The sequence below is a fragment of the Malaclemys terrapin genome, chromosome 6, assembly GCF_027887155.1.
Source record: "Malaclemys terrapin pileata isolate rMalTer1 chromosome 6, rMalTer1.hap1, whole genome shotgun sequence".
NCBI classification, from domain to species: Eukaryota; Metazoa; Chordata; order Testudines; family Emydidae; genus Malaclemys; species Malaclemys terrapin.
This window is the reverse complement of record NC_071510.1, coordinates 91,096,581-91,168,669: the sequence shown is the minus strand read 5'-3', so window position 1 is coordinate 91,168,669 and position 72,089 is coordinate 91,096,581.

Here is a 72,089-nt window from a genome sequence, read left to right as displayed (position 1 = left end):
AAGCAGCAAAAAAAAGCGCCGCCCCCGAGCCCCCCCGCTGAGCGCCACGCCGCCCCCCTGCCAAGCGCCGGAACCCCCCCCGAGCGCCGAGCCCCGCGCTGCCCCCCTGAGCGCCGCGCGCCGAAGCCCGCCCCTGCCCCCTGCCGAGCGCCACCGGAACCCCCCTCCAGCGCCGCGCCCGCGCCGCACCCCCACTGAGCACCGCGCGCTGGAACCCCCCCACCGAGCGCCGAGCCCCGCGCTGCATCCCCCGCCCCCCGCCGAGCACCGCCGGAACCCCCCTCCAGCGCTGCGCCCGCGCCGCCCCCTCGCCGAGCCCCGCACAACCAGAACCCACCCCCCCCAACGCCGTACTGCGCTGCTGGAGCGCCTCCTCCCCCCTGCGGAATGCCGCGCCGCGCTCCCCCCGCCACCCCTTACCAGGTGCCGCCCCAAGCATGTGCTTGGGTGCCTGGTGCCTGGAGCCGGCCCTGCTCGCAGTGCAGGCCCCCTGTAGCCTGTCTCCAAACAGCGTACAGCACTCCAACAAAAGGTGATAAAAGGCGATCAGGCAAGAGAAAGATACACCAGGACACAGAAAGGAGTATACGTTTTGATGAGGATTGAAGCGAGGCTGGAGAAGGCTGATAGAGACGGGCACTCGTACAGGTCTGCTGGAAGAGGGGAAGGATTGAGTTGTATACATAGGAGTGGAAAAATCAACTGGGGAGACTGCAGGCAACCATGCTGAGTTTGTAAATAATGAGGCCACTCAGGGAAAGAAGGAGTGAGCAAAAGAGGCCACCTAGAAGAGGAGATGCCTATACCCTCTTCCCAAGAGCTTTGTGAGAAGAGAGAACAGTACCACAAAAGCCAAGGGAGGACAAGATACCAAGGAAGAGGGACTAACCAACTGTACAGAAAGCAGCAGAGAAGTGAAAAAGGATGAGTATGTAGTGTGGATCCCAAGAACAGGTTACCACCAAAATCACCAAGCTTTACATCACTCCACTTTCATTGTTTGAGGAACTAAAAATGCTTCCAGATTGTATCAGTTCTTAAAAAAATGTTTGAGAGAGAGAGCGCAGGAGAGAAAGAACTGAAACTATTTCCCATCCACTAGACTTGAGATCTACAGGAAAATTCTTCTATTCCCACAATCCATTAAATGTTGAAACAGTTGTAATGCCAGTACCCATTTTCAGGACTCCATTGGGCCTAAGCAATTTTGAATACCCTCCCTCCTGAATTCGCATTTAATTAAAACATGTGTATGTAAATATAGTTGCACTTCCAAATTTACCACTCTCCCCATTGTGCCAAGATCCATTGCCTTCTAAACACTAGTCATCTGGAAAACATGAAAATAAATCCCTTGGGTTTCATCTTTTACAGGATCAGACAGATCAATTTTAGCATTCTGGCAGTTACTGTGCAGGACCATTATAGACCAGTGGTTTTCAATCTGTAGTCCGTGGATCCTGGGGGTCTGCAGACTATGTCTAAGGGGTCCGCAAAAGATTGTCATTACCATAGAACAGTGGTTTTCAACCTAGGGTCTGCAGACTATGTCTAAGATTTCCAAAGGGATCCACACTTCCATTCAAAATATTTTTTAGGGGTCTTCAAATGAAAAGAAGGTTGAAAACCACTGTCCTAGCTGATGTGTTTCCTTACCCCTGTCCTTCAAGATGCTTCCTTTTTCCTCTTCTGATTGGTCTGCATTGATTTTCCTGGGGCTCAACTAGATAATACTGTTTGTCACTAGAGATGGAGCATGGGTTGCTTCCGGTTTCTTAATCTCTCTTTTGTGTCTCTTCATAATCAATGCATTGACTCTCTTCTGTAGTTTTCCCAATAGGAGAGAGAACAGCACAATAGTATCCACTATAATTTCAACAGGAGGAACTGGTGCTAACTGAATGGTGTTCTTCTGCCTACTCAAGATAAAATAGCACAGTTTGCATTTGATGTATGCTTATTTTTCAGTTGATATAAATATATCTATTCTATTATCTCAGGCACATGGGCAGAAGTGTGACACTCAACTGTATTTGGTTGACCATAATTAGCATGATTAAACTACCATCATCACAAACAGGGGCCAGATCCTCAGCTGCTATAAATCAGCATAGCTCTATTGGCATCCTATCTTTTCCATAACAACATAGAGTAAGGGACCCATTCTATAACACTTAGTCTGGTCAGGCCAAGGAAATCCAGAAAAACCTCTCCATCCCAGAAGCTCAAGTATTTGATACTTATTTTCCTACTGATCCCTGTTTTTCCTATGGTTTCCCTCCATTCCACCCTAAAAATCCTGAAACCACAATTTCTTCTGTGCCCTCCAGCAAAGAAATCTGCACGCTTGTGCTAAGATAAACAACATTAGATCTGCTTTATCTGGAGCATCCCAAAGAGTCATTCTGGGAAGTGAGAATTGAAACCTGTCTACAGCAAGGACTGGTTCATTGTGATTTGACAAATGTGACAATAATGACTGAGAGACTGAAGAAAGTGTTTTCTGAAATAGAATTAAAGGGAATAATGTTTGGGCAACCAATTCCTAGGAGCAGACATAGGTCTAATGGTATATTATGGATATAAACACCAACAAGGAAGAAGAAATGTTGAGTGCATGTAACTAGGAGTAATAACTAAGATGAAATTGAGCAAAAGAAAAAATTAGTCTGAATATTATCTGAATATCCTCTGAAAGCTGAAACTAGACAAATACGGGCTAGCAAGAAGGTACAAATTTTTAACAATGAAGGCGATTGACCTTTGGAACAACTTACCTAGGGATGTGGTGATTCTGTATCACTAACTGTCATTATATTAAGACTGGATATCTTTCTAAAAGGTAGGTTATAACTCAGATAAAAGTTATGGGCTTGATGCAGATATTACTTGGTGAAAATATATGGCTCATGTATGCAGGAAGTCCGACTAGATGATCAGAATAGTCCCTCTAGCTAAAAATCTATGAGTCTCTCAGGAAAAATGTCAAAACATTGAATTCAGTGATGTACACTGCCTGCAGATCTGGCTCTGGGAGAGCAGCTCAGAGTGAGCACTTGAGAGCCAAATCCAAAACCTGTTGAAGTCAGTGAAAAGACTCCCTTTGACTTCAATGGGCTTTGGATCAGGATCTTGTAGTGGGAGGAGATATAAATACTGTTTTGCTGGCCAAGTATATCACGTCCAGCAAGTATTAGGTGACACTGCCCTCAAAAGGCCAAGACAGAGTAAGCAAGCTCTTCTTGGTTAACTACTAAAAAAATTATTAAAGGAGGGTTAAGCACCTAGCTAAATGCATTTCAAATATTAAGCTGTAAAGAGCCCCTGAGTTTCCACTTGACATTGGACTATCCAGGAAGAGCATTGCTTTTTCTCTAAAGCCACAATTAAGTTGGAGGTGAGATTAGATGATCTAATGGTCTTTTCCAGCCTTAAAATCTACGACTCTGAAAGTTGTGGACTCTCCAACACTTACAAAAAGTGATTTTGGGGGGAACCCAAGGGGAGGGCCGTCTCATAGGCCACAGAGCTGGACGACCACCTGGGCCACAGCCCAACCACTTTTTGGCTGGCCACAGCCCAGCTCAGGGCAGGTGATCTGGCAAAACTAAGGCCAGGAAGGGGGCAGGGCATCATGGGGGGAGAGCCCCGCCTGCACACCCTCCTCCCCTGCATCACACACCCTGCATAATCCCCCCCATTTTAAATGGCACTCTGCAGCCCCCCGACTCCTAATGCATCTCTAGTTCCCCTACATGTTTGTCAATGCAAACCAAAACCAGTCAGAACAATGTGCAACACAATCATCACAGAACGTCATGTGCAAAGCAAGAACAGAAAAGAAATTAAAAGGAAAAATCTTCTTCCATAAAACCCTTGTACCATATCTAAATTTGTCTAGAACATTAACATTAAAGAAATTAAATGTGCACCATGAAGTCCTCCATTAGCTGGGAGAATATTATATTAACATCAGCTATAGAATACAATTAGATTTTTATAGCATCAGTTATGCTCAAGGTATCAAAGTGCTTTGCACAGTTTGATACTGACAGTGCAGGACTCAGTAGCCATGACCGGCTCAGCTATAACTCGGGCACTGGAAATGTGTGCTGGGGTCTGGGTAAGGGTACTGCCCAGACGAGGGTAGATTTAGGGTCTGTCAGTTCATTTTGGTATTCACAGTGTTTTCTGCAGAATTCCAGTTTGCATTTTACAAAAGGATGTTGCTCGCCCTTGCCACATAGCTGCAGACGCAATCTTTCAAAGGGGAACCAATTCAGTGCTGTTTCCTGAGTCTGCATGTGGAAACAACAGCTCTGAAAGCTGGGGACTGCCACATTCATTCCAGCTGAGGTTTGACTCTGAAACCCACTGACGACAATTTAAATGTGCCCGTGGCCAGCTGACCATTTTAACAAAACCACAGTGCTTTGTTCCCTGTGGTTGGATTTGTCCTAAAGGATCTTTCAGAAGGAAGCAGTGAGAAAGTTTTAAACCTACAAATCATTTAATGTTCTGTAACATTTTTTTGGTCCTTTCAGAGACATGATGGTAGATAATGTAGATGGATCATTGGTCTGTTTCATTATGACAAATATCTTCCTCCTTATTGAGGGCCAGATTTAAGCCTTTTCCTCGACCCCACCCCCACCGACATATATACCAACTTCCAGGTGGAAATCGGGGCTCTGTAGCACTACCTGCCTTCCTTGCTGACCTGGCTGAGCTCACTCCACATATCTAGAGTCCACGGGCCTATTCCTGCTCCTATTCAAGTCATTCTCATTGCCTTCACTGAGGCAGGATTGGGTCCCATGCTGGGAGAAGGCAGGGCTGGCTCTGCGTAGGGAAGATGCACTCTGTCGTCTCTCTGGCCCCACAGAACTTAACCAGAGAAGACAACACAGGGTAAAACTGTAATATCTTTTCTGCAGAGCCTCCTGTCTCACTCCAGCTGTCCTGGTGGCCTGTCTGGCTCGTAGCATAGCTCCTATGGAGCCATACTGCCAGAGAACCCGGAGGGGCTGCCAGGGAATGGATCTAGTGCATGGGCAATGGACCTCTGCAGAGATGGCCCTGGCCTCAGGGAGCTGCAAGGTTTGGGACAAATAGGGCATCTTCATGCAGATTTCTTCACCAGAAGAAGCCCCTTCCCGGAGCTTTGTTTTGCAGCAGTTTGAAATCCCTGGCACTTTTCCTCTTTAAATTCAAAGAACCTTCTCTGAAGCGTAACATCACTGGCTAACAAAAAGGGACAATCTGGCCACGGCTGTTTGTTATTCCCTCCCCTCAATTGTTCCTTCTTGCCAGGGGCTCACCTGATCCAGAAGTGTTCCTAGTTTGCCATCTTCCTCTGCAACAGGCTCAACACATCAATTCTATGTCGATCTCTTGAGGGCAGAAAAGTCAGTAGCACTCAGATCCTGGCCCGCTCCCTCAGTTTTACCAACTAGCAATTTGGGTTATGAAAAAAACATCATGCTGCAGACAATAGGCCAGATTCTCATTTACACTGGCATAAATTCAAAGGAAGCCAGTAGAGTTGTCATGATGTGTAAGTCTGGAGTAAATGAAATAAGAAATTAGCTCAGTTTCCATACACAGGACACTGCAGCACACAAGGACATCGCTTGCCCTTTCTTTCTGGCATAGTGGCACCTTGCCATTAATATCTTCCTCCTTGTCCATGCTAAACAAAACAGACATTTCAGTACAATCCACCAAATTTCTATGGAATGCTTTCATACCAGACCAAAGGAGAACCAAGGCCTAAAATCCTTCCCAGGCATTTTCTTAGCTAGCAAGTAAAAAAAAAAAAAAAAAAGGCATCTTGTGTCTAACCAGATAAACCCTGATTGCATTTTGAGAGTATGGTTGCAGGCAGGCAAAAAGTTAACCTTTCAAACATTCTGCATAAGGTCATTCCCATAATCAAAAGGAAAATAATCCTCTTTCTCTAGATAATTGACTTAGCTAACCAAAGATTTTACGCTTCAGACAAGGCTCTTTGAATTCAAAGAGGAAAAGTGTCAGGGATTTCAAACTGCTGCAAAACAAAGAACTGCCTAATGCTGCGGGGAGAGTATTTGGGGGGAGGACTCTTTTAAAAAAGAAGCAGCATGCTCCTGAGAGAACAAGGATACTTCTCTGTCTAGACTTTTTACACCTGTCATACGCTCATCTCTTATTCGAAGACTGAGCCAACATAACCACAAGCTGTGTGACAAGTGTTCTGAAGAAGCAAACATGTGAACAGTGGTGTGTGGTGTATAAGTCAGTCATTTTCATGACCTCGTTTCTGCTAACCTACCGGTAGTGATCAGACATAGCTTGCTGCTGCCTGATCTGGCTACAATGAGGTAGAATAGTGTAGTTAAGAAAACCTACCTTAGCATAGGAGAGGCTCCAACCTCTCTCAGCAATCACAATGCCAGGCAGGAACACAGAGCTACCCTTTGCCATCCCACAAAGCCTGCAGCTCTGGACACCCCTCATTTAGTTGATAAAGGATGTAAAGGAGAATCTCAACTTTCATGCTAAAAAGGCAGCACAGTCTAGTAGACTAAGCAAGGGACTCAGAGCAAGTGACTAATCCCAGCCTTTGTCAAGTCACATGGGCCACAAATTCACACCCAGTAGGCTCAGCTGAGGCACCTATCTGTGAGGTGGGGTTTTAGGGGCTTACATTTATACGGCCATGTTTGAACATGTTGGGCTTAATCTATCTGGGCCTCAGTTCCCGCATCTGTGAATTAGGGATAACTGTACACCTATCTCACAAGGGGGAAGTAGCAGTTAAAGAGTGAATGTTTTAAAGTGCTCTATGAATATTAAAACTCAGCAGAGTGCACATGAAACCCTTCAGCGCCTGAGATCCAGCATACCCCCAAATCACAATTTAATTGAACAATTGTCCCCTGCAAAACTTCAGTCTTCTCCCCTTTACTCTTCCCTTTTTGAGTTCTCTCATTCAGCTGTCCCCTCCATTCCATCAAATCCATCATCAGTCTTTCATGCCTGACCTATCTGATTGCTTTCTATGATGAGATAACTGGCTCTGTGGATATGGGGAAAGTGGTGGATGTGATATACCTTGACTTTAGCAAAGCTTTTGATACGGTTTCCCACAGTATTCTTGACAACAAGTTTAAAAAAGTATGGACTGGATAAATGGAGTATAAGGTGAATAGAAAGATGGCTAGATCTTTGGGCTCAATGGGTAGTGATCAACAGCTCAATGTATAGTTGGCAGCTGGTATCAAGCAGAGTGCCCCAGGGGTCAGCAATTTAGTGGATGACACTAAGCTGGGGGGAAGAAGTAGATACACTAGAGGGTAGGGATAGGGTCAAGAGTGACCTAGACAAATTGGGCCAAAAGAAATCTGATGAGGTTCACAAGGACAAGTGCAGGGTCCTGCACTTATGACAGAAGAATTCCATGCACTGCTACAGGCTGGGGACTCGACTGGCTAAGCGGTAGTTCTGCAGAAAAGGTACCTGGGAATTACAGTGGCCGAGAAGCTGGATATGAGTCAGCAGTGTGCCCTTGTTGCCAAGAAGGCCAACAGCATATTGGACTGCATTAGTAGGAGCATTGCCAGCATATCGAGGGAAGTGATTATTCCCCTCTATTCAGCACTGCTGAGGCCACATCTGGAGTAATGAGTCCAGTTTTGGGCCCCCCACTACAGAAAGGATGTGGCCAAATTGAAGAGTCCAGTGGAAGGTAATGAAAATGATTAGGGGGCTAGGGCACATGACTTATGAGGAGAGGCTGAGGGAACTGGGCTTATTTAGTCTGAAAAACTATTTCACTAGGAGGGTGGTGAAGCTCTGGAATAGGTTACCTAGGGAGGTGGTGGAATCTTCATTCTTAGAGGTTTTTAAGGCCTGGCTTGACAAAACCCTGCCTGGAATGATTTTCCCTCTGCTCCTATTTGTTCCCCATCCACACACCACTATTATTTTTATTTATTATTCGTACTATGGTAGCACCAATCTTGTGCTCACTTGTGCAGTGTAAACAAGGTAGCAGGAGTTTGAATTCCAGGCTCAGTCTCAGAGCCACTAACACTGCTTTGCATTGCTCCAGCTCGGTACAGTAGACCTTAAATTGGCCTAAGTAGCCAGTTGAGGATCCTCCTTGTTTAAAGAGAAACCTAGAATGGCATAAAGCCAGTCCTGCACCTCCACCTCTCTCCCACAGCCTCCTGAGTTCTGAGGAAACTCCCTTGAGCTCCTCCCCTGCCTTTCATCCACAGAAGCAGCTGCCCCCAGGAGCCTTCAAGGGGATATCTTCAATACAGAGCACTACAGACTAATTAATCCAGCATCATGCTGCATTAATTTCCCCCCATCATATCTACTGGAGTTTGGGGAGAATTATGTGGGTCCCTCTACCCCCACACACAGATCACCTGTTGGCCTTCCTCTGCTGCTCCGTTCCCAATCCTAATTACCAACCAGGCAGAGGGTTCTCTGTATTGTGAAAAATCTCTCTTTTAACAAGTTTTCCAAGTGCAATAAATGAATGGAACAATCCAGCCCTGGTGAGGGAGGGAGCAAGGAATCTAAGAGTCTCCTAAAACTCAGCAATGGAAAAGACTTACAATTCAGAACCCTCATTACAACCCTTTTCTAATCATAATTACCACCTATGATGGCTGAAAATCCTCTCTTGTAAATATTCCTATTTCTAAATATTCCTATCCCTGCAACTGAAGGCAGAGAATGCTTCATGCTGTTGAAATGAACTGCTTGTTCTACATCAAGGGAAAGAAACTCCAGCGAAGGTTATTAAAATAAGCAGTATTTTGTTATTTGTCATATTTCTCATTTTTTGTCATTCCACATTTCAGTATTTTATAATAAACCTGCATGGTACCCTGAGGTTACTTCATTGTTTGTTTTATAAGGTGCCTCATTCACCATTCATCTGGGAAAGCAGCATTGTTTTTGAGTCCTGCATCCCAAATCAGAACTCTTTATGAGCCACTCTATATAACACAAACAGAGGTACCCTCTGGGCACCATATAAATTAATAGCAGAAGTGTATTTCTTTTCAACATAAATGTTTCATCCAGGAAATTTGATTTCTCTGATGGAAGAGTTTCTCTTAATGAACTTGGCACTGTAGGCACAAACTGTTATCGAGGTATTTGTCTTCTACATGCACACCACGGGGGTCTGCATCACACTCGGACAATGGAGTTCCAGTACAGTAGCCTCTGTTGGCCTGATTTTCCAAGGTGCTGAACACTCACTATTCCTACTGAAGTCAGTGGGACTTTGGGGTGTTCAAGGCCTTCTGAAAAATCAGGTCATCTATGAAAAAAAAACATGAAACAAAGATAGCAATGCAGCTGCCATTTCATGGACAGTCACTTCAGACAATGATCCTTCATAATCTGACCATGTCTATCCATGTTGCAGTGTCAATAATCACCTTTTTTAAATGATGGGCTTCATTCTTTTTTCACTGATTTGAATCAGCAGTAACATGGCTGAAATCAATCCAGTTACATCAATATAAAACTGAGAGAAGTGAGAGAAGACGTAGGCCCAGTATACTTACTTGTGATCTAATCAATGTGGGTAGTTAATTGTCTCAATGCTAAGCTTTCCTGCCTATGAGGTCTGACATGAATAATACTTGCTAGGAATCCTTGTCTTGCTCATCCAGTTTCCTGAGCAATCTTCAGATATGTTCATCTCTTGGTGATCACGTTCTAGCATCTAGGAAAAAGCAGAGACGTCTAAACCTACAACAATTTAATTTAAGAACATTTGGAATGGAAGATGACCTTTATTTTAAATCTATGTCCCCCAAAGAATTTTAGGACATAAAATCTGCATAGGAATTGCATTCCATGAGCCATATTCTGATCTCAGTCACACTGGTGTAAATCCAGAGTAATACCTCTGACTTTGATTAAGTTACTCCAGAGTCATTCTCATAGAAATGAAAGCAGAATCTAGCCCCTATAAAACCCTTGCTTAAACAAATCATCACCCCAGAACCTAGGTCCTAATTCTGATCTTTCAACTGTTTTACACTGACTTCAGTGCACATACTCCTGATTTAACTGAGGTCAGAATCAGGACCCGAGACTGTCATATTGCAGATTCACACCTCCTCAGTTCAGAAGCCTATTATTCTCTGTCTTAATATTTTTTCTTATCTTTTGTTGCCCTGATGAGAAATTAGAGTGCTTTCCCTCTCCCTACCCTCCTTCCCCCTCAGCTAACAGGTTGCATTATGGTATTGTATAGCTAGAACATCCAATACACAGCCAGTTAATGATTGTAAAGGAAATATTGAAATGTGTTAGGCTAGTGAAAATTATCATGGATTAGCTGTTTGGTGCATCTTCTGACAAAACTGTGTATTTAGATTCTAATTGAAGTGTAGTTCTTTAGACTGCAGGACCAATGAACGTGAAACACAGTGAATCTCGCTCCTCAGCACTGACGTGCAAACAAGAGAAATATAACGCCTACTGTATTTTTCAGTTCACCGATGGAGTTTTCTGAATTCACCTGTCTGCTTCATGGTTTTACTTTTGTGAATTTAATTTCATTTAAACAAATGGAGCAATACATGTGGGGGGGACTTCTTCAATTCTGGAAAGCGAATATCTGAAATAGACATTCTGGACCCCACTTTGGATGCTTTTTGCCTCCCCTTCAGTGCAAAGCAGCAAGAATACTGGCTTAACCAACTACTTGGGAATTCCCTGAGTCAGAAGAGATTCCCAGGTGGCATACAGCCAGCTTAACAGCTCCCGGCACGTGGGACAGGCTATGGTGTCCTCATGTCTTGGCAACTCCTGAAAGCCATGGAAAGCTGGTGTAAATTAGAGCAGCCTTCAGGCAGTTGTCTCTCTAGATACTTCCCAATTTTCTTTTACACATTTATTAATTTCTCAGCCATTTTCTCTTCTATACTCTAAAATAATCTCTAACCCACAAGGTTTAGCCCTAACAGTTTCTCATGAGTCCAGTAGGGGTATAATTAAGCCTGTTACCCTAAAATCTAGCATTTGTAGTGCCAGATCCCTTTATCTGGTTCACTTGGTGCAGGGCCTAGGGTGGGTAGGGTAAGATGGCTCTAAGCTGGGGTGGGCAAACTTTTTGGCCCAAGGGCCACATCTGGGTATGGAAATTGTATGGTGGGCCATGAATGCTCATGAAATTGGGGTTGGGATGTGAGAGTGGATGAGGGTTCCAGCTGGGGGTGCAGGCTCTGGGGTGGGGCCAGAAATGAGGAGTTTAGGGTGAGGGAGGGGGCCCTGGGCTGGGGCAAGGGGTAGGGATGCAGTGGGGGGTGAGGGCTTCGGCTGGGAGTGCAGGCTCTGGGGTGGGGCTGAGGATGAGGGGTTTGGAGTGCAGGACGGTGTTCCGGGCTGGGACCAAGAGGTTCAGATAGCAGGAGGGGAATCAGGGCTGGGGCAGGGGGTTGGAACATAGGAGGGGGTCAGGGGTGCAGGCTCCGGGCGGCGCTTACCTCAAGCAGCCCCCAGAAGCAGTGGCATGTCCCCCATCCAGCTCCTATGCGGAGGCACAGCCAGGTAGCTCTGTGCGCTGTCCCATCCGCTGGTGCTGCCCCTGCAGCTTCCATTGGCTGCTGTTCCTGGTCAATGGGAGTGGTGCTTGGGGTGGATGCAGCGTGTGGAGCCCCCTGCTGCACCTACGCATAGGAGCCAGAGTGGGGACATGCTGCTGCTTCCAGGAGCTGTGCGGAGCCAGGGCACATGCAGAGCGGAGCAAGCCTCTGACCCCGCTCCCCAGCTGGAGCACCGGAGTGGGAAAAACCCCAGTCCCTGCTCCCTGCCGGGACCTCGAGAAGCAGATTAAAACATCTGATGGCCTGGATGCAGCTCGCAGGCCATAGTTTGCCCACCCCTGCTCTAAGCCATGGCCCCTAGGGCTGCTCTAAATTACATTGGCTAGAATTGCCCACTAAGCACTGCTCCACCATCCAGGAATCACTGAACTTTACCTTCACACACACTCCTCCCCCTTCACACCTGTAGGATGGCCAGGGATGCCCCCTATATGTGAATATGAGTGGATGACATTCAGGGACTCTGTTACTTTAGGAGAACCCCCAGAAGCCTGGCTAAGGCAGTCCTCCATCCCCTATGCACTAACAAAGAGAATCAAAGAGGACATAGCCATGGACCACAATCTGGCCTGTGACATATAACAATCCACCTAAGCACAGCTCTATTAAAGGAATAGGGCTACCAAAAATATACTTGTTTGTGACTCAAACCAAAAGATCCTGTATGCAGAAATACAGTGAAGCTTTTTTAAACTAGCTAAAACAACACATCATCAGCACATTAAGAGATGTACTGTAAAAACTAGATTAACTTTCTGGGCCTGGTGCTGACCTCAGAGCAGTTTCGAACATCCTGACTTCAATGGGAATTACTCCTGATTTGCATAAGTGTAAGTGAGATCAGAATCAGGACTATTTTCTGTGTACTAAATCAAAACTGATTTAACATAAATGACAAAGCCCTGTTAAATGACTCTGTTAAGAAATATGATGTCTGAAAGGCAAAAAAAAACTTACTACAACTTGGTTACGCTTTAACCCAGTCTCTACTGTCTTTGGAATTGCCTTATTTTAACGTTCCTGTTTCTTGCATTTGTATTCAGACAACTTAAAAACTCTCCCCAAGTGACCACCTTATTACTTTCAGTGGTTTGGGGCCAGTTTCTTCACCCAATCCCCAAACCTCTCAACCCATTCTAGGAATTACATGTCCTGTTTCACTGCTGCTGTACATGATAGCAGATCTCACCACATGGGTAAAAATAGTAAAGGACGTATTTGTCAATTTTTCAGTATTTTCAAAGCCACTAGTTCTGGCTAACTGCTAGAGGAACCATTCGTGGATTGATCTCCATCGCAAAGTACTGTGTCACCAGATCTCACTGTTCTACAACATGCTGCAGCACGCTGATGGGCAATATAATCTATATGAAAATGAAGGAGCAAAATATATGCAAAGCTTCACTGCTGGTGCAGAGGGCTGGAAAATATGTTGTATAGTACATCATTTCACTGGAATTTCTCATTTTCAGGACATTGGTTCTAATATTACTGCCGTCATAGTGTTTAATGTCCCTATAGTGGAATTCCAGCATTAAAAAAAAAAAAAATCTATGGCTCATAGCCAGGAATGCATGGCTCACTAATTTTGACCTGTCTGCCTATTTTAGGACCTGTGTCTAGCTGTGTCAGGGACTGAGCTCCCAGGCACTGAGGTGTCAAATAACTGGTGACAAATTTTAAAATAAACAAGCACACACTCAATTCCAACATTTTTAAAGTATTTGTAGAAATTCTATAACCACAAAAGGTTTTGAGGGGCAATTTGCCTTCTTTCTATGTTCTTTCAATATTTTTCCTTTTGTTTGACTTTAATGATTGTAAAGTGATTTAAGATGTTCTCAGGAAAGACACTTTACATTGTGAGAAATGGAATTGTTGGTAACGACTAAGAATCACCTGTTGACTGAAAACTCACCATTTTCACTTAGGTGTTCTCTGTCTTCATTGTTGCCTTAAATAATTCTGTATCCATGGTATTAATTAACATTTCTCTGCCAGGTTGAGGCTGGCCCTGTATGTCTTTGAAACAGAGTTATGATTTGATACACAGAAAGTTTAAAATGGGTTAGAATGACACACTTCCATTCTCATCATGTTGTCCTCTCTCTTTGGAAAACTGAGTGATGTTACCCACACTAGGAAATATGCCGTGCCATCAACTGTTTCTTATCTATTATACAACTAAAACAATGGCTTTGTAGCCAGCTTTGGAAGTGCAGAATAACACCAGAATGCAGAAATAAACATGACTCCTAGCACAGGATAAAATGAGAAGATTCCTCCGGGGTGGCCAAGCTGTTAATTTGAAAAAAACCCTTAGGAATGTGTTACAGAGGCAGAATGGGGAATTCCAGGCGTAGGAGTTTCAGCTCCCCCAATAAGCAGTAGGATTTGCCAAATATAGAGTTTCAGCTATAAATACCACACATTCATGTGCCCTTGAATACTGCTGGTGAGCTGGTGGCTGTGAGATAATCATTCCTGAACATGTCTCAGTAGGTCAGTTTGGGAGCCAGACAACCTTAGTGGTTACTGTCTATGAGGTAGCTGTCTGGGAATACAATCCTCAGAAGAAAAATCACCAGTTCTAGACAGCTAGATCCAGACTTCTAGAGCAGTTTAAAGTTCCTGTGTTACAGGTTATATATCGTGAGCCAGGTGCTCCAGAGAAGCTCACGGTGCATCCAAGTGGGCAGGAGCATAGGAGGCTTTCTGCCACCTTTCCACCCCCTGATCTCTGGGGCTACTAGGGGCCAAACTGCTCCTCCACCCCCCACAACCTCAAGTTAGAGCATCCTCAGGGCTGCTCTGTCATGCACTGGCAGATGACAATTCCCAAAGAGTTTTTCCACCAGCTAGGATCCCCAGTGTGCACCAGACATACCACCAGCCCACTCTGGAACAGCCGCTGTACTGGGGAAAGGGGCCAGGAACAGCTGCTATAGCCAGCCCTAAGCCAGCTGATGATTTCTCTAGGCTAAGAGAATGTCTAAAGACAGTGTTAAGTCCCCGTTGTGGGGTTGATTTTAAAGCATGGGTGTCATGTAATTGGTCTTACATTTTGTTATTAAATTTTGTCAGTAGTCCATATGACATACAGAAATATTCATATCTGAACCTGACCTGTCTCCTAGCAAAGCCTGTGAGACACTTGAGCCCCATGCTGCTGCTGCTGCTGCCAACATAAGATATTCCTGTTTTCACGTGTATTTACTAATGACATTTCTTTAAATTTCTACAACAACATGAGAAGCTACAGCTGCTAGTAGGGGATACACATTCAGATACACAGATATCTAAGGAATTAAGTTGTACCTTTTTTATTTTGGTGTTTTTAACAGTTTTGCAAAACAGAGTTTCCAGCTATAAAGTGTCCTGATGTCTAGCAGTATTGCTATTTATCGGCGAAATCAGGGTTCAAGTCTCACGCTGGTGCTCTCATACCCCAGCTGGGGAAGCTCAGGTAGGTAGAGTGTGTGGAGCACCCAGTCTCTGTGAAGCGCTATCAGCAGCACCTTCTGAGGTCACGTATCCACTTGGGCTACCCATCACCCAGACTAACAGAAATCTGACCAACTGTGTAAGGCTAGAATCACAAGAGGCAAGGCCATTTCACCCACACTCTTCCCAGTGGCTATCAAAACTGAGGATTATTTATTTATTTATTTGCTTGTATTACCGTAGCACCTAGAAGCCCTGTCAAGGACCAGGACCCCAATGTGCTAAGCATTGTACAAACAGAACACAGTCCCTGCCCCAAAGAGCTGACAATCTAAGTCTAAGACCAAAGACAGCAGATGGATAGACAGATAGATGGGGGAGTACAAGGAAACAATGAGATGATATTGGTCGGTATGATAAATTGTGGTCTCAGCACACCAGCAGGCTAATCATTGTCAAGTTTTTTGAGGGCATCTCATCAAAGGAGAGTTTTAAGAACAGATCTGAAGGGGAAAAATGAAGTGGCTTTGCAGATGTTTATACCAGGTGTCAATGACTTCTTTTTTTCCAGTTTAGCACCTGGCAGAAGAATAAGACAAATACTGAAAGGCCTCCACAATCAATCAGAGCCATAACCTCCTGCGAATTTCCCTTGGACATAGTGCAGCCTGTAGTGCAATAGTAACCACAGCTCAGCTGGTCTGGGACATCAATCTGGGTAGGAATAACAGGTTTGTATGGACTTTCATTGAGATTAAACAAAAAAGATCCCAGATTCTTTCCTAAAAGAACAATGACAGCTCTGAAAAAAAAAATCCCAAACCTCACAACAGAGAGAACTCTCCATGATGGGCAAGACTCACCCACACAGGACAGGCAATGGGTCCTCCAACCCACATGCAGGACAGAATGTGCCAGCACTGAAGATGGGAGAATGCCCTAGGCCAGTACTGCTGCCACACCCCCAAGCAGACTGCTTTGGGAAATCCAGTACGAACCACATACTTGTGTGCATGCATTGTAACTTGTCTGCCCTAACTAGGAGCCAACCACACCTAGGAAGCTTTTATCCCAAGGTCACCCTCATGGCCAATTATCACAAAATGATGGGATGCATGCATCTCGACAGTACAAGGACTACATGTACTTGTATCCAATGAATTTCAGAATTCATTCCGTGTCCTGCCGGCATGCTCTCTAGCCAGCAGAGCTCTTCACTGCAATCCAATGCAACGCGTACACCTTTGAAAAATGATGCTTTCAAGCCTGCCCTGTGGTGCAGTAAATTTGAAAGTGCTCTTAATAATAATCAGGATCAACATTGACTGTAATGGTCTTCAAACCCATTGTATAATTTCATTAGCTACCCAACACAGATGCAAGCAGGGGTGATGTCATACTTTTTCCCTTGCTCTGAAACCTGAGTCAGGCGCCAGAGATAGAAACCAGTTTTACTGTCTCTAATCAGATTAAAGCTTCTGGCAGCTGGTGATCGATAGGTGGTGGCCTGAGCAATTCAGAAATGCACGGGGCTAGCACAGGTTCTCAAGAAGACACAGCATTATTCACATTAAGGCAAGGTTCTTGCTGACTGCACACAGGACTCAGGACACCATGAAATGCCTGTGAGCATCCTGAATCAGTTAGAGCAATTGCATGTTTCAGAGCACTCCTGCCAGCACCACCACCAAAAAGATAGCACTGTGTCACGGTACCAGGCAATTCATGTTCTGACACTGCAGTGTCCTTCCTGGAGCTCCCACGACTGTACTTTTACAATGGCATGGCCTCATATCTCATGTACGAATGTAACCACCACCACATGGGCCTCCGGACCCTCATGCCCATGGTTCCTTCTGGTCAGCCCATCTCTTCTTGGTACAGTGGTCACCATTAAAAAGTCAGCATTTGTCAACAGCTACCAAATGGTGTTCTCTCATACAGAGAATAGGAAAAAATGAGGTAATTTTATCATGTCTATTGGCAAATTGTCTACTTTTTTAATTGCCTACACCACATTTCACAAAACTCAGACATAGCAAAGCCAAAGGCAACCAAACAAAAAAAACCCCAAAGAAGCGAGAGGAATCCATGGCCATTGACTCCTTAACAAGACTTTTTCCAATATGCTGAGAAGATGCAATTATCTCATCATCTGAATATTGCAGTGGTAGAATCAATGCTACTTAAGGAGTCTGACAATCAGTTAAGCACTCTCCAGATATTTGTGCAAGTCAAAGCAATCCTGTGTAAAACATTGATTCGTGCAGAGATATCATTAAAGCTCCACAGTAGTAGTCCCCTAATGGATAGGGAGAAAATGAATTTATTCCAAGTATGGAATTCTGATAAAATCAGACTTGCATCTTCCTCTTCAGTGGGATATGGTTTATTTTTATAGGCTAGATTTCCTCATGATGTCATCTACCACAGTGCGAGAGATCATTCCTCCATATCCCTACTCGCCAGAACCACCCCTGGCCCCAGCACATATCCTCCTAACTACATGTTAGGGGACAAGCCAAACCTGTGAATGGGAGCAGAGCACATTAGCATCATAACAATCATATTATACATTGAATAATGCTTGAAAATCTGCTTTTGTTTTCACTTAGAGTCTCTTAGTAATAACTAAACTAATGAATATATCAGATAAAAAATTGGAGTCACATACTGTCCCTGAATGATTGTCAGTGGCTCTACACCTGTGTTTGCAGTGGCTTATGGAGGCTGCAGGGTTGAGAAAATTTTACTATTCATTTCATATTTTTTTCTGAAACCATGTAACATCAGTCAGGATATTATGGGCCTTTGCAGGATTTTCAGTTAATAGTAATTACAATCATGTCTAAAATAGTGTGGGACAATTTCATTTCTGGTATGATTTGACTTCACTGAAATTACACAAGGAATGAATTTGGCCCTGTGTGTGGATAATTAATAATCTATCAGTGTCTTGCATGAGTGCTCATACTGAATCATTCTACCATCCTTTCAAACAGTGGCATCACTAATAAGACCATTAACTAGAGAGAGTATCAAGTCAAGGTGAATTCGTGTTTTCATTATTTTCATTTATGATTGGTTTTGAGTTCAATTGTTAATAGATGCCAGTGGTGATTCTGGCACAGAAAATGTGTATCTCTTAACTTTCATTAAGATGCCATGGGGGTGACAGTAAATTCACAGATGTGACCATTTGGCCATAAACAATCCCCTTGGAATTAAAGAAACTACAATGTATATTTTCATGTTGACACATACAAATGTTAATCTGAAATAATTTAGATAATGGCATAGAGAGTACACTTATAAAGTTTGCGGATGATACCAAGCTGCAAGGGGTTGCAAGTGCTTTGGAGGATAGGATTATAATTCAAAATGATCTGAACAAACTGGAGAAATGCTCTGAAGTAAATAGGATGAAATTCAATAAGGACAAAATGCAAAGTACTCCACTTAGGAAGGAACCATCAGTTGCACACATATAAAATGGGAAATGACTGCCTAGGAAGGAGTACTGTGGAAAGAGACCTGGGGGTCATACTGGACCACAAGCTAAATATGAGTCAACAGTGTAACACTGTTGCAAAAAAAGCAAACGTCATTCTGGGATGTATTAAGAGGAGTACTGTAAGCAAAACACGAAAAGTAATTCTTCCGCTCTACTCCGCGCTGATTAGGCCTCAGCTGGAGTATTGTGTCCAGTTCTGGGTGCCACATTTCAGGAAAGATGTGGACACATTGAAGAAAGTCCAGAGAAGAGCAACAAAAATGATTAAAGGTCTAGAAAACATGACCTATGAGGGAAGATTGAAATAAATTGAGTTTGTTTAGTCTGGAAAAGAGAAGACTGAGAGGGGACATGATCACAATTTTCAAGTATATAAAAGGTTATTACAAGGAGAACGGAGAAGAATTATTCTTCTTAACCGCTGAGGATAGGACAAGAAGCAATGGGCTTAAATTGCAGCAAGGGAGGTTTAGATTGGACATTAGAAAAACCTTCATAACTGTCAGGGTGGTTAATCACCGGAATAAATTGCCTAGGGAAGTTGTGGAATCTCCATCATTGGAGATTTTTAAAAGCAGGTTGGACAAACACCTGTCAGGGATGGTCTAGATAATATTTAGTCCTGCCATGAGTGCAGGGGACTGGACTAGATGACCTCTCAAGGTCCCTTCCAGTCACATGATTCTATGAATTATCTGAGCTGTGTGAAATGTAAAACTATGAGGACCCAATCCAGCAAATGCTTAACTTTAAGCACTTGAACAGAGCCACTGAATGCAATGGTTAAAGTTAAGTACATGACTCGTGTTGGCAGGATCACGGCCTTAAACTATCTGGTTTCAGGTTTCATTACAAACTCATGCCTAATCCCTGGCTCACTGAAACATTCACTAAGTTTGACAAACCTTTCAAGCCAACTGAGCTGAGTTATGAGTGAGCCTGAGATTATATAGGTTTTCCCATTAATACCATGCAAAACTCCATTTCAGATTATTTCAGTATAAAACCAAGCAGTTTGAATGACTCTGGGCCCTGAGTTTGGGGCCTCTTTGATCCTAGACTTCCAAGCATTAAGCAGTGGGGATGAAATTGCACAAGTTTAAATATAGAAAAATGTTTGCATGAACCTCTGTGAAATGAAACCTCTGCTTTTTTAAAAGCAAAGCTTTAGCAATGACATCATTTCAGGATGCTGCTACACTTGCAGCTCTGGCAAACAGCGATGAGGTAATCTCCTGCATTTGAAAACAACATCTTGGTGCATCCTACTGCCAAACTGACAAAACAAAGGGTCAGACTATTGTGCCTCACTACCTGGGGTACTGTCAGCCAGTCTGAGCCTACACTGCCACCAATAATAAATAAACATATAAAAGACCAAGAACACAACAATAATTGAGATAACAAACAATTCATCCCCACAGTAAGGGGTCATGGCTTGACTCTTCAGAACATAGGCCACACTGTGATTTGCGATAGGGAAAAGTGAACATGCTGCTGGGCCCACCAAAGGGAGAAAACATTAATGCAACTGAAGAAAGTGAAGAGGAGTGTCCTGCCTTCCTGTATCCTGAAAGAACTTGGACATAATGTGGCAGAGACACCTGGAGTGTCCCCTTCTGCAGAGATGGTTCTAACATGAAGAAACTGGTTTTATGCTTTTCTTTTCCCCCCACCCCTCCTTTTCTTGAATTTGAAAGAAGAAAATCTGGACAGAAGATGCACACTCTATCCTACCATTTGTCCTCGTTCTTCCTCCTCTACCTGTTCTTTCTTCCTCTGTTCTTTGACTAAACTACTTCTCAACATTCCCCATACTAGGAGATATGTCTGGATAAAGAATCCTGAACAGAGGGCAAAAGCTTCCCCAAAAAGGGTCTGAATCGCAAAACTAACAATACAGCATTTCTTCAAAGACTGGACACAGCTTGCATGCTAAGAAAAAGAACCTCTATGGCTAGGGTAACGGTGCTATGCAGTGACACTCACCATAACCATATTTTACTTTCATTGCTTCCTATATGACTTAAACATATAAGGCTTAGGCCATGTCCTTTATTGCCCCAGTGTCCACTGGGCACAGTGGTATGGGGATGGGGCTGCAGAGGAGAAAGTTGCAGCTCCTAGATTTTGATTTTACTCTATCATCTATTCCAGCATAATTTAGAACAACCTACAGACTGCTCTAAAGCACATGCACGAATTACTGTCTAAAAAAGGGAGTTGCACTCTTGCCACACTCCCGTTGTCCCCAGCATGCCTCCTGCACCAAGAGCGGCAGGACAGGTAGCATAGGCTTTAGCATTAGCTTCACTGGAGACTCCCTGGCATTAGCTTCACTGGAGGCTCCCATGCAGTGGGGGAATTGTCATGTGGGCAGATCCAGCAAGCTCCTGACCCCTTTCACTGCCAGAGCAACACAAAGGGGCAGGAACGATCAAGAGCATCTGGCCCCTTACTTTCCCTACTGATCTAAGTATACTATGCTCAGAACATTTCTGTACGCCTGGCGAGATTAAAACTGACCTTCTATGTATCATTTAACAATCACATGTGGAGCACTCTGAAAAGTGAGCCCTGCTCAGCATCCTTGTGCTTTGACAATAACCCTTCTTTCTGGTCAACTTCTCAGAAGTGCAGGGTTTGCAAAATATTCAAGCTAATGGTAGAGAAAACTCAAGATAGTGCAAGGGTATTGCTGGAACCTGGCAAGAACAGAAAGAGTCAATATTAAGCTCCTCTTGAAGACCCTGTGGCCAGATGCCAGAAAGAGCAGTCTAGCTTTACGGATTGGAGCATGCCTGCCTTCATCTTGCTTTTACAAGCTATACCCCCATGGACTTGTTCAATACTTCATGGCTCTTTCTAGATGATACCAAGCATTTTTGGTGCAGACTCCGGAAAGAGTCGTTTTTAATTTGTTTATAACACCACCAAATGTCTGCTTTCTCTGTATAAATTGCTCAGGGCAAGCAGTGAATCAGTGGTTAAATCCAAATCCCTCTTCCTTATAACTTTCAAGCAACAGGCAGAAGGTCACAGGTATGAAAAGACAGATTAATGTTTATTATTATTATTTATGTGAAACCATAAGTGTGCATGGTACATTAGAGTCAAATGAAACATGAGGTAAATTTGCTTCCTTTTGATAACTCTCGTGTGTTGGTTTCCATCCCATTCCTTCCCTGTCTTCAAATTTTAATATATTAAATCACACACAAAACCTCTAAAGCATCCATAACAAGACGTCGATATAACAATAAGCACATCTAATGATATCTCTTTCCAAAGACTACGTCTCTCAACCCTTTGTTTATAGTTTTGAATTATGTCTAGTTTAGCTTGTAAACTTCTTGGGGTAGGGACCTACGACTTTTATCAGTCCGTAAAATGGCATGCACACCTACAACAATTAAGCATGATACAAATAAAAGGGGTGTTGTGCCCAGAGTATTTACAACAAAAATGCCCAGTCCTGCAATGTGATGTGGACCTCTGTGCGTGCACAGAGTCCCTACTCCACACATCACATTGTGGGAACAGGGCCTCAAAGAGGCACCAAAGTGATGAGGTCCACTAGTGGATTCAGAGGAGAGAATTTACTTAATTGTTGGGGGTTTTGTAATAAATAAATATATTATTTCATTTGCTTGAGCACCATCATGAGGGGCCTGTGCTGGACAGAGCACAATTACCTGTTAACACTTTTTTTTTTTGCAACCTATGTGAGCCTCTGTTTGCCAGGGTTTCCTCAGCAACTGTAACTCTAGAACCTTCTACATAATAAATTAACATACAGTTACAACTTAAGCTGGTACATTTAGCACTATACGCTAAAATAAAGAATACTACATGCAAAGCAGACTGAGTTACAGTTCCTATGGAAACTAACTGATCTGTGGGATTAAAATCTCAATTTTAACACTTCATTAACAAAGGTGTGTGCACGTGCGCGTGGAAAAAGTGCCCAAAGGGGAGACTATTACATACATGACAAACTAATCCATTTTTTTCTAGTCTGAGAATGTTACTTCAAAATGTAACAGCTCAAGCTTGCAGTGAATTCTGATTCATAATGTTTTGAACTAATTTAAGGGTACAAAGAGCAATAGAGTGTTACCGGTAACACTGTTTACACAGTAAAGTGACACAGTGTATATGCCAGGTATCTTATATAAAATTAATTGGCTCATTAACCTTAGCCATATCAACCAAGGTCAAATACAAGAATTCATGGCGCACAGTATATATGTATATATTTCACCTTTGTTCTTTTAAACAAAACTCTTTGTTTAACAGCAGTGTGAGTAATTTAGGAAGAAAGGAACAATGATGTTGAGAGACGGAAAATTCCAGATAAGTAAGTAGACATGATGATTAATAAGAAAGCATATAAAACATTACCAATATTGAGATAAAATGCAAATCTTATTTTATTGTTCTTTTCTGCTGGCATATTTGTATATGTACTTAAGACCTTTTTGAAAATCTCAGCTGGTTAATCTGGATAAACTTCAGATAAACTTTAAATAACCATTCCGAGGAAAATTCTGGCCCTATTGAAATCAATGGGAGTTTTGCCACTGACTTCAATGGGGCCATGATTTCACCTTCAAACATTTGGATACTTGTAAGAATAGAACCTGATCCTCAAATGTATTGAGGTTTGCCCATCAATTGTTTCCAGGAAGATAACATAATCAAACTAAAATAAAAACCCACAAGCAGGCAAAGGCCACTTGCCATGCAAAGTGACTTCAAGGATCATGTACTGGGTGCAATAAAATTTACCTTTTGTTCTAGGAACTTTCCCAAAGATTAAATACAGAATGCAAACTGAGATGGAGTCTGTGAACCGATAGAAATATGCCCCAGTCCCCAGGGGAATTACCTGATATTCACTTCCTGGTTTCCTCACTATAGGCAGAAGCAATTCGCTCTTAACGGTAATGTAAGCGATTTTAGCTAGATATCAATGGGACATTTAAAGAATCAAAGATTAAAAATAAGGAATTGCTGTAATAATGTCACTTGATGAGTGCTGAAAACATTCAGACTTTGGCCCAGCCCTGCTTCAATGCGCTCAAGGTGTACTACTTTTGCAGTTAACCCACCCCTTGTTACATTATTGCTTTCTTATCATTGTGGATTAAGCCATTAAATTTAGTACCCTGTGCAGGAATAGATGATACCACACATGCAAATGAATCTGTTCCAGTTCCTGTGGAAATTATCTGACACCTTAGCTTCAGTACTCTTGGTAAAGTTAAATGAAGAGTGGTAATTGGAGCAGAAATACACAGTTTGGTCATGATTAGCAGCAATGTGTTCAAATGTTTTATATGATTAAAATCATAGAGCCGTGTGATGTGCTAAATGGACAGTAACACTAAGGATGTCCATAATTGGTATTATTTATCTATTTCTGTTACATCAATACCTAAAGGTCCTGATTAAGTACCCACTGCACTAAGCACTCACACACATCTAATGAAAAAAACAGTCCTTTCCCCAAGAGCTTCCAGTCTAGGGTTACAGTCTTCCTACATCTTAGAATCATAGAAGATTAGGGTTGGAAGAGACCTCGGGAGGTCATCTAGTCCAACCCTCCGTTCAAAACAGGACCAACCCCAACTAAATCATCCCAGCCAGGGCTTTGTCAAGCTGGGCCTTAAAAACCTCTAAGGATGGAGATTCCACCACCTCCCTAGGTAACCCATTCCAGTGCTTCACCACCCTCCTACTGAAATAGTTTTTCCTAATATCCAACCTAGTCCTCCCCCACTGTAACTTGAGACCATTGGTCCTTGTTCTGTCATATGCCACAACTGAGAACAGCCTAGCTCCATACTCTTTGGAACCCCCTTCAGGTAGTTGAAGTCTGCTATCAAATCCCCCCCTCACTCTTCTCTTCTGCGGACTAAATAAGCCCAATTCCCTCAGCCTCTCCTCATAAGTCATGTGCCCCAGCCCCCAATCATTTTTGTTGCCCTCCGCTGGACTCTCTCCAATTTGTCCACATCCTTTCTGTAGTGGGGGTCCCAAAACTGGATGCAATACTCCAGATGTGGCCTCACCAATGCCAAATAGAGGGGAATAATCACTTCCCTCGATCTGTTGGCAATGCTCCTACTAATGCAGCCCGGTATGCTGTTGGCCTTCTTGGCAACAGGGGCACACTGCTGACTCATATCCAGCTTCCTGTTCACTGTAATCCCCACGTCCTTTTTCTGCAGAACTGCTGCTTAGCCAGTAGGTCCCCAGCCTGTAGTGGTGCATGGGATTCTTCCGTCCTAAGTGCAGGACTCTGCACTTGTCCTTGTTGAACTTCATCTGATTTCTTTTGGCCCAATCCCCCAACTTGTCTAGGTCACTCTGGACCCTGTCCCTACCCTCCAGGGTATCTACCTCTCCCCCCAGCTTAGTGTCATCCGTCAATTAGTAGAGTAGCTGGGGGGAGCGGGGCAGCAGCCGCTCCCTCACTGAGCATCTTGGTGCCTTTTTAATTTTTACTCACCCGGCGGTGCTCTGGGTCTTCAGCAGCAATTCGGCGGCAGGCCCTCACTTGCTCCGGGTGTCACTGAAGGAAATGCCGCCGAAGACCCATCAGTACTGGCAGGTCCTGCTGCTGCCTGGACCCCTGCTCACCAGCTGCCCTCCCACCAATGGTGAGTGGGGGAGGGTCCAGTGACTGACGATGGGGGTGGGTGTGCAAGGCTGGTGCTGGGGCCGGCCACTCCCCATGCTGATCCATCAGTTCAGGCCCCGCTGCGTGCCAGCTCTCGGCCAGCAGGGCCCTGCCCCCACATTCCGTTTCCAGCAGGCTCTGGCTGTCTGCTGTGATCTGCAGTGGCTGGTGAGTGTGGACAGGCGCCAGGCAGTGGCCAGTTATGTGTTGCCTCTGCTGCCCACTAGGGTGACCAGGTGTCCCGTTTTTGAGCACCCGGTCAAAAAGGGATCCTGGCAGCTCCGGTCAGCACTGCCAACCAGGCCATTAAAAGCCTGGTCAGTGGTGCTGCGGAGATAGTCCCTACCTGTCCTGGGACACCGCGCTGTGCCCCGGAAGCAGCCAGTAGGTCTGGCTCCTAGACGGGGGGGCCCCTGCCCCGAGTACCGGTTCTGCACTCCCATTGGTCAGGAACCCCTCATTTCTGGCCCCACTCCTAACCTGCACCCCCAGCCCAGAGCCTGTACCTCCTCCCACACCGTAACCCCCTGCCTGAGCCTGGAGCCCCTTTCCCATACTTCAAACCCCTCATCCCTCGCCCCACCCCAGAACCTGCACCCCCAGCTGCAGCCCTCACCCCCTCTCGCATCCCAAACCACTGCATCAGCCTGGAGCCCCCTCCTGCACTCTGAACTCCTCATTTCTAGCCCCACCCCAGAGCCCGCATCCCCAGCCGGAGCCCTCAGCCCCTCCCGTACCCCAGCACCCTGAGCCAGTGTGGTGAAAATGAGTGAGTGAGGATGGGGAGAGTGAGCAACAGAGGGAGGGGGATGGAATGAGCGGGGGAGGGGCCTCGGAGAAGGGGTGGGAGAGGCAGGGGGCGGAGCAAGGGTGTTCAGTTTTGTGTGAGTCGAAAGTTGGCAACCCTACTGCCCACCCATTGGCCCTTTAGGTGCTCCTCCTTTCATTGTCCTTTCCCTGCTTTGCCCCTTCACCCCCCCTCCCAGCCCCGCTGCTCCTCCATATCCCCCCGGCAGAGTGCATCTCGCCCCCAGCGCTGTGCGGTGAACCAGCCCCTGGTCAGAGTATTCAGCTCACCAGCAGCCTGGCCAGTGGGCTCCTTCCTTCCCCCATTGTGTCTGGCTAGGTGGTGCCCCAGGAAAGCCCACGACCCTCCGGGCCCGGGGTGCTGGCCAGGAGGAGCTGAGCCCTGCATGTGCCAAAGCCCTGCACAGCACTGGCACGGGGAAGCCTCTCCACCAGGGCCGGCTCTAGGATTTTTGCCGCCCCAAGCGAAAACAATTTTGGCCGCCCCCCCCCCCTGTTTTTTTCTTACCCCACCCCCCCGGCCCTGCCTCAACTCCGCCCCTTCCCCAAATCCCCAGCCCTGCCTCCTCCCCCCAGGCGCTCAAGCCTAGGAGGGAGGGAGGGAGAGGGAGAAGCAGCGCGTGCGCCGCGGCCACTCAGGGTCTCCCCCTCCCTCCCAGGCTTTCAAACCTGGGAGGGAGGGGGAGATCCCGAGCGGCCGCGGCGCGCGAAACAGCTGATTTGCGCGCCGCTGCTCCCCCACATCCCAGGCTCTCAAACCCGGGAGGGAGGGGGAGATCCCGAGCAATTTGCGCGCCACGGCCGCTCGGGATCTCCCCCTCCCTCCCTCCCTCCCGGGTTTGAGAGCCTGGGAGGGAGGGCGAGCAGCGGTTCTGGAGCGGCAGCAGCGGAGGTGAGTTAGGGCAGCCGGGGCACATTTTTAGGGGCGGCATGGCCCGCGCCAGAATGCCGCCCCTAAAAATGTGCCGCCCCAAGCACCAGCTTGTTTTGCTGGTGCCTAGAGCCGGCCCTGCTCTCCACCCCTCAGCTAAGCTCTGGAGTGGGGAGGAGCAATTTCCAATCTGTTCATACCCTCACCCTGCAGGATCCACAGCAGCCCCCAAGGCATAGCACCTTCTTCACACACCTCCCCCCCCCGCCCTAGGTCCTGCCCACAGGAAGCACGGGGCTGCAGCCCCTGCAGTCAGGTTCCCTGGGTCCTGGTGCACAATGCATGCTTAGGGATTAACCCCTTCCTGCACACACTGTAGCCAGGGGACAGGAGGCAGTTGGGTTATGTCAGTGGCCAGCAGCAGCCTGGAGGTGTTAGCTGCCTTTCAATACTGTACAGGCAGGAAGGGACAAACTGCTTCCAGCCACAGGGGAGCCGGGGCGGGATGGTGGGGGGAAGACATGAGTTCTGCAAAAACATGGACGGGGTCATCCCTTCCCCCACACCTACTGCGGCTGGAAGCAGCTCCCGTCCCTTCCCTCCTTCATAGTGCCAAAAGGCTGCTGCTGGTCACATTCTTGTGTGAACCCTGGCAGAAATCTGGGGCAAGGAGTATTGTGACTCTGCGTGCCCACCCCCCTCACATGTTGCCTCAGGAAGACACAGAACCAGGTACCAGGAGAGGCAGGTCCGTCCTGGGGGCCCAGCCAGGCGTGGAGGGTGGAGAGCGCCGGGCAGGGAGGGTCAGTCAATCACACACACAACACACACCCCACGTGAAAGAGGTGTACGGGAGTGTATGTGTGTCACCTCTCCTTGTGTGAACCCTAAAGCCTTAAAGATAAGAAGGTAAACAAAGAGAATCCAGCTACACAGTACTTCTGTTTAACAGGGGCTAGTCAACTTGATGTTAATTTGAACGTTGTACTGCATAGTTCTGATTGCCATTGAACTCACTTGAATACAAGTAATTTTACCAGGTGTCCCGTATTCAGCATAGGGAAATATGGTCATCCTAGGGTTGGGGAGACAGACCAACCGCCTACAGGGCCCTATTTTATTTTGAATGATGATACTTTTCCTCATTATAAATCTATTTTAGAATGAGAGGTTCATATCAGCACACTTAGTTGAAGGATTGTACCCAAAGAGTAATTGTCAATAGTTCACTGTCAAATTGGTAGGAAATATCCAGTGGTGTTCCACAGGAGTTATTCCTGGTCCTGTGCTATGCAATATTTTCAGTAATAACTTGGACAATGGAATGGACAGCATACTTATAAAATCTGCAGATGACACCAAGCTGGGGAGATCGCTAGAACTTTGGAGGACAGGATTGGAATTCAAAGTGACCTTGGCAAATTAGAGAATTGGTCTGACATCAACAAGATGGTATTCAATAAAGACATGTGCAATGTACTGCACTGAGGGAGGAAAAATCAAATGCACAAATACAAAATGTAACCACATGACTAGGCAGCAGTACTGCAAAAAAGGATCTGGGGAGTATAGTGAATCACAAACTGAATGAGTCAACAGTGCGATGCTGTTGCAAAAAAACGCAAAAATCATTCTAAAATGTATCAACAGGTGTGTCATATAACACAGAAGGTAATTATTCTGCTCCACTCAGCACAGGTGAGACCACAGTTGGAGTACTTTGTCCACTTCTGGGTGCTACACTTCAAGAAAGATTTGAACAAATTAGAGTGAGACTAGAGAAAAGCCATAAAAATAAGAGGTTTGGAGAACATGTAGAAAGGTTGAAGGAAATGGGAATGTTTCTTTTTCAGAAGAGAAGACCGAGGGGGGACACAATAATAGTCTTCAGATACGTTAAGGGCTGTTGTAAAGAGAATAGTCATCAATTGTTCTCTATGTCCACCAAGGATAGGACAAGAAGTAATCAGTTTAGTTGCAAGGGAGATTTACGTTGGATATTAGGAATAGCTTTCTAACTATAAGAGTAGTTAAGCCCTGGAATACGCTTCCAAGGGAGGTTGCGGAATCTCTGCCCTTGGAGGTTTTTAAGAACAAATTAGACAAACACCTGTCAGGGACGGGCTAGGTATACTTATTCCTGTCTCAATGTAGGGAGCTAGACTAGATGAGCTCTTGAGTTCCCTTCTAGCCCTACATTTTCCTGACCTCTGGCTGCCAGAGATGGTTGTCAGCGTGTTACAAAGGTCTAATAATCACACACTCCCTATATCCACCCCAAGCCAAAGATGAACCAAAATACTACCCCCTCCCTGCTTTTTGCCTGCTATGAAAAGCTAGCTTAAACAGCGGCTTGGGGATTCTCCCAACACAGGAGAACTAGAGGCATAGAGTAATCATAAGTGGGGGGTGGAAGGGGAGGGTTTGGCCAGAACGCTATATCCTCAACTGTGGAATGACCCCTTAGGGGTTCTTGCAGTCAAGCATAATTTAGAGATGCCCTAGGGCTGCTCTAAATTACACCAGGGTCAGTTCAACCCACAGCAACATCCAGGAACAGGAAAAAGCAAGGTGGCTGGTGCAACTGAGGATCTGGCCCAAAATCCAGAGCATTAGTAGAGCTGGAAACCACGGAATATGGTTATTGTGAAGGCCAGGAGATCCAGCACACAAGATTCATCGTCAGTATGGACAAAGAAGTCATCAAAAACAATCAGCCTCGATGATTTCAAAAGTAGGCCAGACAAGAGCTCAGTCAGGAATCCTGTACTGTAATGAACTGACTAGTACACCACCCACATACCATGCTATATAGACATGTTCCAACAAATCTATCCCTTAAAACATGACACCTCCTGCACCTTAGGTCTAATTTTAAAAAATGAAGTACACTGCTGGAGACAGCTACATCAACACAAGGCCAAGTGAATCATCCAATCAGATCTCAGAGTAGAGTCAGGGGGCTCATCCACGGTTACATTGGAGATGGTGGTGACTTCATTAGCTACTGATCTTTTGAACAGCATAAACTGGAGACTGGGAGACTAGAGCCAACGGGTCAGGTAACATATGTTAAATAGCTGGCTTGTGCCTTGATGTTATTCTCCTCTTTCCTACACAATATCCTCCTCGCTATTTATATATAATGTTCAGTGAAAAGTCCACACTTGTGTTTGATTAGCAGAAGCCATGATTCATCACCATACTCATTTTTAGTAATGAAAAAAGCTGCAGCACAAACACAGATGAGACTACTTTTCAACTTGGTAGCCCTGTAACCTTTGTATGAACTTGGGAAGTTGTACAAAACAATGGCAGACTCACCCTACTGTGGTTGATTCACCAAGTTTTCTGAATGCTGCAAGATTTTGTCTGATAATATCTGACACTACCTCCTTTAGAGAATGCTCATTAAAAATAGATGGCAAACACCATTCCCTGATCTACAATTTTGTTGTTGTTTTGAACACGAGATGTAAAAGTCACACTATTTATTGTAAAAAGTTTTAAAAAACAGATGTTATCATTTTGATATATGTATCAGCGAGTATGAAAAACAAAGGGTGCCGGTCAATTATTAACTTGTTTTTCATTATCTACCCTCCATAGTCACAGCCGCCAATATTATGATTTCCATTCAGCTTGTAGGGTGAAAGCATGACACTCCCTCTGAAGCTACCAACAATAGCTCCCAAGGATGAGTCAGTGAGTGAGTGTAGGGGGATTATACCTGTTATGTTCACAGGATAAACAGAGAATTTAGATAAAATTATAAATCCTCTTGTGGGAAGGTTGCAATGTATCACTACTTTATTTCTTATAATTCAGAACAATAACACACAAGAACCCAAAACCAGAGAACAAGAAAACAGGCTGCTCCCTGAGGCAGCTAGTCACAACTCACCTCACCTTGCTTTAAGCTGGCTCTCTCCAGACTGCTGACTGTCTCAGATGATCAGATCACATGGCTTCCCTCAGAGCTCCCTAGGCTACAAGGATCAGGAAATCCCTCACACTTAGTGATAGCTTATAACTTTTAACCAGTTTCCTATACACCACAATACCAAGCCCCAAAAACCAACTTGCCTCAACTTTCTAATATACACCATCTCTTCCAGCCCAGGGGACAGCAGAGTCCTGGGGTTATTTCTAAAGCCCAGGTCATCTGCTCAGCACTGTCACATGTTGCCACAGCACAGAGCCAATTACTGATTTCTTAAAAGATTATTTGGGTAGCATGTATATAAGGACATCGAAATTCTCCACCCTCCAACATCAATATAGAATTTGTGTGCTGTTTCTCCTCAGTCTGGCACCCCAGCAGACCCTCAGCCAGAATTTTTGGTTCCCTCTACTGTTACTCCTCTCACTCAATTATTTTCTCCTCAGTTCTGTGTTTGTCTCACTACTTTAATGACCTCAAGTCTTCTCCTCCTGAGAGGCACTTCATCTCTGATCCTGGTTGCTTCACTTGCAGCGTCACTTCCCCATGGCTGGGGTTCTGATGTCCCACATTAAGGGAGGAGGTTGCTGGCTCTGCTAGAATCTTTGGTCCCTCTCTGTTTCTACTTTGGGGAGGGAATGGCTGGAGATGGGTAGGAGGACAAGGCTGGGGCCAGCCAAAAGAGAATGTCACAAAGCAGCGGAGCAGGATTGCTCTGGGACTGGTCTCAGCAGGACAATAGTGAAGAAGGAACAGACCTGGCCCAAGGTAGAGGAGCCACTGATCATCACTCCCCCTACCTATGGACTCAGAAGTGCCAGTTGCAGCTTCTCTATTCACTCTGCTTCTGAAGTGAGGCCGAATGACTGGAGCACCCTCTGTAGGCCCAACAGAGTAACAGCAGGAACTGCTCTCACATGGCCCAACAGATGCATTTTTAAGATTTTCTCTTTTACCATAAGGACTAAAAACTTTTTTTCCCTCTTTTAAATGAACGCTTAGATTCTGCCGAAATGGATGGCCTGTTTACTCGGGAAAGCTGCATATTCACCCTAGGAGAGCAGGATTTTGTGAGGCTGTTTTAAGGCCAAGAATACCAACAGACCCTCTGTTTTCTGGTCATTTGCCAGGATATGCCATTTTTCATGGATCCTCACCAAAGCACTCAAGAATTTACAATGGTTTCTGACTACAACTGTATTATACTGTACACTTGTATATGAAATAGTTTGTGATCTCATAATTAAAGATTGTATTTAATGTATATGGGGCCAAAGCTTAGGCTGCATTTTCAGACTTACCTTTCTAATTTCTTCACTTGAAAGGCAGACTAGGTAAACTTAGCTTAGCATCAACATAGCTTTTTACATGGAGCACACACACATGATCCCATGCATTCCTTTAACTGACAGTGTGGAAAATCCAAGTGTTCTATGGGTTAAAATATTCATATACACAAAAGATAATTACAAACTAATATTAAGCCACAACTTTATAAATCTCTTTGCATAAAAAATATATTTACCTCCCTTCATTCCAAACTAGCTAATTTGCCTTAAAATAACTAACCTCAGCCTGTTAGAGATCAGACATAACTGGGGTAGATGAGACTATAATTTAACACTAACCTCTAATACGAAAATGAAAGATTGAAATTCCCCATGATTTTGTGAATTCATTAAAATGGAGTAATTTTCATTCTTCAGAAGAAAGATGTGTTATTTAGAGAAATTAGAAATAGTATAAATGACCTCCAAATTCACAATTGCTATTAGGGATATTAAAGCTTTTAATTTCTAATAGAAACATGCATCTTCCTCATTCCTACCTCTCTCTCAGGGCACTCAACGGGCTCGATCCTGAGTTCTGCTGTGTCAGCAAAAAGAGGCCATCGAGCTGGTTGAAACAGCCAGCTAGGATTTTCTTAGTGTACGGGAATAAAGCTGGAGCAGTTGGCCCTATATCATTCCTCAATATAGGGGGTGTTTTGGGAGAGTGTAGTGCATGGGAGAGGGTATGGCAGGAACATGATGCATTCTGGCAACCCCTGTCTGTCCGATGGTTCCTTGGGGGCCATTGCAGTTAGGGTGTAATTTTAAGAAGCCCTGAGGCTGCTCTAAACTACTCTAAGGTCCAAACTGCCCCCCACAATTGGCCCAGGATCAAGGACCCACAACCAGCTACTGGCCTCCACTGCGCCTAGTCTCCATTGCACATAGCAGAGGAATTAGAACAGCCATACTGGGTCAGACCAAAGGTCCATCTTGCCCAGTATCCTGTCTTCCGACAGTGGCCAATGCCAGGTGCCCCAGAGGGAATGAACAAAACAGGTAATCCTCAAGTGATCTGTCTCGTGTTGCCCATTCCCAGCTTCTCGCAAACAGACACTAGGGACACCATCCCTGCCCATCCTGGCTAATAACCATTGATAGACCTATCCTCAATTAATTTATCTAGTTCTTTTTTGAACCTTGTTATAGTCTTGGCCTTCACAACATCCTCTGGCAAGCAGTTCCACAGGCTGACTGTGCATTGTGTGAAGAAATACCTCCTTTTGTTTGTTTTAAACCAGCTGCCTATTAATTTCATTTGGTGACCCCTAGTTCGTGTGTTATGCGAAGAAGTAAATAACACTTCCCTATTTACTTTCTCCATTTCTCTATTTACTTGAACCCGAAGTCCCAAATCAAAAATTCTCCAATCCCCATCTTATTTTTAAAATTCTATAACCACCTGCTGATGACAGTTTGTGGGGCAAAATGAACAGCAGGTACTGCGCTGTATGCCTGCTTTGGCACTTTGATATTTGCACTGCAATACAGCTAAGACACGATGACAATGTGTTTTTTCTCTATCACTGGTGTTCATTTTTTTAGGGATTTTCCCAGGTTACACCCACCACCCCTCATTTTGCCCACTTTATTTCCAACCAACCTCTCCAAAGGCTCCATGGCGTGTCAATGCTCTCAGTCTAGACAAAAGACTACAGACCTGTTGGTGCTACTCTGAGCAGTAGCCAGGCGTCGGCTGCAATGAGTGAGATGTTCTATCCTCTAAAAGGGCTGAACTCGCTGTCTTTGTAGGCTTGGCACCTAAATTCATATCAGTTGCTATCAGATGACTTCCTCACACCCTGCCGATGTACCAGAGCCTGATTTTTAACCTCAGAGAGTCCTGGGGGGTTCAGTCACCATGAAGTTTCACTCCTTGGTCTCTCTCCTGATACTGTCTTACAAGGATGCCAATTGTTGCTATTTGTGGAATAGAAACAGGCCCAAACATGGAGTGCACCCACTGGTTGGAGTGCCTTGGATTTGCTACCCTTATACAATGCTTGGGGTCTGTGAACAACAACTATCCCAGCCACTTTAATGTAGTGGTTGGTTGCAACACCTGGAAGCAGTTCTACAACAGTGTTTAAATGACAGTAGCTGCCAGTGCCCCATCTACGCAAGCACTATGGATACTGCTAATACTGGAGGAGCTGCACTGGCCTTATCAACAATACCACATTTTATAAAAAGCCTAATGTAGACAAGGCCTTTGTTTCCCAACTTCAGTATGAGCAATTTCCAGGCTAAAAAAAAAGAGAAAGAGAAAGCGGAGGACTGGAGAGAAAAGTGACAAATAAATACCAGACTAAAGAGGAAAGCCACAAGCCAGACATTCCCAAAGAGCAGAAAACACAAGAGAAGGTCAGAGAGAGGCAAAGGATAAAACAGGAGTGAAGGCCAGGGTGAAAAGTACAGCAAAAGGACTCAGTTGGGAGTTGTAGAAGGTACATGCAGGGGTAAATACAGTGAATCTCAAAGCTTGGGGGCTTAGGCAGTTCTGACTTATAAATCAATACATCTGAGTTTTTCCTTTTGAAAGTGGTGGTCACCCTGAGCCATTTCCATTCCCTGGCATGCAATGCAGAGTTAAATGATCTAGGGCCAGATTCATTCCCTGTCTTGTTGCTCCCTGAAGGTGGTAGGTCTGCCTGTAGCAGTGGTGCAGGGTCAAATCATCTGCAACCCCAGCTCTGCCAGGTGACGCAGGGCTGGCTGGCACAGTTCCAAAAGTGGGTATAGCCAGTCCAGGAGGGAAGGGCTAGAAAGTGCCCTGATTCAGTGCCTCTCTGGGGCAACACCAGCCAACAGGGCTCCACTGGAGCCCAACTAGATTTTAAACCTGCCTCCTCAAGATGAAACTGCCAGCACAGTGAATCCTGTTGAGTGGAGTGCAAGAGAGGTGCGGGAGTGAATGCAGACCACCTAATGGAAAATCTGATCCACCCTGTCATCAGACACGTTTCCCAGATTCATGAGCAGGTAACTGGAGCAAGCAGGCAGACTATTTGAGTGGCTCATCTCCCCCCATACCGCAAGCTTTCCCAAATCACTATTAAAAAGCAATGATTGAAAACCATTTTAGTCCTTGTTATTCCTACATTATAATTGCTTTTGAATGCCATTTTTTTCTTTAATTACCCCTTTCTACATATACATGGGAGTAACTGGAGCAAAAATATGATACAACATTGCAATTGAATTACAAAAGCATTGCACACAGCTGTCCCATTAACTTCATAGTGGTGATGTGTTATAAAATGCAAAGTGCAGAAGAGGGGGCAGTAATTTGTTTATAAATATGTTAATTAGGTGGAGCAAATGCCATACTGCCTTGGGGGGGGGGGGAAGCACTGATTGCAAACTGTGCCTTCTAGCATGGATTTCACAGGGCAAAATGTAGTTAATAAAACTACCTTTATGTTTCCTATTACTGCTTTTTAGCATAAATAGCTAATAACCAATTTACATTAATGGTATTGGCACAAATGTACATTAGGCTCTTTTTGTTTGTATTTGTTTGGCACAAATGTACATTAGGCTCTTTTTGTTTGTGTTGCTGAAGTACAATTATACTGCCAGATTATTGTACTTGGCCATTTCATTAACTGTAGTGATCTAAGAAACAGATAGAGTTCCAAGGAATTTTAATATGAAAACGAAATTAAACTGCACATCTTGTTAAAAGCTTAGATGGTGCAAAAGAATATGTGAGCCTGATGGGCCAAATCTTGTTCCTCCATCACACACAAAAGGGTGGAGAGAGCAAAGAAACTGTTGCAAAGTTCTTTTGCACATGGGGGTAGGATTCCAAGTACCTGCACCCCATGGTTCTGTGCTCCAGAGGGCGCCCTGACCAGCACCACTATGAGGGCTGAGGTGGAGCCATGCAGGGGCCATAGGGAATGGGTCAGTGAATCTACTACTACAGTGTTGAAAACAGGACTTGCTTCTCTATAAATTGGCTACATTTACAATACCAGCTCTCTTCAGTTAGACTCATAGACATTAAGGTCAGAAGGGACCATTATGATCATCTGGTCTGACCCCCTGCATGCTGCAGGCCGCAAGACCCTTCCCTGGACTCTACCGTTGAAGTCCCCAATCCTGTGTTTTAGTGACTTCAATCGGCTGGGACCCTCCTGCTAGTGATCCCTGCCCCATGCTGCGGAGGAAGGCGAAAAACCTCCAGAGGCTCAGCCAATCTACCCTGGAGGAAAATTCCTTCCCGACCCCAAATATGGCGATCAGTAATACCCCGAGCATATAGGCAAGAGTCTCTAGCCTGACCCTTGTTGGCCATTATGCTGTTCATGTACCATTGCTTGGTTTTCCTTGGCTACTATGTTTTATCATTAAACCATTCCCTCCATAAACTTATCCAACTTAATCTTAAAACCAGACAGGTCTGTCGCCCCCACCGTTTCCCTCGGAAGGCCGTTCCAATATTTCACCCCTCTGATGGTCAGAAACCTTCGTCTAATTTCAAGCCTAAACTTCCCCCCGGCCAGTTTGTATCCATTCGTTCTCGTGTCCACATTAGTACTAAACTGGAATAATTCCTCTCCCTCCCTTGTATTAACCCCTCTGATATATTTAAAGATAGCAATCATATCCCCCCTCAGCCTTCGCTTTGTCAGACTAAACAACCCAAGCTCCTCTAATCTCTTTTCATACGACAGGTTTTCCATTCCTCTGATCATCTTAGTCGCCCTTCTCTGCACCCGTTCCAGTTTGAGTTCATCTTTTTTTATGATGTTATCTAATATTCTCCCATTCATAAATGATTTAGAACACACTCTGGTTCACTATAATGAAATCGTTCTCTTGCAGCTAAGAGACATGCATTATAGTTTCTTCTGCTTTTCATCTCAGATGTAGGAAGTGATGCAGAACCTCATATTGGGCTTACACTATAGTTTCTCTGCACGCCCTGGATAATGGCCTTCCAACTTGACATCTTGACAAAGAGACCACTGGAATATAATAACTTGTATAGGTTCAGGTGACAGGTAAAGAAAGGGTCTTTATGGCCTACTAAATCAATGTTCCTGCTAGTCAAAGATCTGATGTAAATGTTGGCAAATTACAGGCAATGCACATTCGTGCCATACAGCCCAGTGTGCTGAAAGAATGGAGGCTTTCTATTTCAGGCCTCATTCATCTGGGATCTTTCATAGTCATTGGGGTCTTTCTTTAATCATGCTATGTAAGCAGCTGCTGAATATATTGAAAGCCAATTTTCCTATATACTTAAGTTTGTCACTGGAGGGACAATAAGTCATAAATCATCCTTTCCCCTGATCTGCTTGTTTTTAACGTGAAGATTAGAAGAAAGATTTCTTCTTTTTATACCAATTGACACTGGGGGGTTTCTTTTTCATCCACACAGATACTGACACAGGCACTTCCTGTAGCAAAGAGAATTTTGGAGGAGGGATGTCTGTATTGGTCACCTTGCCTTGGTGCTAAAGATACCGGGCTAAAGGATGCTGTCATTTGAACCAGCGGAACTACACTGGAATCACTAAAAAAGAACAGGAGTACTTGTGGCACCTTAGAAACTAACAAATTTATTAGAGCATAGCTTTCGTGGGCTACAACCCACTTCTTCGGATGCATTATTATTATGCTCTAATAAATTTGTTAGTCTCTAAGGTGCCACAAGTACTCCTGTTCTTTTTGAGGATACAGACTAACATGGCTGCTACCTTGAAACTGGAATCACTGTGGTGAACTGAGAGCAGAAATTTGTCCTCTTATTTTAATCTGTCCAGTCACAAACTCATCATCATTATCTGAAGTAAAAAAGCCACATTAAATATTAGTCAATTACAATCCACTCTAATCTCAATAGGAGCAAAAGTATTCTAGCTGATCTATATGACTGTGGCAGATCTTGGCCTCGGACCGAGCTCATATCAGTACAAATCAGAAATAATTTCCTTTAACTGAGCTAAGTTCTAGTGGTGTAAAAGTAGTGTAAATGAGATCAGAATCAGCCATTCAACTCCAATATATTACTCTCCCTACATGCACAGAGCATCAGTAAGTAGGTAAATGTGATATGCAAGTAAAGGTATAATAAGACAATACTTTTTCTGCAGAAAAAGTAAAAAACTAAAAAAAGAAGTCACAGAACACTAATAAGAACGTAAGAATGGCCATACTGGATCAGACCAATGATCCATCTAGCCCAATATCCTGTCTTCTGACATGGCTCGTGTCAGATACTTCAGAGAGAATGAAGGACAGGACAATTATCAAGTGATCCATCCACTGTCATCCAATGTTCTTTACGAATGTTGCAGAAAAATTATTAATATAGTACATGCTTTGGGTCAAATACTGCTTTTACTGACACTTCAATGGTGTTTTCTTCCCAGCTGATATCAGTAAAGATGTCTGAGTGTAAAGGAGAGTGTTATTTGGCCAATTATCTCTAAAGTTGTGAAAAACTTATTTGAAAGCAAAAGAAACAGTTATTTATTGCTCATCTCTAAAGGTAATAACACTGCCACTAAAAATAACTCAACAGAGATGGAGCTGCAGTATGGAACAGTGAAGCCCAAGATGCTTTTGGCTATTAATATTCTCATAAGATTATGCTTTTTCTATTGAAAACAAATTTAATATGCCTCTCAACACTAAATAATTCACCTAGGCTTGTGGGTGGGTGGCAATTTTGAAGTGCTTCCTAGTCATCTGCAGCACGGAAGGGGTTACAATTTTGGGCTACACTGAAATTTATGTATCTGCAGGATGGGCATGGTGCATCCAGCTACAGTAAACTGTGAGCTGCCCCATACTTCTGTGCTGTCAGTGTCAACATTACCCCGGAGAGATTGCTGTGTCTGGGGGAAATTAGAGGTGATTCAGTGTTCATTGTAGGTCATTCCAGAGCCTCTCGAAAGCACAAACAGCACAACAGAATAAGATATACCTAGAAGGCTCTGAGATGTGCGGGAATCTTTCTGTTTTGCAGATAAATAAAGCAGTCTGCCCCTTCCCATCCCTTCATGTTTGTCGTGTATTTTTCCTAGTTATACTGTATGAGGAAAAAGCCAATTTCTTTGTGCCTCCGAAATAATGCTTCTTACAAGAAAAGTCAGGGCAATCAATCTGGCTTTCCCAGGAAAGCCCTATTGATGGATGGACCTCAGAGAAGCTTGGATGCTGATTGGAAGCTTATCCAAGCTTATCCAAGCCTTTTGAAGCCTCAAATGCCCCCCATGTTATTCTTAGAAAAGCCTTGTATCTGGGAGTCCTACAAACCTAGCTTAATCTGGCAACTAAATTTGCTACAAAAATAAGATCTAAAAAAAAAGGTACAGATCTAATAGTACAGATTCACTTAGCGAGAGAATCAAGACGAGGAAGAGCTATTAAAAAATCAAGTGCAGTGTTCACTGTATCAAAGGGTTGTGGATATATTGTGTAGTTCAACCTACAATTGCCTGCAGTCACTGCTTTACCTGCATTATATTCTAACTTAACTGCTTTGTAAAGTGCTTTGGCAGAGATGAGTGTGAAAGGAGCTATATACAACCAAACTTTGTTCTAGTCTATATACAAACTAAAGGCATCAGTAAGAGTACATATCACTCCTTGCTTTATGCAGATTGGAAAATTTCACTGTAAAATGATTGATCAGCTTTATTTCAAAGGAAACTTTTAGGGTAGGATTCTGTACTGTCTAAAAGGCTCAGCACAGAACTCACAGACCATGGGGAAAGGTGGGCTTAGTCATCTTTATGCTTTCCCAATCTTGGGCCTAGAGAGGTCCTGGCTTAACTTTGACAGCCCTGGGGGCCTACCGAAGTTACGGTAATTTCAGTACTGCATAATATGGCTCTCCGTCAGCCCCATCCCTGGCCCCTCCCCCTATCCCTTCATGCCCCTTACACCAGGGCTTGCAAGGGGGTCTGCAGAAGGTAGTCTTTTGGCTGTCTTCTGCAGTACCTGAACTGATAAAATCCTCTCTCCACCCAGAACCAAGCCTTTTAGGGCTGCTTTATGCCACTCCGACCCTATCACCTGGCATGACGGGGCCAGAGTAGGGGTGAGACTCTCATCCTTAGATTTGGCAGCATCCTAAAGCAATTTCAGACCAGATATGGGAGCTCCCGCTTGCCCCTGTGCAAGGCCTCACTTCTTAAGAGGTTGGAAGACTCTATAAAGAACACAGCTAAGGATGAATGCCTTGGAAGTACTGTACCCTTCGGAACCAAATGCCAGCATCTCGGTGCCCTGACCATTCCATTTCACTTACTCATTGAGAGGGAAACAGAGCTCCCCAAATTCGAAATGTAATCATAATATATGGTCCAAAAAATTCTATGATAGGGCAAGACCACGGGGGAAATCACTGAAAATTGCTATCCTCCCCATTTCCAACTTTATGTAATTATCCCTTCTCTAAAGATACCGCATTGACTGGACTCTGAGACTAAAGACAAGCATAACCTCTGCAAACCATATATTCTCACATCATGGAAGAACAAAGAAACCATCTGAGGCAGTTTCATATACCCTGGAGAATGGGAAAGACTTCTTAAAAGTCCATCTGCGCCAGTTGGTAGGAGAAGTGAGGGAAATATTGAACAGATAATAACCAGTGGCAGGGCTGTATGGTCCTCCTAAAGGTGAGGACAATATAGGGTTTGGACTGTAAGACAAACAAAGTGGAAATGTATTCTATTGCACAAGCACAAATTCAAACATCGGTTCAGAACTGGCAAAGTAGTCTGGAAGAATTGACTTATCAGACACCATAAAAGCTGCTGCGAAAGGGCCAAGTTAATAAATAATAAGCAAGAAACTTATCTCCAAAAAAAAATGGTTTCAAATAGGAATATCCTCCAATAGAATAATCTAACAGGCAGCTCAAATCCTACACAAACCAGCAAGTGGAACCGTCCTCACTTGCCCTAAAGGAACTGTGCTACCATGGAAAGGCTACATACCATTACATCCTGCAACTCAGTAAATCTCTTCCATGTCAATCCCAGTCTTATTCCATTCATAATAGTAACTGAATGAACTCCTGTCAGTGTTGAATGTATTGCCATGCCAGTATGTCTCTACACTCTTTCTGTCAATTCTACTGGATTCATTTGTTTTTTACATTATAAGATGCCTTGTGTTTTTTAAAAATTGTGAAATTGAAATCTCCGGCCCTTCTGAGCCTTTCAGAGTCCTCCAGGATGGCCTATAACTAGGAGTCTCATTTGGAGGCTTCAGGAAATACTACTTACCTCAGAATCCATGGGCTCAATGTGTTCAGTATTAAAGGCTGCTGTGCATTGATGCATGGACATCAGATTCGAAGGATAGTTCTGCACAGGTATCCCAAACCTTGATGCTGTTCTGCATAAAAGCCTTGCTGGCTTGAAAGAATAGCACCACTATAAATAATTACTAAAAGTAAATTACTTAAGTAAATACCAAACTGAAATTATATCGAGCCACCGGGTTTTCTTATCTCCAATCCCTGCCTCAACAATAGGCCCTCAAATGGAGATGTTTTCCCAACGTTAGTTTCAGCAGTCAGTCTCACAGCTTGAGCTACTATTCTTTCCTTTGGAGGCACAAATGAGCCTTTTAAACTCTACATATTCAGCAATGCAGTTCACACACTACACAGTCCTATCGCTTTGCTTCCCCTCTGACCAAAGAACCTATCAATGCTTCCAACCGTGTATTCTCTTCTAGGAAAACGTTTAGAATGGCTGTGAGTTTCATTATCAACTAGTCAATATAATGTTCTCTGGCACAGGCTCATTACATTTCACTGGTCTCTTTGTGTAAGTGCTAGAGAATACTTAAGATAGTTTCTCTGTGATTAGCTATTTATTCTTCTGTACATTTTCTGTGCATCGCCCTTCTGATGATGCTTTCTGCGTTTCTTGTAAATGCCATGTTTTCTAGTCTTTTGTAATATTTAATACACTTATTTTGTTATCCTCTGGAAGTGTTTCTTGTAGATAAAGTATCCTAATCTGGTCTACCCTCAAGATGGGGGACTACATTAAAATCAGAGGCACAAGATGGGTAATTTATTAATAAAGAGTCATTTTATTGATATAGGGGTTGCCCTTCAAAGTGCAGGGAGGCTGTACACAGTAAAAACAAAATCAATAAGATAAAATGCAATGCCAACCTCCTAACCTTCAAACGCATAAACGTAAATAGAGTCAATTTTTAAAAAGGAAAATTAAGAGATTTGAAGGGAAGGTGATAATATAGGGTCATGAGTAGCCCTAAAACCCCTTTATGAGGGGGAAGCTCCCAGACACTTTTAAAAAGCAGAGAGGAACAAAATGAAACGTACTAGGGCAAGTTTCACCCTAGAGAACCCACCATAGCAAAAGCACAGTCACCTGCTGATTTCACATATGGTGGGGAGATCTTTAAATAATATACATGCCCTCACCACAAGCTAAAGGAGCAGGTATGGAATGGAGCCAGGGTCAACAACATTTTCAGAAAACAGTAGTGTCAATTTCAAGTCAACCCATCACTTAAATTTCTTCTTTAAAAGATACTGGGCAGATATGATTCATAACATTTAAGGCCTAAAGGGACCATTAGATCATATAGTCGCTATATATCACAGGCCATTAAATTTCCCCCACTTACCCTTGTATTGAGCTCAATAACTTGTTTGACTACAGCCTATTTTCCAGAAAGGCATCCAGGCTTGATCTGAAAATATTAAAAGATGGAGAATCTACCACTTCCCTGGGTGGTTTGTTCCAATGGTTAAAAATGTTTGCCTAATTTAAACCTGCCTGGTTTCAGCTTACAGTCATTAGTTCTTATTATACCTTTCTCTGATAAATTAAAGTACTCAGTATTTTCTACTTGTCAGAGGTGACTTGATTACAGTGTGTAAGTACCTTCCTTTTTTTTTTTTTTTTTTTTTTTTTTATAAGTTAAACATATTGAGCTCTTTAAATCTCTCACTGTAAGGCATTTTCTTCAGCCCTCTAATCATATTTGTGTCTCTTTTCTGAACTCTCTGCAGTTTTTCTAAATCCTTTTTTTAAACGTGGATGCAAGAACTGTACACATTATTCCAGTATCAGTCTCACCAATGCTGTATACAGAGGTAAAATCACCTCCCTCTTACTATTCCATTGTTCCCCTTATTTATACATCCAAGTATCACTGGGATGGGTTCCCCCCAAGGTTCCACCTGGAACTGGGGTACCACTGAGACCTCTGACCCACCAACCTGTGGTCCCTCTCACACTGTGCTGCTATGACAAGCTGCAGGCATGCTCCCGGTCTTACACTTCCACCAGCATTCACACAGGTAGGGACACCACCCGGCTGCAGTTACATGCAGGCTCCAGAGCTGTACCATCCTGCCCTGGTCCAAACCCCAACCAGTATGAATGTATTATCCAGTTCGCCTCCTCCTCAATGTGGAGAGGAATATGCAATGGCCTCTCTGAGCTAAGATTCCCACACACTTCACTCCAAACTCACTGGTTTAGATTAAAACATACAATAAATGTATTAACTATAAAAGATAGATTTTAAGATTATAAGTGATAGCAAATAGATGAAAGCAAATTACCTAGCAAATAAACAAAAGCACAACCTAAGTTTAATATACTAGATAGATTGGATATGAATAGCAGATTCTCACCCTAACTGACGGTACAGGCAGACTTGTAGATTCTTAAGGCACAAGCTTCATTAGCTTTACAGTTTGGGTTTCTCAGGTCTTCATACACAGGCTAGAAATCCTTTTAGCCTGGGTCCAGCACTTTCCCCAGTCTGTTTTCCTCAGGTATTTCCAGGAGTCTTCTTGTGTGGGGAGTAAAGAACTACACATGATGTCACTCCCTGCATTATATAGCTTTAGCATAGGGCAGGAACCCTTTGTTTCAAATCTTGGTTCCCAGACTGGTTTGTGAAAAAATACTGACATCCCAAGATGGAGTCCAGAATTATGTGGCCTGGTCACATGTCCTTGTAGAGTCATAGCAGCCATTACTTACAGGTTGTCTGGAGTGTTCTCAGGAAGGCTCACCAGGTGGGGGATAAGCTTCTCCTAAGCTATCGTTTTCCCTAATGGCTCATTGCCATGAAACAGTTCTTTCCCATCCACTATCTAGACTGAAAACATCTTGTCTAGTGGGCATCACCCAGATGGAACTACATGTGAAATACAGATACATAGTCAATATTCATAACTTCAGATAAAAAAATGATTAATGCATACAAATAGGATAATCATATTCAGCAAATCATAACTTTTTCAATAACACATCACATGACTTATCTTGTACAAAATGTGTCATAATTATGCCATAATCATATCATAATAATATTACTATGATGAATATGAGGTGCAGTGTCACAATCGCATTCGCCATTTTTGCCACAGCATCTCACTGAGAACTCATGTTCAGTTGCTTGACTGCTATGACCCCAAATCTTTTTCAGAATCACTGCTTTCCAGAATGCAGTGCCCCCTTCTGTAGATGTGGCCTGCATTCTTTATTCATAGATGTGTAACTTAGCATTTAGCTATATTAAAACATATTGTGTTTGAATGGACCCACCTTACCAAGAGATCCAAATTGCTCTGTATGACTCCTTTGTACTCCTCATTGTTTACCGCTCCACAATCTTTATATCATCTGCAAATTTTATCAGCCATCTTTTTATATTTACTTTCAGATAACTGATGAAAATGTTGATTAGTACTGGGGCTAGTACAAATTCCCAGTTGACAACTACTTTTTTGAGATCTGTCAGTTACCCAATTCTTAATCCATTTAATGTGTGCTTTATTGATATTGTGTAGTGCTAATTTTTAATCAGAATATCATGCAGTACTAAATAAAATGCCTAAATATATTACATCTGTGCAATTACTTTTATCAACCAAACTTGTAATCTTATCAAAGAATGAAATCAGGTTTGTTTTTGATTTGACAAGTTCTATTTTTCATAAAACCATGATGGCTAGCATTAATTATATTTTTACTATTTACTACTTTAGCAACTGAATCCCATATCAGCATTTCCATTATTTTGCCTGGAATGGCTGTCAGGCTAACCAGCCTACAGTTAACTGGGTCATCTCACTTGCCCTTTTTGAATATTGGTACAACATTAGCACTCTTCTAATCTTCTGGACATAATATAACTGTGCTGTGAAAAAGCTGCAAGAGATGGGATTGTCCTCTCAAAAGCCCTGTGATGAAGGGGGTGAACAATCAAGTTTTGTGCTCCCAAGGGCATGTGTTGCTATTGCAATGTCATCACAACACAAATAAAAGTCCCTCTAATGCATATTATGCAGCTATAAAAAGCTTTTCAGATGGCACCATGGAAAGACCTGGGTCCAAAGAACACCAAGATTCTTACCCTGACACACTCCCTCTGAACAAGTTCCCTCAATAAACAGGAACATTAAGGAGGTACCAAACTCCTTGCACAGACTGTGTCTTTTCCATGAGGACAAGAGCGCTGTAACACATCCAGCTAGCAACACTGCTCAAGCATTCCACCAAATCAGACATCAAACTTTGCAGGATCCATGATGCAAATATACTTGTATATTATTAGTCTAGCGGTGATATTGTCAGTGGTTCTCAAACTTTTTGTATTGGTGACCCCTTTCACACAGCAAGCCTCTGAGTGCAATCCCCCTTATAAACTAATACACGTTTTAATATTTACCACTATTTTAACTGCTGGAGGCAGAACAGGGGGTGCAGGTGGGGCTGGAAGGGCTTGGGCTGTCAGCCTTGTGAATGATGCAGGGCTGACAGCCTAAGCTCGGCATGGATGGGGCTGACAGCTGGTGACCTCCTGAGGGGGTCATGACCCCCAGTTTGAGAACCTGATCCTACCTTGTCTGGAAATCATCTCTTAAAATTCTCTCGTGGAGAAAAGATGATCCAGTGGTCAGGATGCTAACCTAAGACTTGGGATAACTGGGTTCAGATCCCTGCTCTACCATGTCCTCTGTGACCTGGAGCAAGTCCCTTAGCTTTTCCGTGCCTCAGTTCCCCATCCATTAAATGAGGATAGCAGCAGTTCTCACAATCTTTGGTGTATTTATTCTCAGGCACTCAGATACTACAGCGGTGCGGGGCATAGAAGTACCATAGATAGGAAAGACTCCATAAATACACTGAATAACATGGGAAATAGGCTAGACCATGAGGGATACTATATTTCATATCCCTCATGGGTAACACACAATTGCCCATTTCTATGACCAATTCCCCTTTTTCTACGTACAACTTGAACCATGAGAGGATAGTTACAAACACACCTGCACCATCCCTTATCCAGAAGAACAATAACCGCTAGTCAATCAATTCAAAAGCTTGTACCAGAACTCCACTTGACAATAAAAAGCTATAACAAAACCTAAAAGTTGTTTGTGGCAAATCATGCATAAACCAAAGAAAACCCTCTGAAGCCCATGCCTTATGGGTAGCTGTCAGTGGCAGAACTAATCTTATATAAAGACCTGTGGTCAAAAACCTTAGAAGGTTTGGAATTGGGTTCAGCACTCAGAAGTCTGGATACCTGCCCAAACCTTATCCAGTCTCTTCGATCTAAAACTTTTGAAACAGGCTCTCAGAAGATTTTCCACACTTCCTGGTTCTGATTGGGATGGGAATGCCACAAAAATGTCTCATAAAATGGAGAATGCTCCTGGGCAGATTTTTCAAAGATATGTAGGCTCCTAAAGATGCAGATAGATGCCTGGGGGGAAACCTAACCTGCTTAGGAGCTCTTGAAAATCCTGTTAGGCATTTTTCTGCATCTTTAGGAACCGACATATCTACATTCCATCCAGAATCAGGAAGTTCAAATGAGTACCAAAATGAAAATTAATGGGGCAGAGGATTATCCAGACTTGACTCAAACCCTGGAGGTTTGGTTTGGATATGATTCATGTTTTGGGCAAAAGTTTAGGTCATTTCTTATTTCATCTGAAGCAAGTTATTGTGATCCCTAATAATGACATTGCTGTACATGGCCATCCCCTTGCAGCTGATGTAGTCCTAACCTTTAGAGCATAGCATTATTATGCCCTTATCACTGACCTTAATACAATGTAATATTGACAGTAAAACTATATAAATAGCTGCTTGTTCATGGGTGGTGACAAGAGTAATGTTCTTGAACAACGATACCTTGTGTCAGTTTGTGGTACCTAAAGGTAAAGGAACTCAAGAATAAGAGAGTCTGGAGTCAGAGGAGAGTGAGATCAGATGAACAAAGACCCGAACCAGGATAAAAAGTAGCAAAGGGTCATGAAACCCTAAAAAAGGTCTTGTGAAAGCTCAGGGAAATGGATAAAATATCCCTAGAACATATGAGATTTTTTTTAAAAGGGTAATGATAAAAAAATAATTGTAGGACCCAGAAAGAAACTAATTTAACTAAGGAGTTTGAATAGGACTCAGCACTTTTGGCTGGAAAACAAGAATTCCATTTTGCAAAAAAAAAATTAGTTTTTGACATTTGTTTTTGTTCCAATGCAGGAAAAAGTGAAACCTTTTGAAATTTTTCACACAAAAAAAGACTCACCGCACAATAGCCAATAACCCAGTAATTAGAACAATTAGCTGGGATGTGGGAGATCTGCCTGATTGGAAGTAGGGACTCAAAGCGAGGTCTCCCACATCCTAGGAAAGTGCCCTAACCACCAGAGAGAGAAAGAGAATGTTCATGTCCATCTGTGTGTCCACCCCCTTAAGAAATTCCATCCTGGACCTGAGAATCCTTCACGATTGACGTTTTGTCAAAGCCAATATGTTTCCCTGAAAAGCTTCAACTTTGACAAATTGGCAGTTTCTGACCAAAAAAAAAAAAAAGCGTTGTCCAAAATTCCCAACTAGTTATACTCAGCACACTGAAGAAAGCATAATTGCCATTCTCTTGGAAAACCAATGTAATTCAGATAGCGTTTTTTCCTTTAGTTTTCTGGGAAAAGAGAAACATTTTCAAAGTAGTAAAGTATACTTGAAAAATATACTCACCAGTCTTGCCAATTTCTCCAATTTCTCTTTGAAATAATTCCCTGGATGCTTTCTTTGAAGGGGGAAAATGTCTTGTTCTACCGAATGCCTGGAGGATAGCTAATGTGACACCAATTTTTTTAAAGGGCTCCAGAGGTGATCCCGCGAATTACAGGCCGGTAAGCCTGACTTCAGTACTGGGCAAACTGGTTGAAACTATCATCAAGAACAAAATTGTCAGACACATAGATGAACATAATTTGTTGGGGAAGAGTACACATGGTTTTTGTAAAGGGAAATCATGTCTCACCAATCTACTAGAATTCTTTGAGGGAGGTCAACAAGCATGAGCACAAGAGGGATCCAGTGGATATAGTGTATTTAGATTTTCAGAAAAAATTGAGAGAGGTAAATAGTGGTGTCCCCCAGGGGTCTGTACTGGGACTGGTCCTATTCAACATATTCATAAATGATCTGGAAAAAGGGGTAAACAGTGAGGTGGAAAAATTTGCAGATGATACTCCTCAATATAGTTAAGTCCCAGGCAGACTGCAAAGAGCTACAAAAGGATCTCTCAAAACTGGGTGACTGGCAACAAAATAGCAAATGAAATACAATGTTGATAAAAGCAAAGTAATGCACATTGGAAAACATAATCCCAACTATACATATAAAATTATGTTGTTTAAATTAGCTTTTACCACTCAAGAAAGATCTTGGAGTCATTTTGGATAGTTCCCTGAAAACATCCACTCAATGTGCAGCTGCAGTCAAAAAAGCGAACAGAATGTTGGGAATCATCAAGAAAGGGATAGATAATAAGACAGAAAATATCATGTTACTGCTATATAAATCCATGGTATGCCCACATCTTGAATACTGCGTGCAGATGTGGTCGCCCCATTTCAAAAAAGATATATTGGATTTGGAAAAGGTTCAGAAAAGGGCAACAAAAATTATTAGGGGTATGGAACAGCTTCCATGTGAGGAGAGATTAATAAGACTTTTCAGCTTGGAAAAGAGATGACTAAGGGGGGATATGATTGAGATCTATAAGATCATGATTGGTGTGGAGAAAGTAAATAAGGATGTGTTATTTACTCCTTCTCATAACACAAGAACTAGGGGGTCACCAAATGAAATTAATAGGCATCTGGTTTAAAACAAACAAAAGGAAATATTTCTTCAAACAACGCACAGTCGACGTGGGAACTGTTTGCCAGAGGATGTTGTGAAGGTCAAGACTATAACAGGGTTCAAAAAAGAACTAGATAAATTCATGGAGGATAAGTCCATCAATGGCTATTAGCCAGGATGGGCAGGGATGGTGTCCCTAGCCTCTATTTGCTAGAAGCTGGAAATGAGCAACAGGGAATGGATCGCTTGATGATTACCTGTTAAAGTGTTCTTAAATATAATTTATTTCCCCTTTAAGGCCCATCATCCACTGGACTCTGGGATAAAGGGGCCTTAATGTAAATGAGAATAAGGCCCATAATTTCTTCATACAGACATCTTTCTAGACTGACTTTCTGATAGTTTCCTTGTTTATATTTGTGACTGAGGGGGTTAATGTCCACAAACTGATAGTGTAAATTATTAGCTTTTAGTTATCATTAGCAGTCTCTCCTCAAAGTAATCTTTGAGACAAACACACTTAACAATTTAAGAAGGTTGGGCATTTTTGTGGAAAACCTGCACTTGTATGAATCAGATAATATAGGACCTGACCCTGTAGTTTTTATCCAGGTTAAGCCCATTGAAATCAATTCTTACATTTGCACGTGGCAAATTAACCCTTTGAGCTTATAGTCACCCATTTTGCATGCATAGTTGCAATAGTGCAGTTGCTTGATTTCATATAAACCCTGGGCTTCTTTTTTACAATTTAAACTTGTTTTTTTAATTGGCCCTTTTTCTGCATTTCTGCTCATTCAAAAACTGAGATTTGAGTGCATAAACTGAATAGAGATGTAAATTAATTGATCTCTATGTGTAAGCAAAAACTTGGATGTGTGAACATCTAGATTGTTATTAGACTTTTAGAGAAGACACTGGGTTTTTTGCTCTCTTTGAGATGTGTGTTTTACTACTATACATGTCTAATTTGGCAAGTTCACAGTTCCATTGATCTCTAGATGCAGTGAAGATTCTGATTCAAGAATAAGACTGTTGCCCAAATCAACTCTGATAGAATTCCATTGTATATCATTTGAGCATTCTGAATAAGCTATTAGATGTGACTCTCTCCTAGACTTCTAGGAGTTGGTGGTTATATAGTATACCGAGTGAGTTATTCTGGAGGTAATTCTTCCTAGAGTTTAAATAAAGTCTTAAATTTGGGCCTATGACCTTGATATCATGAAGTACTAATGCTCTCTATTCAGGCAATACAAGGGCAAATGTTGATTTGCTAGAATTATAAGAATATTTTCAATTAATAGGATATATTAATGTCTAAAATGTATTAAAGTATTTACACTCTCTCCCTTCCCTAGAATAGTCAACTCTGTGTGTGTGTGAGAGAGAGATTTTTGACTTAATAAATGTGGTATTATGTCCTGATCCTTTAAGCAACTGATTGATGAAAATCTGAGTTTTGTATCAGCCTTCACCATATTGACATTTACTAGTAAATTTAGAGCTTGATGCAGGGGACTTACCCACACAGCTGACATTAAAGTTAATAGGAGCCACAAGGAAAACAAAATAACATTCTTCCTCTTGGATAAAAAAGTAAATATACATTGAAAGTGTTCAAATGACTTTTCCTATTAAAATCAATGTGGAAGACTTTGCATCTCAGTTCATCAAACTTGCTGCCTGCAGAAATGAGTGAGTTTAACTGGGATTTTTAGTTTTATTTGCTTGCCTATCTTGTTATTTGATTTAGATGGGTTTCTTTTTTTTTTTTTTTTTTTTTTTTTGGTGGGTGGGGTTTTGGCTTTATAAGTAAATGTTCGTTTCTCTGAAGCCAATTCCACTGGTTTTGTTAGACTAACATTTTGAAAAACCATTCTTTAAGACAATAGAAAATGCAGCAACAATGCCAATAGTAACTAAAAAATCCCAAACATCCATCTTTCACCAGGAAAAAAACTCCTAACACAGGGCTGTGGCTAGAATGACAGCTACTGAGTTGTATATAGCACTATGGTTTTAGGTGACTTTTAATCAATGACTTCTATACTGACAATCTGTGAATTTCAACTGTCTGTCCATTTCTTACAATTTGATTAAGATTGGTGTTGCTCAGGTAGACTTGTTCTTTTTCCAATTGGAATAGTATAAATGACAACATGCAGTAGTTTATAAATCCAATATATAATAGGCAGTAGATGTGCCCCAGGGAGATTAAACTGACATCTAAGCTGCATTCACATCAACAAGCTTACATGTATTGATCCTAAATTTTGTTGAAGAGCTTAGGTGTTAGTATTGACATCTCCAAGACCAAAGCTGAGAAGAAGAGAGAAACTGGACTACTTCCCAACCTGGCAACTGTCCCTTATTCTTAGAACCGAATGAGTCAGTTCCACACAAACCCCGGCTCCTTTCTCTTTATTAGTGATAGCAGAGATGTTGCACCAAATGCTCAGCTGGTTTCATTTAAATGAGCATATCGCATTGACTTAAATGTACCCATCCTGACTTAATGCAGCTGTAACAATCCCGCAGATTGAATCATGAAACTGAGGATATAGATAATATTATGTAATAAAGATTAAATGTAGGTCTGATGTTGCTAAAGACATGAATCCCACATCATCGTTATCTCCCTCTGTTGCAGCCTTTGTTCTCATGTGTGTTCTGGCAGGTTAGGAATATGCCAAGTCACTCAAGAACTATGCCCAGCTGATTTTATGCCTTAGTGATTTGCCCCAGCTGGGCTCAGCATTATAGAATCATAGACTCATAGACTTTAAGGTCAGAAGGGACCATTATAATCATCTAGTCTGACCTTCTGCACAACGCAGGCCACAGAATCTCACCCATCCACTCCTGTATCAAACCCCTACCCTATGTCTGAGCTATTGAAGTCCTCATATTGTGGTTTAAAGACTTCAAGGTGCAGAGAATCTCCCAGCAAGTGACCCGTGCCACACGTTGCAGAGGAAGGTGAAAAAACCCCAGGGCCTTTGCCAATCTGCTCTGGAGGAAAATTCCTTCCCAACCCCAAATATGGTGATCAGCTAAACCCTAAGCATGTGGGCAAGACTCACCAGCCAGATACCCAGGAAAGAATTCTCTGTAGTAACTCAGACCCCACCCCATCTAACATCCCATCACAAGCCATTGGGCATATTTACCGCTAATAGTCAAAGATCAATTAATTGCCAAAATTAGGCTATCCCATCATACCATCCCCTCCATAAACTTATCAAGCTTAGTCTTGAAGTCAGATATGTCTTTTGCCCCCACTGCTCCCCTTGGAAGGCTGTTCCAGAACTTCACTCCTCTGATGGTTAGAAACCTTCCTCTACTTTCAAGTCTAAACTTCCTGATGGCCAGTTTATATCCATTTGTTCTTGTGTCCACATTGGTACTGAGCTTAAATAATTCCTCTCTCTCCCTGGTATTTATCCTCTGATATATTTATAGAGAGCAATCATATCTGCCGTTAGCCTTCTTTTGGTTAGGCTAAACAAGCCAAGCACTTTGAGTCTCCTTTCATAAGACAGGTTTTCCATTCCTCGGATCATCCTAGTAGCCCTTCTCTGTACCTGTTCCAGTTTGAATTCATCCTTCTTAAACATGGGAGACCAGAACTGCACACAGTATTCCAGATGAGGTCTCACCAGTGCCTCGTATAACGGTACTAACACCTCCTTATCTCTACTGGAAATACCTCCCCTGATGCATCCCAAGACTGCATTAGCTTTTTTCACGGCCATATCACATTAGCGGCTCATAGTCATCCTGTGATCAACCAATACTCCGAGGTCCTTCTCCTCCTCTGTTACTTCCAACTGATGCATCCCCAGCTTATAACAAAAATTCTTGTTATTAATCCCTAAATGCATGGCCTTGCACTTTTTACTATTAAATTTCATCCTATTACTATTACTCCAGTTTACAAGGTTGTCCAGATCTTCCTGTATGATATCCCAGTCCTTCTTTGTATTGGCAATACCTCCCAGCTTTGTGTCATCTGCAAACTTTATTAGCACATTCCCACCTTTTTGTGCCAAGGTCAGTAATAAAAAGATTAAATAAGATTGGTCCCAAAACCGATCCCTGAGGAACTTCACTAGTAACCTCCCTCCAGCCTACCAGTTCACCTTTCAGTATGACCCATTGTAGTCTCCCCTTTAACCAGTTCTTTATCCATCTTTCAATTTTCATATTGATCCCCATCTTTTCCAATTTAGCTAATAATTCCCCATGTGGAACTGTATCAAATGCCTTACTGAAATCAAGGTAAATTAGATCCGCTGTGTTTCCTTTGTCTAAGAAATCTGTTACCTTCTCAAAGAAGGAGATCAAGTTTGTTTGGCATGATCTACCTTTTGTAAAACCATGTTGTATTTTGTCCCAATTACCATTGACCTCAATGTCTTTAACTACTTTCTCCTTCAAAAATTTTTCCAAGACCTTGCATACTACAGATGTCAAACTAACAGGCCTGTAGTTACCCGGATCACTTTTTTTTCCTTTCTTAAAAATAGGAACTACGTTAGCAATTCTCCAGTCATACGGTACAACCCCTGAGTTTACTGATTCATTCAAAATTCTTGCTAATGGGCTTGCAATGTCATGTGTCAGTTCCTTTAATATTCTTGGATGAAGATTATCTGGGCCACCCGATTTAGTCCCATTAAGCTGTTCGAGTTTGGCTTCTACCTCGGATGTGGTAATATCTACCTCCATATCCTCATTCCCATTTGTCATCCCACCATTATCCCTAAGCTCCTCATTAGCCTCATTAAAGACTGAGGCAAAGTATTTGTTTAGATATTGGGACATGCCTAGATTATCCTTAACCTCCACTGCAGTGTTTAGCGGTCCCACTTCTTCTTTGTTTGTTTTCTTCTTATTTATATGGCTATAGAACCTTTTACTATTGGTTTTAATTCCCTTTGCAAGGTCCAACTCTACATGGTTTTTGGCCTGTCTCACTTTATCCTTACATGTTCTGACCTCAATAAGATAGCTTTTCTTGCTGATCCCTCCCATCTTCCACTCCTTGTAGGCTTTCTGCTTTTTCTTAATCACCTCTCTGAGATGCTTGCTCATCCAGCTGGGTCTACAATTCCTGCCTATGAATTTTTCCTCCTTTTTGGGGATGCAGGCTTCTGATAGTTTCTGCAACTTTGACTTGAAATAATTCCAGGCCTCCTCAGTAGCAGCAGATAGCTCATCTCAATTGATTGGCCTCTTACAATTGGTATGCGTACTTCCATCTTTTCATGTTCTCTGTATGTATAAATATCTTCTGTCTGTGTGTTCCATTCTATGCATCTGAAGAAGTGAGCTGTAGTCCATGTAAGCTTATCCTGAAATAAATTTGTTAGTCTCTAAGGTGCCACAAATACTCCTGTTCTTTCTATGTAAGTGTATAAACTGATGGTGCAACTGAGATTTAAAATGGCGTGGGGCCAAGTGTAACCTGCAGTATGATTTCTGAAGGAAGGGTTGTTAAGAAAAGGATTTTTTTTTAAATATAGCTGTGTATTTCATACTGTTCTTGTACTTCAACTGTTTTCATGCTCCAAGGGTTTTGTACAAACGATCACTGAAGATAGGTGTGATGGGTTCGGTCACAGAGACCCCTTTGGGACTATCACCTGATGTGCTGAAACTACCTCTGAGCCTGTTTTCCCTGGTAGTTTAGGACTCCAGAACCCTGCCTTGTTGAGTCAGACACACTATCATGATGCAACACAGACCTAGGCCTGGTCCACGCCCCCAGAGCTGCAGACTTCAACCAAAAACTGCTCAGCAGGTCACCTATCTCCAGCATCCAGAAACCCAGTTCCCAATGGGATCCAAACCCCAAATAAATCCATTTTACTCTGTATAAAGCTTACACAGGGTAAACTCATGAATTGTCCGCCCTCTATAACACTCATAGAGAGAGATGCACAGCTGTTTGCTCCCCCAGGTATTAATCACTTACTCTGGGTTCATTTATAAACAAAAGCGATTTTTAAGTATAAAAAGTAGGATTTAAGTGGTTTCAAGTAATAACAGACAGAACAAAGTAAGTTACCAAGCAAAATAAAACAAAACACGCAAGTCTAAGCCTAATACATTAAGAAACTGAATACAGGTAAATCTCACCCTCAGAGATGTTCCAATAAGCTTCTTTCACAGACTAGACTCCTTCCTAGCCTAGGCCCAATCCTTTCCCCTGGTACAGTCCTTGTTAGTTCCAGTAGGTATCTTAGGTGGAAAGCAGAGGTGTTCTCATGATTGCTAGCCCCCTTTGTTCTGTTCAATCCCCTTTTATATCTTTGGCACAAGGCAGGAATTTTTTGTCTCTCTGGGTTCCCACCCCTCTTTCTAAATGGAAAAGCACCAGGTTTAAGATGGATTCAAGTATCATGTGACATGGTCACATGTCCTGTGAGACCCCAGCCTTCATTCTTCCAGGACTGGCCTGCATGTCCCCAGGAAGATTTGCAAGTAAACAGAGCCATTCACAACCAATTGTCCTAGTCAATGGGAGCCATCAAGATTCCAAGCCACCATTAATGGCCCACACTTTGCATAATTACAATAGGACTTCAGAGTAATACTTCATATTTCTAGCTTCAGATACAAGAATGATACATTCATACAAATAGGTTGAACACTCTCAGTAGATTATAAGCTTTGTAATGATACCTTACAAGAGACTTTTTGCATAAAGCATATTCCAGTACATTATATTCACACTTATAAGCATATTTCCATAAACATATGGAGTGCAACATCACAATAGGAACCAGTGAGAACAGACACAATTTTCCAGTGAGGCTATAGAGCAGTGCATGTATAAAACCAAAGAAAAAGCTCTTGGTAGCATGGGGGTCCATATCTCCTAACACACACCTATTCTTTCTCCTCCGCTTGATGACTTTTACCCTGCACTCCTGAGATCCAGTATTTTGCCTAAGTTTAGACACTGATTGATAATATCTGCTCCTTTAAGAGTTAAACATCAGTAGAACCAGGCTTTCCTCTGCCAAAGTCACAGAATCAGCATAAAAAATTGTGGTTTGCCTCTGGCAAAGTGGACAGGAAGAGAGAAAGCCCTGGTTTTTTTCTCATTCTTGCCCTACCTTCCATGGGTCTTTCCCCTTAACTCTCACATACAGACTCAGCTCCCAACTCCCTACCACATGTCGCTTTGACAGGGCCCTGGGGGAAAACAGTTCCCGAGAAAATGTCCAGACTTACAACTCCCTGAGCTCAAGGCAGGCCACTAATCCTATAAAGGTAAGGGTTAACACATTCTTTGCCAGCCTATGGGTGGGATCCATACACTCTGTCACAGGCTCATTATGTGGAGAGAGGCCAGTCACAAATATCAGATCTTTATCCAAAGTCCTTCAAAAACGTGGGGGTATTCATGTAACCAAGATAGTGGGTAGATAACATTCAGAACCAACATTTTGGTTCAGGGCCATTAAAAAGGGAGTCTGGAGAATAGAAGTGAGATTTGCTAAAAAAGAAACTAGAGAAAATTAAATTGATTCTATTTTAGCATATTATGCATCTTTCTCTCCATGCATCACCTAGATTTGTCTACATTTAATTATGCTCCGCAGGTTAGATAATCAGCTCTGTGTTCTCCATTCAAAATCTCCTTCTAGTTTTAAAGAGATAGCAGAGGCAGGGAAATATCTTGAAATGGAACAAGCAACCAAGTACCAAGGATAGTTTTACTGTACATTTGTCAGTTACCCAATTGAAACAGGGCATTAAATGTAACTGAGGATCTGATAAGATGAGGAATTTTTCATGTAATGAAAGCATTCAGAGACATAAGCTAAATGTGCCTACTGGGTCTCCAGTGATTTTAATAATATGAATTATAGTGTGTCTTTAAAAACTCAAGTGCATTGTAAACCATTCAATGGAACATGCTAAATGCAACCGTGGTGGAACTGTGCTGGTTTCAGTGGAGGTCCACTAAGGATGAATTTGGCCAAAGTGCTTTTAATTTAACCTTGCTTACTTTTCAGTAAACCTGATGATCTCATTGTTAGTGGGTTTCCACACAGCAACAGGATAAGATTGGCTGTCTGGCTGACTCAGCTGCTCACTTGTATAATGTTTGCTTTGGGTAACTGCTCACAAAGAGTGTAGTTCACCCTTTTGCAGAAGGCCAATGCAAATATTATTCAGCTTCTTTAGGTAACAGAGGAGGGCATCAAAGAAAAACAACTTGACTCAAAATAAGACACTTTTCCCCTGACAAATAGGAATCGGTTGTGTCTGTTCTAAGGTGGCAGGAATGTGTTTGCACAGCACTATCACCTTAAAATTCCTCATGCCTTGCAAGAAGGAAGTGCCTTTATCACAGGAACTCAGTGTTTATTCTACAGAATTCACCCTCTCGGACAGGAAATGCCATTTAAGGATGGAGGGATTTTAAGGTGACAGGACTCTAATTAGGTCATAAGGCTCATTGCAATGCAGTGCCACAAACAGCAATGTGAAGTAGGGGTTATAATATAGGTTATTGGGGTTTAATATTTTCAATAAGTGCTATTTGATAGCAGGAAGAATGGTCTACTAGACAGGGCACTGTTTGGTCATTCAGAAGTTCTATGGTCAATTCCTAGCTCAGACAAAATGCTACTATTTGACCTTAGGCAAGTCACTTTATCTATCCTCTGACTCAATTCTCTATAGATAAAAATAGAGCTAATACCGCCCTATCTCTCAGGTATATTGAAAGGATAAAATGATTATGAGGTGCTCAGATACTACAGTGGTGGGCTGTTGTGTTTGTTATCATTATGCCAGTGAGTGACAACTACACCTGAAAGTCTAGAACACTAGGCCTAGTTACTTAGTGAGAGGAGCTTTTACATGCAGTTGTAGAGTCAAGATTGTAAAACAAAAATCTGCCGTACATTTAGCAAGTTAAACTTTAACGGCCCAGATTTTATTATTTTTCCCATTTCTTAAATAAATGTAAAGAGCACTCTTTCCTCTAAAACAACTAGTTTAAGGGGTACTCTAAATTCTTATAATTCTGTTCCACTCAAAATGTGTTTCTACATGCACAAAGGGAATTAAAAAAGAAATAAAAGGGTAAGATTCTCCATAATATAAGTGTGAAAATAATGAAATAACTGCGCAACACACACAAAGCCTCTGAAAATTTACTTCTCCTCTTAATTTTATTTCTACTTTGTCTTTTTAAACAAGTAATTTCGGTAACAGCCCACCTTATGCCACTGAAGAAAATTACTGTATTTCATGAGACATAAAACAGATTTCCTGTTTATATAGGAAGCTCATAGGGATTATTTTCAAACACACCCCACTAGTGACTCAGAATCATGTCCATTTATTTATTATCATCATAAAGTTTATTAGAAAATCAAAATCCTTAAAACAACTATTGGTCACAATATGATTCCCAGTGGCCACTACATCATTGGATTTTTACAGATAGTTGCATTACAGCATAATAATTTACCATACTTTATGCAGACAAGATGTGGTAAAAATATAACTCAGAAAATGAATAATGATCAGAAAGGGGAGAAGGCAAGAAAAAAGCATGCTGCATAGCCAGCAGAGAAACAGCAAAGATAACTATATAACTCAATCAAAAATAAAAGTTTATAATAGCTTAACCCCTGTTTATTACAATTTGTTAATAGTGACTAACAGAGTACAGTGGCATTGTTTACAGAATTCCATACAAAGGAATAAAGTATAAGACCCTGGTCACCCGGGATGAAATTCAGAGGGCCAGCACCAGGTCTATGCAGCACCTAAAATTCATTTAACCCCTCGGAACAGAGTTTATGTGGGGCTGAAATGGTGCTTAGGCATTGTGCTGGCCCACTGCACAAGGGTGAATCTCACCCACAGTGAACAATTATAATAATGGCCCACTAAGGACAACAGATAGTTGCAAAGTCCAGTGGGCTACCCAGCATACGAGGTGCTGGTATTCATGAGCTCACAGAGTCCAGGTGGTCATGGAATTCTCCTACTTGTCTTACATAGGGAGGATAAATTTGGGATGAACTGAGCGCTGTTGAAAGCTGAAGGAAGCTGAGGATCAGTTCCTGGGCCATGAAGATCAGATCTTCAGCTGATGTAAATCAGAAGAGTTCCATTGAGGTCAATCATTCTTTACAAGGACAGTCAGAGATACTGGACCAGATACTCAGCTAGTGTAAATTGGTCTAGCGCCACAATGTATATATAGAAAGCAACAGAGAGTCCTGTGGCACCTTTAAGACTAACAGATGTATTGGAGCATTAGCTTTTGTGGGTGAATGCCCACTTCATCGGATGCATTCACCCACGAAAGCTTATGCTCCAATACATCTGTTAGTCTTAAAGGTGCCACAGGACTCTCTGTTGCTTTTTACAGATCCAGACTAACACGGCTACCCCTCTGATAATGTACATATAGGTATGTAGCAGCCAATATGGAACCACACCAATTTACACCGGGTGAGGAGTTCCAGCATCTCTCTGATTATCCCCAGAACAGGTTCAGCAGCATAAACTTCCTTACATTGCTCTTCACACCCTTCCCCTTTGGCTTGGATGGTCCATCCCGAAAGAGAGTGAGAGAATGCCTGCTGGGCTGGTACACTCAATACCCATTCTGTCCTTGATCTCTGTGCTGGTGCTGTCCACAAAGTTGCTCATTAGACTCAATTGTGGTGATAGTTTTTGTGACATGGACATTTGTCTACTAGAAATTGGACAGAGTCCAGTCAGTCAGGCCAGATTCACTTCACTCATATGCAATGGTGTTGTAGCCATGTCGGTCCCAGGAGAGAAGGTGGGCGAGGTAATTTCTTTTATTGGACTAACTTCTGTTGGTGGGGAACACCAGCTTTCGAGCATCTCTCTCACTGATAGAAGCTGGTCCAATAAAAGATACTACCTCATCCACTTTGTCTCTTGCATTTCACTTAAGCAGCTGAGTAGCTGTCAGATGGTAGGAGTTTTCAGTCGTACGCAGTTGCCTTCCAATGGGACTTGGGCTTCTAACTAGGCACTTTTGAAAACCCACCCATAGACTTTAGGCCACTGTTTGAATCCAGGTCTTTAGAGAGTCCTTGGGTGCTTTTGAAAATCCCATGCTACACCTCTATTCGAATAACATGAGTCTCCAAGCATTATTGTCTTGACACAATGAATTAACTACACAGACTGTTAGGAAAAAAACAGTCATTATTGATTGTCATTCACCACACATTGTGCATCTCAGAACTGGGCATGGCTGATAAATTGGAATGCATGCAGGGTTTCCTGCCCTGTCCCCTTGCCAGCCATATGATGCCAGAGCAGAGCCCTGTGTATTCAGCCCCAAATCCCACCTATTCACTAAACACTGGGAAATGTGGACAACATCATTCACATAGATAATTTCTTTAAACCTTTTAATAACCTTGTGAAGAAAAAAATGAGTGACCCCTGCTGGTGAACTAATATCTGATTAGGAAAGAAATGACAAACTTCAGCTTGTGTTTGGGTTTCTTCTCTACACTGTCAACAAATCTGGAAGATTATACAACATGGCTTTGTTTCATAACAGCATTAAAGCAACAAGGATTTCCAAAAGGTTAAGTGCTGCTGTGCCAGGAAGCTGGTGGTAAGTGACCCAGGTGAGGGAAATCAAGTGAAGGCAGTTCAACTACTGCTATACTGGTCCCGATTCTGTGCGGATTGACACCCCAGGCAATCCCACTGCCGTGAGCTGAAGTCAGTGGGAATGCACGTGACATAAATCAGCACAGGATATGGCCTATTGTGTGAAATGAAGCTCCTGAAATGGAGGAACTGCAGGTAAAATCCTTATATGCACTACAACTTGGAGAACACAGAGAAAAGGAATATTTTTTAAAAAATCACGTCCTGGACCATTTCGTATTTAATTAGTGCCATCAAGTACACTCTCTAAACAGTAGGATGGAATAACAAGGCATTAATTTGACCCAGTATCTGTGCTATATCAACTTGTTTACAAGCATTGTATATGCATTTTATATTACTAATCTCTGCATTTCAAAATTCTAACAACATTAGGGTGGAGTTGCTGATATATGGGTTCCTTTAGTACAGTATTATCATAGCAAAACCTTTATACATGCAAATCAGCATATCTTGGAGGGAAATAATCTAACACCTAGCCAAAAAAACATAAGGAATAGCAGACAGCAAATTAGACACAATTTTGCAATGTTGTATGGCATTAAAAATGGTCAGTACAGTTGTGGGCTGTATATGGAGAGGAATCATGTCAGAGCAATAAGATAGCAATCCCTTTTCTTTACAGCTGTGTTGCAACTGCGCATGTCATACTGTATTCAGTTCTGGGTACCTTTATTACCAAAAACATACTAACCAATCGGGGGAGTTCAGAGAACATTATTAGGGAGCGGAAGGGACTGACTTTCTATGGGGAAAAAATTCCTAGGGAAAAATGCATTATTACCTCATCAGCCTCTTGGTCTGTTTTGCCCACCTGTCTGTCATGTAGATTTCGAGCTCTCTGGGGCAGAGACTTTAGTCTTTGTCATACAGTGCTTAGCACAATGGGGCTTTGATCCTTGAATGGGTTCCTAGGCATTACCATAACAATTATAATAATTGTTTATCTGAGCTAAATGATGCCTGAGGAGAGGACTGGGGGCAGAATAAAGACTACACATATTTCAAGGGTACAAACATCAAACAGGGAGAGGAATTATTTAAGGTAGTCAAATGAGATTCAATAAAGAAAGGGGGGAAATAGGTCAAATATCAGGAAAAAACTTACAGCAAATGAGATATATTAAGCTGCAGAACTGTTTGCTTTAGGTATGTCTAAGGCGCCTACCATCTTGGTTTCTAAGCACCATACAAAATTAAGCCTTTTCCCAAGAGAAGTGATGGAAGCCCATTCATTTGAGACATTTACAAGTGGAGTGGACAAAGGAGAAGTAAACAGACAATAATCTCATATTGGCAGAGTGGTGCCTCCTAGATGACATAATAAGTCTTTTCCCCTACCTGCTATGATTCTGTGATACTACAAAGCCATTGTTGACAGCATGATCAGCATTAATGGTTTTGGAGTCTCATGTTCCTTGCTATTTTTGCCACATAGAACTGAGCAATGCAGTGTACATTTTAGGCTCTTGCTAAAAAGGAAGGGATTCCTCAAGTCCATGGCTAGGCCGGCAATTACAGTACTTAAACTTGTAAAGGGACAGGTTTCAGAGTGGTAGCTGTGTTAGTCTGTATCAGCAAAAACAACAAGGAGTCCTTGTAGCACCTTAGAGACTAACAAATTTATTTGGACATAAGCTTTCGTAGGCTAGAACCCACTTCATCAGATGCATGGAGTGGAAAATACAGTAGCAGGTATATACACATAGTACATGAAAAGATGGGAGACAGGCCATTCCTCACTTACAGACAGCCCCCCAACCTGAAGCAAATACTCACCAGCAACTACACACGACACCACAGAAACACTAACCCAGGAACCAAACCCTGCAACAAACCCCGGTGCCAACTCTGTCCACATATCTATTCAAGGGACACCATCATAGGACCTAACCACATCAGCCAGACCATCAGGGACTCGTTCACCTGCACATCTACCAATGTGATATATGCCATCATGTGCCAGCAATGCCCCTCTGCCATGTACATTGGCCAAACCAGACAGTCTCTACGTAAAAGGATAAATGGACACAAATCTGACATCAGGAATTATAACATTCAAAAACTAGTAGGAGAACACTTCATCCTCCCTAGTCATTCAATAACAGAGTTAAAAGTGGCAATTTTTCAACAAAAAAACTTCAAAAACAGAATCCAACATGAAACTGCAGAACAGGAATTAATTTGCAAACTGGACACCATCAAATTAGGCCTGAATAAAGACTGGGAGTGGTTAGGTCATTACAAAAACTAATTTCCCCCATACTAATTTCCCCCCACTGTTACTCACACCTTCTTGTCAACTGTTTGAAATGGGCCACCCTCATTACCACTACAAAAGTGATTTTTCCTCCCTTGGTATTCTACTGTTAATTGAATTGTCTCGTTAGACTGACCCCCCACTTAGTACATGAAAAGATAGAAGTTGCCTTACCATGTATATATACCTGCTACTGTCTTTTCCACTCCATGCATCTGACAGCCCACGAAAGCTTATGCCCAAATAAATCTGTTAGTCTCTAAGGTTCCACAAGGACGCCTCGTTGTTTTTGATAAACTTGTAAGTTACATTAATACAGAGCTTAGTGCATTACGGTATTGATCTAAAAGCTGCTTATTAGCATATAGATAAATGCTAGTTATGATAAGCTACATGGCAAGTGGAATGTATGTAGAAAGTAAATTGCAACTTGTTTCAATACAAAGTATCAGCAAAAATGTGATTCTCTAATGTAAAATTATATTCATAATCACCTGGCAAGAGGTCAAGCATGCTCCAGCTTCATGGGCTCCATGGAAAACATTGTAATAAAAAGCAGAGGGAACCTACCTTTGGAACTTACTGTATCAAAGCTTTTTCCTTAGACCAGCTTTTTATGTTCTTCTATTGCATTTTACAATAGCCAATTTGAAGAGGGAGCATTAATAAACTGATCTATTCTCTGCAACACCAGTTTCATATTTTTCATCTCTTTCCTGCAATAATCGATAGTAAAGAAAGATTGGACTGTAAGTAAAATTGTTCATGTGAGCAGTCAATGGCACCCACTAAAAGGCTGTTTTAAAGACTCTTAATAACAATTAACATCTTTAACTGGCATGTTTCAGCATTCAGTTTAGCCAGATTTAGTGCACTGTCAACTGGAATCTGTTCCTTCATATCATGCACCTTCAAAATGCAGCAAACTTCTCATTTTTGCAAAGCATATTGTATTGAGTATATATTTAATAGCATTTGTTGTAAGTCCCTATCTCTCCATTAATTTTTTGTGTGCATAGAATCCGTGGCAGATTAGCCACTGGGTCAACAGGGCCTGTGCCCAAGGGCCCCAGCCAACTGGGAGGCCCCAGAAAAATAGGCACTCCTGTGCCCCAACCCACTCTGCCCACCCAGCGCTCCTGCCAGGGAGTGGGGAAAGTCCCCACACCCGACCCCATTTCCCTGGCAGAAGCACTGAAGAGAGACGGGGGGACTGCAGGCGGAAGGGGTGGGGAGGGGCTCCCACTTGCGCTGGCCTGCCCCAGGGCCCCACAAAACCATAATTCGCCTCTGCATAGAATGCAGGAAGTTTGCATATTAGTTAGACTACATCAATCTCCTGGTCATTGGCCAATGTGCTGAGCAACCCCTCTATGAGCGCTGAGCACCTCTGACTCCCACTGAAAGCAATGGGTCTTGAGAGCACTTAATGCCTCACAAAAAGTTGTCAGCACCTTGCAGGATTGATGATCTGGAGCATTCCTCTCTCCCACTCCCCACGCCAGGTAACTGGACTTTTGGTGTCCGGTCAGTACATCTGACCGGACACTGTACAGGTTCCCTTTCAATCGGACTTCCTGGTTGAAAACCCAGACACCTGACCACCCTATCCCAATGCGAGAGTAAGGCCAGCTTTGCCTTGGCCTGACAATCATTTCCTCTCTTCACGCATTCTGAATGACTGCTCATAGACCTCCAAAATCTCCTGGGGGTCCAAATTAGAAATGTCCATGGAAATGGCACACAGCAGCATGCTCCTCATCAAAACAAGGCAGACAATTATACAGAAAGGGGGCATTATGGAGAGTCACCACAAAAGGTGACCAAATGGTTACTTTCCTCTGGCAACTTCTCAGTCATCACCAGCTAGCCTACAACTGTCTCCACAATTGGGAAAAAGTGCAGACCACACCAATCTAGTGCAAAGAAATAATTGTGGTAATGGGCCAAATTACCTCCTGCTTTTCAAGAGTGTTACCTGGGGGTTTGCTGAACCCAAATCTCTTAGTAACTTTACTCTTTGTGAGGCAGTGGCAGGAAAAAAAATCAAAGAGGACATGGTCGTCTGGCCATAGATAGTGATGCAAGCAGGGAAACAAAAGTACTTTCACTCAAAGCTTCTACTTTATTTAGTCTCCACCAGTTATACACATCTGCAACAGGTTAGTAGAGCACCCCAAATTACCCCCAGATTCATATTTACCCAGGATCTTGAGGAGGTGTTGAGTGGGTAATTGTAGATGTCCAGTGGCCAGCCGTCCGTCTGCAGGGGAACTTGAGACATGTTCAAGTGTCCACAGAGCTCAGATTTCTTCCTCTTTTTATGCCCAATTTGTTAGTATTACAGTTTGTTCCTCAAAAAAAACTGCTGAGCAGAAGCTAAGTTAAGTGTGGAATTTTCCAGCCTGTCGTTTTCCATCAGTTAACCAGCAGTATTTCCCACTGTAATAGCGAACTATTGCCAGACTTTCCATCTTGCAAAACGCTCAAGTCAAGAGGGCATAGGGTCATGTTTACTCATCTCTTCCCCCTCCTCTCCTGGTCTGTTAGTTGTGCTAAGGATTCAGAAAGGCCTCCTTTTAGCTGCTTTCGGTAATAAACATAACAATTGGTATTCCAGCTCCTGGCAGTGGTTTAAGCATGTTACTAGACTTCAGGCTATCAAAAATCTGCTCCTACAACAGAAGCTGGCGTATTACCAGGTCATTTTATCCAAAGTGTACCAGCAGGATCATTAGCAGTATTTCCAGCAGCCAGGTCCTTAATGATCCCTGCCTATCAAACCACAGGACCCTCAACCGAGCAGGCAAAATTCCCCCTTGACTTTAGTAGGGCCAGGATTTCACCCCAGCAGTTTTGTGCAGTAGAGCACTGATGGCAAACAAGAACGCCAATTCTCCTTTCAATTTTTCACATCCCTGAGTGACATTGCTAGGTGGACCTATGGGTTAGATGGAGACCAGGCCTGAGCCCAACGGTAGGGGTGCTTATTTGTTCCAATTGCGACAGTCAGGCTGTGCTGTAGACAGGTGGTAATAACTACCAAACTAGATGAGACAGGCATCAGGGACCTATAAGTGAAAGGTTTCATCCACTATTGACAGTTTCATGAGCCATTTAGCTGCCAGCAGCCTATGAGTTTTTTATTTTTTATCATTAAAATATCATAAAGACTTCTAAGAACAATGGGGGAAGATTTTTGTAGGAACAGATGAGAATTAGCTTCCCAGTGGTGCCTTGGAAAATTTCCCCCATTAATGTTTTACCCATATCTATCCTCTGGCCTATGAAGAATGCATGATTGCTAGAGCCCAACTGTGTGTATAAAAAAAAGAAATATAATGTTCAAGCAACCTGAGAAATGTTTGCAAAAAGCCTTTGCAGAATTTCTTGCCACATCCTATCACAGAGGTTGCTCTCATGCACCCCAGGCTAGTTTTCCATAAGCAGCAATTACTATACACTGCATTCTGATACCCTTAATTACATCGAGCAGTACTTTACTCCAAGAGAAGTCCCACTGAGTCAGTGAAAGTTTTCAGAGAGTGAGGTATTACATAAAGGCAACAAAATCTGTCCTATAAGAAGGCATCCAATTGACCTCACCATAAGCACTTGGACGGTGAAAGAAAGATCATACTATCTCTTCTTCCTTCATTATTTTGGCTTCTAGTTCTTCTATGTTACTAAGAACTCATCTCCATGCAAACTTTGTCATATAATTCATCCAACTTACCAGAGTCCAGCTGTAAATGGTTTCAAATATCCTGGGAACTTCTGCAACACACAATGCAAATTGAAAAGTTCAAGTATGGTGCTAATGCAATAAAAGAAGGTGAATATGATTCCAGATCTACAGTCTGTGTAATGCCTTTAGGAACTGCTCCATCAGCTTGATTTAGAAAATGATTGTATTAGCTTAAAATAACTAAATTGGATAAGAGGGAGAGGAATTGTTTGGTGTAAATCTTGTCTCTGGGTTCCAAACTCCTCCAAGCAAATGCAAATAAGAAATACATACACATAAACTATCAGTTTTCCCAAAAGGGGAGCTTTTTTCAAGGAAGAAAATGTCCATATCAGAAATTTATCCTTGGGTTTTTGTAAGGCTAGAAACCTTTATTGGAATTCACCAGGAAGGAACACTGGAAGAGAACCCTCCAGTACAAGATAGCAAAGGGCCATAAACACTAACACCATATTTTCCTAGCATTATCTTTTTAAAATAATGGATCTGATTCTGGTGTAAATCAGGACTAACTCAGTTAGTGTGAGCTGAGCTACACCAGTGTAAAATTAGTGTCAGAGGAATCAGAATCGGGCCCAATAACTTTAGTATGGATCACAATCAATAACCAATAGAGAGAAAAAGAATATGGGAATGCTAGCTACCAAAAATTCTTAAAAACCGTTAGAGTATTTAGCATAGATCTGGCATTAGAGCAAGATCACACACAGTTCCCCAAGTTAAGGCAAGAGCATGTTCAATGAATATGTGCTCCAGTCACAATCTTTAGTCTGTAAATGACATTAATAGCTATTCATTTTAATATTTGTCACCAAACTTCTTTTTAAACATGCAACTAAATGCTATTCAGCTAAACTGAATAGATCTGTGAAATAATTATAGCTTCTTGCAACAAAAATGATTAGCAAAAATTATCAATACAGCTGGCCATATAATGCTAAACAGCTGTCAAGAAGTGAAATCTGAATTGACATTGTCATATACTTTTGGTGAAGCCAGTGAGATCCACTCCACTAGCACAGAAAAGCATTTTTAGTTAGTTAGTGTTATTTAAAGCTTCACTCACTGACTGTTCAATAGCCAGCTTCCTATAGATTACTGTCAAACAGAGTAGGATGGCAACCATCTGATTTCGAAAGATGATGGTGGAAACTTCAAAGCAGTTCAGTTACTGTGTGTCCAGCTGCAGCATTGCCAGGGGCAAAACAACCCAATTCTTGAGCAACAGTCCCTGCATAGATTTCCCTTCTTACAGACTGAACTCTTAAATCACGCTTTTCTTGAGAGCATATCAAGGTCTAAGGGCTGGTCCACACTAACCCCCCACTTCGAACTAAGATACGCAACTTCAGCTACATGAAAAACGTAGCTGAAGTCGAAGTATCTTAGTTCGAACTTACCGCGGGTCCACACGCGGCAGGCAGGCTCCCCCGTCGACTCCGCATACTCCTCGCGGAGCAGGAGTACCGGTGTCAACGGCGACCACTTCCGGGATCGATCTGGGATCCCAGAAGATCAATTGCTTACCGCCGGACCCGGAGGTAAGTATAGACGTACCCTAACATTCTGTACCAGCCAATGAAAAATGGGAAGGGGAGTATAATAGCTGTAACAACTAACTGTTTATGTACCAGACAGACCATATTACTGGATAAATACACCAAACGAAAATCCCTGGGAGAAGAGCAATTATGCTAAGACTGGCTTATCTACATGACATTTGATTAACAAAAATGAAGCTAAACAAAACCGTGATTTCTCTTTGGCAACCTGGGCTATTGCCTCATTGCAAGATAGGGCATCAGTAAAAGAAAGCAAAAACCCTATTTTTAGATACCACAACTGTTTTCCAGCTACCTGTTCATGTATTGCTAACAACTGCCACCTGCTGAAACCTTGCAGAATGAAAGAGCCGTCTGTGCGATTGCTGCCATCCCTCCTAGGGAGCTCAGGCACCCTAACACACTTGGTGCCAGGTATCCAGGGACCTCCATTAAAGGCCGCAACGTCCAATTCTGTTAGGACTGTACAATGGAGAATGTTAGCAAGTTAAATACTGCTTTTAAGGCAAGAGAGTGAAATCACTGAAGTCAATAGCAAATCTTCCATTGAGGCCAGCATTTCATCCAGAAACTTTATTAGCAGGTGCCTTCCATTTTTGACTAGATTCACCGCAGCAGCAAATAAAGCATACTTTAATTAGCACATCATGTAAGAAACTGCCCATACCGCCAGTAATCTGGTGTCCTATAGTTCCTTCCACAAAGATATAGCTACTCTATACAAGCAGTTCAGCATGGGAGCTCTTCCTCTTTCTTGTTGCTCGCCATCCAGCTTGTGCAAAAGGCTAGATTTACAAAAAAGTTCACAGAAGATTTTCACAAGAGTCTAGCAATTCTAGGTGCCTAGCTTGAGACCCTTTAAACAGGTCTGATTTTTAGAAAGTGCTGTGCACCTGCTCATGTATGCAATCTGATCTCTGACTCCTTGCACGTATGCATTGTGATACTGCCTTTCATTCCATGATCACGCACTATTATTTCCTCAGCACCTGAGCTTCATGCAGTACACAGGATGGACAGTGTGTGGTGGAAAAGGTACCTGTTCAATATTTCTTTTAATCCTCACTGTTCAGTAGGTGGGTCCCAAAGCTATAATCGGCGCCGCATCCAACCCATGCACTGAGACCATGATCTAAAGCCCACTGACGTCAATAAGGGTATGTCTACACTAGACGCCAGCTGACTCAGGCTAAGGGGGTTGGGCTAAGGGGCTGTTTAATTGTGGTTTAGGTGTTCAGGCTTGGGCTACAGCCCGAGATCTGGGATGCTGCCACCTTGCAGGGTCTTAGAGCCCAGGCTCCAGACCGAGCCTGAACGTCTACTCTGTAATTAAAAAAACCCTTAGCCTGAGCCCCATGAGAGCAAGTCAGCTGGCATGGCCAGACATGGGTTTTTAATTACCGTGTAGACATACCCCGTGAGTCTTTCTATTTACTTCGTTGGAGGTGGAAAAAGGCTATGAATGAGGCATCGATTATAAAGTGGAGCAGTAATTAACTACTACCCTCTGGTTCTTCATAGGAACTTGTTCTCACTATCTGCCTGATGCTGGCCTCTCAGCATGAGTTTAGGACCCATTCATAGATATATTCACCCAGGAGAGCACTGAAGATACGATGAAGACTTTGGAGGAAGTCCAACAAAGTTGGGTGGATTGTGGAGGAGGTGAAACACGGTTGGGTAGACTTTGCAGTAGATGAGATCTTTGTGGAACATATTCAGGAACACCATGACTCACATCTTGGTTTGCCACGTAATGGAGAAAATAAGAAGGGTCACAAAGCTCTTCTTTTGGAACACTGCCTGTGTAATCCCCACAGCATCATGTTCACACTGGAGGTGTGTTATTTTGGCGAAGTAAGATTTTTCTGTACATGACTGCAGGAATAATGTTTGGATTGACATTCTTTTGCGGGCCTCTCTGATCTCATATTGTTTACAGAGAGATGGGGAGGGGAGAACTCTTTTTGGAACAGTTCACAGGTATCTCAAGGCATTAATCTATTTTTTTCTGCATTTTCTGCATGCACAATGTAATGGTTTGTTTTTCTCTTTTTCAGACAGAAAGAAGTATCTTGATTCAAAGCAGTGCTAAAGTACAAGGCACTGCCAGATGTTACATAAATGGTGATGTAATGCTAAAGTATTTCATTACATATGCAGCTCTGCTCCTCAGCCCAGGAGTGATTTATTATATTTTGTCAATCCCATTTTATGTGCCCACATCATTTTTACATCATTTTTCTTCCTGACATTCTTTACATTTTCACAGAAGCACATAGAGATAATATCATAACAGCGAGCAATGAAGTTAACATTTTACAAATAATGTTACTAATAAATAAGTATACCATTGAGGGGGACATGGTCTATCTGAGCTAGTGAAAAGCAAATTTACCTCTGAACGATCAAATGGGGGGGAAAGGCCCATAGTCCCAATGATAAAGATGAGTTTGTGTTCACTCAGAGCTTATTCTGCCTTCACAAGGCAGCAGGAAAATGCAGTTCTTGGCTCCTCTCAATTTACTCTTGCATTCTCTTTGGTTTTTTTAATGTGCTTTCTGTACTGTTGGCTAAATCAGATATGCCAGCTGCTTGTTCAAATAGATTTCACTGGCACATGCAATGAGATCAACATTTGAGATCTCTTTTGACTAAAAAAAATGTATATTGGAGTACAGAGGGTATTTGTTTAAAAAACAAAAACTTCCATCAAAGTTTAAGGCAAAAAACATATCTGCAGACATCATTTAACATACAGAGAAAATAAATCCATAAACTATCAACTGAAAAGAAAGGAAGGTCATGTAAAAATAAACCTGTAGTAGATTGATCAAATGTATTCATTCAGGAATGCAGATAAAGTAAACGCCCGCTTCTAATGAATAGAATACCAAGAATCTTGTTAAGCAAACTGAAGTAGAAAAATATTCTCTGCCTACAGATAGGCATGAACCTTTATTATGAAAGATTTTGCACTGAGTAGCTGCAGGTGATGATAAAATAAAATTTCCCTTTTCCAAGAAATATAGGGGAAATCCTGCTCTGATTATGGTACTGTAAATCCAGAGTAACTCCATTGTCTTAAGTGGATTCACTCCACTTTACACTACTGTAACTTAGAGCAGAATTTGGCCCATCATATTTAAGGCCCTGATTCAGCAAAGCAGTAAAGTATGTGCTTAAGTCCCATTAACTTCAATGGAATTTAAGAATGTGCTTAAAGTTAAGTACTTGCTTAACATGCTTTGATAAACCTCCAAGGACTAGATCTTCACAATACACTCAAGTCCTAATCTAAAACCCTTCCATGCAATGGCAGTCTTTCCACTGTCTTCAATAGGTTTTAGATTGAGCCCTCAGAGTATTCATCCTTCCCCAAAATATACTTAACATATATGAACAGCATTTGCCACTTGTCAATCTCAATAA